The 72,089-nt window shown below is 43.4% G+C and overlaps 1 protein-coding gene across 1 annotated transcript; it reads right to left on the reverse strand.

The window, feature by feature from the left end:
* Positions 1 to 4,076: 4,076 nt before the first annotated feature.
* TXLNB (taxilin beta) lies at positions 4,077 to 55,719 on the reverse strand. The gene is made up of 9 exons (XM_077811776.1): positions 55,278 to 55,719; positions 51,486 to 51,577; positions 40,455 to 40,625; positions 24,256 to 24,450; positions 21,939 to 22,058; positions 17,157 to 17,231; positions 13,303 to 13,395; positions 5,810 to 5,905; positions 4,077 to 4,622 (listed from the first exon to the last, which is right to left on the reverse strand). Exons 1-9 carry the CDS (start codon positions 55,717 to 55,719, stop codon positions 4,077 to 4,079), a joined length of 1,830 nt encoding a protein of 609 aa, XP_077667902.1.
* Positions 55,720 to 72,089: the final 16,370 nt, after the last annotated feature.

A 72,089-nucleotide genomic window follows, 5' to 3' on the forward strand; every position in this document is an offset into this window, starting at 1 on the left:
CATTTTCATAAATTTAATATATTTGATGCATTTTTCTATCATTTCATGTAGTTAGGCTGGTGCACAAACACTTCTCTTGAGGGTAAATGGTAACATAATTCAGCCTACAGTGAAAGGTGAGTATTGCCAAGAAAAACAAATGATAGGGATGGGGTAATACTTTGACCTATACTTACTACGAAAAGCTAGTCATGGTAATTTATTGCACATTATCTGTTAGACTGATGGTAGAAAATATTAATGCATAAACACGCCAGTAGGGCAAGAATTTGTAATTCTTTAGCACATTTTATTATCCACAACTACTAAAAATAAAAGATTTTTCACCCAAATTGGCTATTTGCAATATTTTTTCTTGTGTATGACTTCTAAGTTCCTCAGTCCATTCTGCCTTGCCTGTAATATACTTCCATATACATTTCAATCATTTGCAGTCAATTTGGGCCTTTACAGGGCAAATATTAATGAAATTATGGACAAGAACTATTTTCGGTATGGTATCAAAATTGGTAACTTTGTGCCATGACAGAAAAATGTAGGGTTTCTTGCAGAGAACTTTTAATACAAGGCCTCTCAGGTTATTGGCTGTATAAATCTGCAGAGAGTAAGTGGTACCCCTAGTGCCGGAATGAAACTCATTTTCTAAGCACAATAATGGGCCTCACTGTCTGGCCTATGCTGTGGGGCGGTAGGTGAAGAGATGCAGGGTTGGAAGACACGTGCAGGAGCCTGAGGGAGAGGAGGGAATTGGGAGACTTGGGGAAGGGAGTTAGGAGCAAGAGCTGGGATGGGAAGAGAGGCATGAGCAAAAGTGGCATGATGACATACTAATTTTCCACAGGACCTCTACCTTAGTCAGTGCACAGGATGGGTGGTGTGCTGAGAATGAATCAGGGTGGTGTTGGGGGTTGAGGCTGTTGTCTGTTGGTTACATGAGCAATGTTAATTCTGGTGTTTCCTTCCTTCAGAGTGCATGACTTTGTAAACTGAATGTTCTTTTAATGTAGTTTTGGGGGATGTAACTGGATATTTAAGTTTGTAAGGAACTTAGATACAATGGTGGTGAAGACATTATAAAACAAAGACAGGTATTAAAATGACAAAAAACAAAAACAAATGAATAAACAAAACCCCCCCAAACCAAACCAAATCAAAGCCCCAAACCCCAAAACAAAACAAAACCCCAAACAAACCCAAACCAAAAAATTCACAAATCACCAGAGCAGAAAGAGATTTAATGTATATATGAATCATGCTAATTTAATTTAAAAACACCCTAACAACAAGCAAAACTATATACTTCAAATTTATACTCAGCTTCTATAGACACAAAATCACTGGAACCTAAAGAAAGTAAACCACATGAGTATAGATTTTCAACAATTGAAACAATTAATGTATAGGCTAAAAGTTTCAATGCTAGGCACCTAAGCGGCCTGATTTTCAGAGGAGATTACCAACATTTAGGTGCTTAAATATAAAAGGAAGTGCCTAACTTGAGGCATCTAAATTTTAAAAATTTTAGCCATAACGGATAACGCCAACCCGAGAACAAACAACTGTCACAAATCATACTGTGAATATTGCAACAGATAACTTTCCAAAAGATTGTACCAAACAGTGAAAATAATGAAAAAAATTATATTGTGTTAACTGGGCTGAATTATCTCTTTGGGAATGAATGAAGATTAAAAATGGAGACTCATTTTTGGGTGAAATGGAACAAGAATTTTGTGATCACAGTATCTGACAAATGACATCTTTCCGCCTAGGCACCAATATTTCAATTTAAATCTGCATGTATGATTTTCTAGAGCATTTGAGGGTTTCTCGACTTCTGTTCTCATATTAGTGGCTTTTTCACAGTGTTGAGATAGTCAGACCAGGAACTGGTAGCATGAAGGCCTGGACTAAGTATTCCTATTGTGGGTACTGGGATTGGTGGGCTCTGGATTAAGTGTACCTATTGTGGTAGCCAGAAGCTGGGAATGGGCGACAGGGGATAGATCACTTGATGATTACCTGTTCTGTTCATTCCCTGTGTGGCACCTGGCATAGGCCACTGTCCGAAGACAGGATACTGGGCTAGATGGACCTTTGGTCTGACCCAGTATGGCTGTTCTTATGTTCCTAAAAATGGCAGGCCTAGTCCCAACCATAGTTAAAGGCCTGCCCCCTGGTGGGGGAGGAACCACTAAGCCCAGGCCACAAATGATTATGTGGGAGAACGAAAACAGCAATGGGAGTGAAGGTCAAAGGTTAAAAATCAGGGATTCAGAAGGGGACACAAAGCAGAGAACCCTGACAGTGTCCACCACTCCTTAAAGATGTCTAAGGAGTCAGTGGATACCACCCAGAGGAATCATACCAGTGGTATGATTTGATAAGGGACCAAAAATAGGCCCCAAAGTTGCCGAGTGCTTCTCCTGCCCCACCAAGCTTTCTCCTCCTGGTTTGGTGGTGGCCATTTTGGCCAGTGCCAGGAGCAGGTTGATGGGGAGATCTCGCAACATCCTGGGACCATGGATAAGGTGTGCAAAGATAAACAGGTGAGGGGAAAAGTGCAGCCAGAACCTCAGTAAAAGATTCTGAAGGAGCCGGAAGAATGGCTGCAGCCTGACATACTCTACATAGATGTGACCCAAGGTCTCTTTCTTGCCACAGATAGGAGAGGTGTCATGGGATTCCATAAACTGTGCCAAATAACGCCTGTGCTCATTGCTCCATGGAGGAACTGCCAACTAATATCCCCAGAGAGTCATGAAACCATAGCAGAATACAGACTGGCCCACTACGGCTCCCTGCCCACTGGATTAAGTGCAGAGGATGCATGCTGGGGATGAGAGAGGGATTCTAGCAATGGGCAGGCAGGGCAGATTAGGACTCTCCATCAAACAAAACTCCTGACATTCCCTGCTGAATGCCCTACAAGCTCCCCCTTTTGCTCATGACTCTAAAAACAAGTTGATGACACACAGAAGCTGGCTAAAATAGTGAGGGCCAGAGTGTAAGGGGCCCTTGAGTGGGCTTGCGGATGGGTAGGGGAGCACAAGCAATCCTTCCTCTCCGATGTTCTACATTCCTGGCACTCAGGGGAGCACAGGGATTGTTTGCTTTTGTTCCACTGTGAGGAGCAGGATACCAAAAAGGGAGTGAAGAGGAAGCAGCATAGCTCAGCTCCCGTTCCTGACTGCACCAGCTTAAACACCCGGGTTTATGCTTCTGGGAGCAATCTGTGGACAGAGCAGACTGTACACCACCTGTGCACAAAGAGAAATCGGGGAGAGAGTATACCTGCCTGAGACACAATCTCTGGTGCTCCTGCTGAGGCAGGGCTGTTGCTTAAAAGCCAGGATCTGCCCCTAAAGATTAAAACAGCAATATTAGGAGGCATCGTGCGAAGAAATTTCCCCTTTCACGATGGTTCTGTTGAAAGCAATGACACAATCACAGCACTGAACAGAGATGGCAGTTAGGGGTAGATGTTTGGAGTTGTGTGTGGGTGTTTAGATACAAAATTTCCAATAACAAGTTAGTGATTTGTGCAGGTAACTTTTGCAAAAATGTGCCATTATTGTATTTCTTAATGGCTTCAATTTACCCTATCAATGCTTCTGCTGTGATCACAAATCCTCATCACCTCATTTATTAAGCTCACCTGGCTTCTAAACAGGGCATGTTTTGTGCACCATCAAGCCAAATTGATATATTTAATTATATAGCTTTAAAAAATGTGTATCCGTATTGCAGCAATTCTTAAAACATGAAACCTCAACACTTTGCCTGGATTTTGTCGAGTGAGATGACTCATTATGCCTGGAAAGAAGATCTTGTAATTTTGTCATATTTTGCTGACATTAAGAAAATATTATGCTTTGCGTATATCAGGGACAGCCAAAATAGCAAACCCATTATTAGTGTGGGGTGGTGGCGAAGAGGTAAGATGCGTTACACACCCTTATAAAACACATTTGAGCATGTTTTCAAGCCCCATTTTTTTTTGTTTCAGAAAATCAGTTTTGGGAGAAAATGGAGCTGTGACTGACAGAAAGACAAGCCAGAAAACAGCGTTACGTTTAATCTACTCCTTCCATGTCAGCATCTCCTGTTTGCTGCGTGGGCTGCTCTGCTGGGGTGCCTTCAAATTTTTCAGCCTTTGGCACACATTCAGTGGACTTCAGAGCAAGACTCAGCTGCCCAGAGGGATTCCCTGCCTCTGGCTGAGGGGTGGGATGGGAAGGAGGCCCTGGATCTGTGAGACAAAGAGGACTGCATGCTTGAGGGTCAGCTGGCTCTGGATTACTGGTCTCACTGGAGACTGTGAGGGGATCCTGCACGTGATGGGTCACCATGAATGCTGCAGCTAGATTCTTCAGGATGTTCTCATCAATCATGGAGAGCTCTGCACTATCCTGTTCAGTAATGGAAGGACTTGCATCAGCCTCTTTTCCCAAGATGTCATCATTTCTATCCTCCTCATCCTCCTCTTCCTCGTTAGTGAATTTTGCTTCTTTTATTTTTTTGTACAGTTCATTCCTCTCTTCCTGCAGCGCTCTGCAAAGGTTCTCTAGCCTCTGGATTTTCAGCACGAAGCACTCGTACTCCTTAGCCCTCATTGCTTTCTGTGATCGAATCAAAATCAGGCAAAGGTGTAGAAAAATTGAGTTAATATTCATGAAGTTCACACACATATGTTGCAGTTATAAAGATATAATTTGTTACATGCAACCTTTCTTCACTGCAAGGTAGCTGGAGTCCCCAGAGTAATCAGATGCAATTACAATCTTCCTAATTAAGTACTAATTCATCCCAGTTAACTGAAGTGTGTCACTTAAGTGGTAAATAAGGCATTCTGCAGGTCCTCTGCACTCAGCTGAATTTCACCGAGAGATATGAGGCATAGGCATAGCCATGAATAATCTCTAGTGATAGAAGGACCATAAAACATTCAGAACGTCAGTACAGATAAGCACCCAAAACCTGTATTGCTTATCTGGACTTCCTGGAACACTGTGTTGGAATTTTCCTGAGAACAGGCTGCCTAATATTTTCAATCCATCTTGTTTTTGGTTGGCTGGAAATTCTGTGAGAACAGCCTTTCTTGCAGCATTTTGTGGACATCTACATTTTCTGATTCTAGCTGGACGTAGAAGTCCACAAAAATGACAATACTGGAGGTTGCAGCGGGGACGTTATTCATTCTTTTTTCAAACCTCAGAAACTTAGTCCAGGTTACAATTAAGTTTGGGATGAAACTTTAGGTAACTTCTTATTTTATCTGAATCAGTTTCCACATCCCTACTAATTTTCTATGCAATTTCTCTATATAGGGAACATTTAAATCTATTGTGGTCCCCAGTGACTTCTATACTGGAAAATAAGCTGAATTAACCAAAGGTCTGACTTTAAAGTGCATTATTTAAAACACATTAAAACCCCTGTGTGGACACTTTCTTTCAGAAGTCAAGTGGCCTTAATCTAAAGTGAACTAAACCCACTTCACTTCTGAATGAGAACATCCATATGGGGGTTTAATGTACTTTAAATTCACCCTTTTAGTCAATTAGGCTTAACTTCCCGTGTGGACAAGCTGTTAGTGTATGCACAGAGCCAGGCCCAGTAATATCTTGGCCTCCATAGATACGATGTTTTTTCCAAGATCTGACCTTATCAACATATACTAGGAAAAAGGGCCCTGATCCAGAGACCATCAATATCAATGGGAGTTTTCCCATTGATTTTAGTGGGCTTTGGATCAGCCCCTAATTAACTTGAAAATATGAAAAAAATTGTGAAGTAGGTTTCTCACCTCTTCAATCATGTCCAATAGAGCTTTATTACAGTTCTCAAACCTGGCTTTCCATGTAGCTGTATCCTTTTCCAGCTTCTTCATCTTCTTTGTCATCTACAGAAGCAGGAAGAGAATCACAGCAGGAATCCCAAATGTTATTTGAAGTTAGAACAGCATTTTAGTTATCTTTTCTTAAACCTCTACTTATAGCTCTGTTACCAGTAACTACAATAAAAATTAATACAGCATTGTCAAAGAATGATGGCTGACTAACATATAGCGAGAGACTCATTTAATTTCAACTCCCCAAGCGTTAAACTTTGACACAAGTGAATACCCTCTGCCATTCACACCCACGTGCTTCAAAATAGGAAAAATGTATTACATGGTTAAAAATGATTATACATGTTAAAAATAGTTAAGGCTGTGAGGAAGGAAAGTTAATATTTCCCAAAGGAAATCTACATGAAGAAAAGAGATATCCTGGTGCCACAGCCTACACAAAATGGTTACTCCAATAGTAATGGCCAATTTCTAAACTGATCACTCAATTCTCTCTCACTTTCTGCTGCAAAGATTACAGTCTTACTAGTGTTTTAATGTGAACAATTACAAACACTTGATAGGGAGACTTCTGATTTCCTTAGGGCCCAATCCTCTGAGAAAGCTGGGAGGGGGCGGGGGCTGTTCTGGATTTGATTCTGACAAATAGGGAGGAACTGGTTGAGAATTTGAAAGTGGAAGGCAACTTGGGTGAAAGTGATCATGAAATGGTGGAGTTCATGATTCTAAGGAATGGTAGAAAGGAGAACAGCACAATAAAGACAATGGATTTCAAGAAGTCAGACTTCAGCAAACTCAAGGAGTTGGTAGGTAAAATCCTATGGGAAACAAGTCTAAGGGAAAAAACAATTGAAGACAGTTGGCAGTTTTTCAAAGAGATGTTATTAAGGGCACAAGAGCAAACTATCCTACTGCATAGGAAAGATAGAAGTATGGCAAGAGACCACCCTGGCTTAACCAGGAGATTTTCAATGATCTAAAACTCCAAAAAGAGAAAATGGGGAAATGGCAGAGGTGCTTAATGACTTCTTTGTTTCTGTTTTCACCAAGAAGGTTGGTGGCAATTGGACGTCTAACATAGTGAATGCCAGTGAAAATGAGGTAGGATCAGAGTCTAAAATAGGGAAAGAACAAGTCAAAAATTACTCAGACAAGTTAGATGTCTTCAAATCACCAGGGCCTGATGAAATGCATCCTAGACTACTACAAGGAGCTGACTGAGGAGATATATGAGCCATTAGGAATTATCTTTGAAAAGTTATGGAAGATGGGAGACATTCAAAAAAGCTGGAAAAGGGCAAATATAGTGCCCATCTAGAAAAAGGGAAATAAGGATGACCCGGGGAATTACAGACCAGTCATCTTAACTTCTGTACCCGGAAAGATAATGGTGCAAATAATTAAGCAATCAATTTGCAAACACCTAGAAGATAATAAGGTGATAAATAATAGTCAGCATAGATTTGTCAAGAACAAATCATGTCAAATCAACCTGATCGCTTTCTTTGACAGGGTAACAAGTCTTGTGGATAGGGGAGAAGTGGCAGATTTCAGAAAAGATGTCAACAAATTGGAGAAAGTCCAGAGAAGAGCAACAAAAAATGATTAAAGGTCTAGAAAACATGACCTATGAGGGAAGATTGAAAAAATTGGATTTGTTTAGTCTGGAGAAGAGAAGACTGAGAGGGGACATGATAACCATTTCCCAGTACATAAAAGGTTGTTACAAGGAGGAGGTTTCTTTGTTCTTCTTAGCCTCTGAGGATAGGACAAGAAGCAATGGGCTTAAATTGCAGCAAGGGAGGTTTAGGCTGGACATAAGGAAAAACTTCCTAACTGTCAGGGTGATTAAGCACTGGAATAAATTGCCTAGGGAGGTTGTGGAATCTCCATAATTGGGGATTTTTAAGAGCAGGTTGGACAAACACCTCTCAGGGATGGTCTAGGTAATACCTAGTCCTGCCCTGAGTGCAGGGGACTGGACTAGATGACCTCTCGAGGTCCCTTCCAGTCCTATGATTCTATGAAGTACTGAGTGCCGCAAGCTCTCCCTGAAGTCACTTGTCACCTCTTGGGATGACTGAAATACTTACAGAAGCAAAGCCCCTCTTGGTTACATTACTAAATTCAGAGTGAATTTTCTGGCATTTGGCAGGGATTCCTTCTCCCTCCTTATCAGTCTAAGGCTAGGTCTACAGTACGAAATTATTTCAAAATTATTCTATTCGAATTTTCGGAAGCGATTTTATACATTCGGTCTTGTGTGTCCCCACTATAGCACGTAAATTCGGCGGAGTGCGTCCACAGTACCGAGGCTAGCATCGAATGTCGGAGTGGTGCACTGTGGGTAGCTATCACACAGTTCCCGCAGTCCCCGCAGCCCATTGGAATTCTGGGTTAAGCTCCCAGTGCATGATGGGGCAAAAAAATTCTCGCGAGTGTTTCTGGGTGTGTGTTGGCAGTCGCTTCTCCCGCCATGAAAGCTACGGCAGACAATCGTTTCTCGCCTTTTTGGTGTGCAGATGCCATACTGCTTTCAGCAGACGGTGCAGTATGGTGCACTGCTTCTTTCCTGGTACTCTGAAACCACCTCACATTTCCTCTCATCTTTCTATGTAATCTCTATAAGTATCTGCTCTTTCTCTTCCTCATCGACCGCTTCCACTGCCAACTCTGCTCGGCCATCATGAACTGAACAGCACAGCTTCCGCTGCCAACTCTGCTCTCCTGCTTTTGTCATGCTACCAAGCTTCTCCATGTTGTCTGTCCTGGGCTCCCACCTCCGTGAAAGCTATGGAAGACAACCATTTCACACCTTTTTTCGGCGATCGTGAACTGAACAGCACCTCTTCTGCTGCCACTCTGCTCTCCTACGTTTTGTGCCCTTTTTCCAGGATTACCCATGCAGGCGCCATAGTGCGGCAAGCATGGAGCCCGCTCAGATCTCCGCTGCAGTTTTGACCGTTGTAAATACCTCGTGCATTATCCAGCAGTATGTGCAGTACCTGCAAAACCGGGCGAGGAAGTGACGACAGCGCGATTACGATAGTAATGAGGAGATGGACACAGACTTTCCTAGAAGTACGGCATGTGGCGATTGGGAGATCATGGTGGTGTTGGGCCAGGTTCATGACATGGAACGCCAATTCTGGCCCCTGCAAACAAGCGCAGATTGGTGGGACCGCATAGTGTTGCAGATATGGGATGATTTCCAGTGGCTGCGAAACTTTCATATGCGTAGGGCCACTTTCATGGAACTTTGTGACTCGCTGTCCCCTGCCCTGAAGCACAAAGACACCAAAATGAGGGCAGACCTCACAGTTGAGAAGCAAGTGGCCATAGCCCTGTAGAAGCTTGCAATGCCCGACAGCTACCAGTCAGTCGGGAATCAATTTAGAGTGAGCAAATCTACTGTGGGGGCTGCTGTGCTGCAAGTACAAACACAATCATTAACCAGCTGCTACCAAGGGTAGTGACTTTGGGAAATGTGCAGACCATTGTGGATGGCTTTAATGTGCTCAGGTTCCCTAACTGCGGCGGGGTGATAGACGGAACGCATATCCCTATCTTGGCCCCGAATCACCGGGGCGGCCAGTATGTAAACCGCCAGCGGTACTTTTCCGTGGTGCTGCAAGCACTGGTGGATCACAAGGGACATTTCACCAACATCAACGTGGGATGGCCAGGAAAGGTGCATGACGCTCGCATCTTCAGGAACTCTGGTCTGTTTGAACAGCTGCAGGAAGGGACGTACTTCCCAGACCAGAAAATTACTGTTGGGGATGTTGAAATGTCTATAGTTTTCCTCGGGGACTCAGCCTACCCCTTAATGCCATGGCTCATGAAGCCGTACACAGGCACCCTGGACAGTAGTAAGGAGCAGTTCAACTATAGGCTGAGCAAGTGCAGAATGGTGGTAGAATGTGCTTTTGGACATTTGAAAGCTCGCTGGCGCAGTTTAGTGACTCAGTTAGATCTCAGCACAACCAATATTCCAATTGTAATTGCTGCTTCTTGTGTGCTCCACAATATCTGTGAGACTAAAGGGGAGATGTTTATGGCGGGGTGGGAGGTTGAGGCAACTCGTCTGGTGGCCAATTTCGCACAGCCAGACAACAGGGCTATTAGAAGAGTGCAGCAGGGTGTGTTGCGCATCAGAGAAGCTTTGAAAGCCAGTTTCATGACTGGCCAGGGTACGGTGTGACAGTTGTGTTTGTTTCTCTTGAAGTTACCCGCCCCCATATATATATGAAAGGAAATAAAGTCACAATTGTTTAAAAACCATTCTTTATTATTTGTTGCACAACACATTGAGAGAAATCAGAAGGTAGACCGGGGCGGGGGGTGGAGAGGGTGGAGGAGGAGGGAAGGACAAGTCCAGAAACCAAATAAAAATTTCAGATATACCAGCTTTCTGCTGCTTGTGCAATCCTCTGGGGTTGAGTGTGTGGGTCCCTGTAGCCTCCCCTGCCGTGTTCTTGGGTGTCTGGGTGAGGAGGCTATGGAACTTGGGGAGGAGGGAGGGCGGTTATACAGGGGCTGCAGTGGCGGTCCGTGGTATTGCTGCCTTTCCAGCATTAGATCCACCATACAGCGGACCATGTCAGTTTGCTCCCCCATGAGCTTGACCATAGCATCCTGCCTGCTCTCATCACGTGCGTCCCTCCTCTTCGTGTTCATTTAACGCTTTACGGGACTCCACAGTTGTTTGCCTCTACACATTCAGCTGGACCCTATTATTGCTGGAGGACTGCATGAGCTCAGCGAACATGTCGTCCTGAGTTCATTTTTTCCACCTTCTAATCTGGACCAGCCTCTGGGATGGAGTAGATAGGGGCATTGAAACATTTGTACCTGCGGGAGGAGAAAAAGGGAGGGTAGTATTCTAAAAGATACATTTTAGAGAACAAAGGGGACACTTTCTCAGTGAAACAGGCAATTCATTGTACACAACACATGTTCTTTCTGTACAAGGTCACATTTTGCCTCTTCTACTGAAGTGTCTGCCACTTTGGTGTGAGTAAGCCATCACATGTGGCCCGGCAACAGAATTCAGCTTGCCGACAGCCATGGTAAGCCCTAGGGGCACGCGGGGTTCTGCTTCTTCCACATTCATTTCAATGCTTTCAAACTGCCAGGCTCCCTTTCCCATAGCAAGCAATGCCTGGTGGGTTTGCCATAGAAAAGGAGGGCCTGCGGGCTCTCTGGGATGATCGCTTCACACACCACCCCTTCCCCCCCCACACTCACCGTGTGGCTCCGATGAGGCTCTGAGCAGGGATGAGCCCTTTAAACTAAAGGCGAACAGCCCAGCGTGGCTGGGTTTCCCACCACCCCCCACAGCATGGCTACAATCAGGCTCTTACTCACCAGAAGTGCCTTCTCCAGGGTCATGGTCTGTGAGCCCGCATTGGGAGTGGGGGAGGCTATTGGATCCAGCGTTAAGAATAGTTCCTGGCTAGGGGGGAAAATGGATTCCCCACTTGCTGCCTGTGCACTGTCCTCCTCCTCCTCTTCCTCCTCTTCATCCTCCAATAATTCCTCCTCCTTGCTCCGTGCAACTCCCCCCTTCCTTGCAGGTGTTCATGAAGAGTGGTGGGGTAATGGTGGCGTCACCCCCCATAATTGCATGCAGCTCATGGTAGAAGTGGCATGTATGGGGCTGTGACCCAGAGCGCCCGTTCACCTCCCTGGCTTTTTGGTACGTTTGGCTGAGCTCCTTGATTTTTGTATGACTTTGCTCTGTGTCCTTGGAGTAGCATCTTTCCGTCATGGCCCTGGAGACTTTAGTGTACGTATTTGTGTTTCTTTTTTTGGAACCTAGTTCTGCCATAACAGATTCGTCTCCCCAACATGCGATGAGATCCAGTACCTCCCATTTGGACCATGCTGGAGCTCATCTGCGAATCCGGGACTGTGTGGCCTCTTGTGATGGTGGACTCTGCATGGTTGCCTGTGGTGGTGGACTGTGCTGATGGTGACCTGTGCTGATGGTGACCAAACAGGAAATGAAATTCAAAAGTTCCCGGGGCTTTTACTGCTCACCTGGTTAGTGCATCGGAGTTGAGAGTGTTGTCCAGAGTAGTCACAAGGGAGAATTCTGGGATAGCTCCCGGAGGCCAATAACATCAAATTGCATCCACAGTACCTGTAACCTGGAACTGCGATCTCAATTTTAGAACTACTCCACTTGCTGAGGTGGAGTACAGAAATTGGATTAAAGAGCCCTTTAAATCGAAAAAACCAGTTTGGTCGTGTGGACGGAATCAGTTTTATTTAGAATTAACTCAGCTAATTCTGAAATAACCGCGTACTGTAGACCAGGCCTAAGATTTCCCCACTTGAGGTCCTGCTCAGGACTAGACTGTGCTTCCCCTGAACAGGAGAGGAGAAGGAATGGGGATTCTTTCCCTTTGTGCACTCCTGCACTGGGTCCAGACACAAAATCCTGAGCATGCTCCTGCCTCCCCCTGGAGTGCAAACCATCACAAAAGGGGCACAAGGAAGAAGTGGGGCCATGCCCTTGCGCTTTGCCCAGACTGTGGAGTTGGCTGGCTATGCTAAGGGGAGCAGGTGCAGTATGTGTCTCCTGAGGCACAACTCCTAGTGGAACACCTTCTGGGATGATCACCTCTGCAGTGTCCTCAGTATAGGCCAATAGCTAAATTCCACAATCTTCCCTTCAGTCTTTACTCAGACCTCACGCCCTCTGAAGACAATTAGAGCTCTTTTCAATCAGGACCTCAGAATTTTGAGCCCCTGGAACATGAAAATTATGGGCTAGATTCTCTCTTGTGTTGCACTTTGTGCAGTCATTTAAACCACCAGTGCAAAGTGGGGGGACAACTCTGACTAGATAGCATTTTAAACTCCTTTGGCAGTGGGGTAAATGGCTGCATGAAGTGCAGGGCAACAGTGAATTGTGCCTTAAATATTTATACCAACACTAAACGTTTTATGCCAATTCATAAATGGTATTGAATGGCCATATGAGCCATCAGGTTAGATTGTAAGCAGTTCATTGATTATACTTCCTTTTTCTTTCACATACTTGTTATTTCTTTGCTGGAGAAGAGAGTGGAAGCTTTAACTTCCAGTGCTAAGACACAAGGGGCCAGATTCCAAACTTGTATAAACTAGTGTAAGTCTATTACATCAGCCGAAGAGCTGGTCCCATAAGTTTCTGTGGAGAGGAGATTGTGGGTCTCTTTTTCTATTAGACGTTATATCAGTTGACAGAAATCAGAAACGTACACAAAGTATCAAAACAATATTGCAATATGTTTGGTCTTCCTGAGCCCTATCTCACATCCCACTCAAACTTGGACAAGTTTGTTTCACCCAAGCGTACAGAAATTTTCCAAATCAAAGATAAATGATCACAAAGGAGAACCATGTGTATCAAAATGGAAAGTGTCAGATTTTTAGAAATGATACATGCTACTCACTTTTTCCATCTCCTGTTTGAAACTGGCGAACACCTCATTGCTTTTTGTCAGTGTTTTCTGAAATTCTTCAAACCTTTCAGAATAGAGGGTGAGCTACGTACACAGGAACAAACAGATCAGTTTCAGAAGCTCCATGTGGGCAAATTGAATGAACACACACCTTGTTTTAATGCTAATTAAATGAAAAGGGAATAAATATGATTCAATAATAATCCTTTTGTGCGTGTAGAGCAGCTTTCAAAGCATCACATTAGTGAACTTAGCCTCACTACACCCTGATGAGGCTGGGAACTATATTATCTTTATATTAGAGAGGAATTAAAGGAAGAAGAGCAGAAAGATTGAGGCCAATATTTTCAAAAGTACGTGGGAGCTGTGGGTGCTCAGCATTCTGAATATCAGGCTCAAGGTGGCATGTGGGCACCCAAAAATTGGAAGAATGTCAAATAAGTAGAGACTTGAAAAATTTTGACCTATGTGGCTTTCCTAAGGTCCCACAGGCAGAGAGCAGTAAAGCCTCGTAAACAACCCAAGGGCTCGGAGTCCTAGCTGCAATGCCTTCCAAAATGCCAAGTGTGGCCTGGGCAGTTTAAGAAGCATTTGTAACAAAGGCATAGTAGATCCGTCTTAGTGGGAGCTTCAGCTGGCAGTGGCTTATCCCAAAGTGACACATTTCCTGCCCATTTCCATCTTGACCTTCCCTTCCTTTATCAGTCTTCCCTATTTTTATCTGTGTGTTTGTGTCTCCTCCTTCACTCTCCTCCATTTATCTCACCTTCTATCCTCTCTCCCAATTCTTGCTTCTTTTTCTCTCACTTCACTTTTCCTATTTTTAAATCTTTTCCCTTTCTCTCTTTCCTTTTCCGTTTATTCCGAGTCTTGTTTCTTTTCCTGCTCACTTTGTGCTCTTTTTATTTATTTCCTCTCTCCTCCCTACACCTTTATGTTCTCTGGTTGCTTTCCCCTTTCCTGCACCCTCTAGCTGGCCTCCTCTCACTACTCAACTCCCTGACCCCACCTGCTGAGCCACTTCACAGGGAAGCAGCAGAGTGAACTGAGAAGGAATCTAGTCAGCTTTATTTTCTGGCTTGTACCTGGAGTGGAGCAGCAGGTAGGGCCAGCAAAAGCAGAGTAGCAAGGGTCTCTTGTCAATTTCACTTTGCTGTTCACACATGAGGCAGTGCAACAAAGCAGGAGAAAAGTGCTATTACAGTGTGCCAGTGTAACCTTTGGTCGGGCTAGAGTTCACTTCATTACCCTTCGCCAGTTCCTAAAAAAACCCAACTCCCACAGAAGAGTAGCTGGAGACCAGGAAGAAAAGGAGGACTTGTGGCACCTTAGAGACTAACCAATTTATTTGAGCATAAGCTTTCATGATGAAGTGAGCTGTAGCTCACAAAAGCTTATGCTCAAATAAATTGGTTAGTCTCTAAGGTGCCACAAGTCCTCCTTTTCTTTTTACGGATACAGACTAACACGGCTGTTACTTGGAGACCAGGAGTTCAGTCTCTAAGGATTTTCAGCAAGGATGCACAGGGTCAACCTCCCCACACTGAAGTCCCAAAAGGAACTAAATAAATGAGTTTAATTAAATAACTTTATAAAATCTTATGATAAAGAAACAAATAATCTAATTTTTACAACATGACACGGCTATTTTATCATCCACAGACATTACCTTCATAGTTATACATAAACATAAATAAAGAAAACAAATTAAAATCTGAACAGTTCAGTCCCCACAGAAATACAGTGAGAAGAAACTGAAAGTTCCCAAAAGCTTAGGTTTTGTTCACCTAAGTCTCAGTTAGAGTCTTTGATCACAAAGTCTATACAGTCTGCTGAGTCTAAAACAACATCTTCCCTCCACTTGCTTGTAGGAATCTTCAGTTGGAATCTATGCAGACTCCTCCTCTGCTGAAATCACACTAGCCACTCAGCTGACTGATTAGCCAATCACTCAGTTAAGTGTCTAGATTGAGCTTGAGTGTATAGATTAATTTAAGCATGTGAGTAGTCCCATTAAAATCAGAGCCTCAACCCCCAAGTAAGGCAGTCTGAGAGAGGCTTGAATGGATTCCTTTATTACTATTTTTACCATTTGAAATGCATGTTTAATATATTCTCTCCTGTTCAATTTCATTAAACTGGCTAGTGAGGTCTGGCTGATACACAAAACTCTTTCTAGCTGAACATAAAGACTTAATTAAAAATACTCAAAGAAAATTGGGGACTGACTCCTCAGGAAGCCTGTGAGGTTTGATTGGAGAACCTATCAAATTGATGTCCATAAACAGTAGGTGCAGAATAAGTTTATTTAATATTTTTCAATTTCTTCCCTGCTTATTTTAACCTTTGAAAAACTGCATAAAGGACCATATCCTTCTCATCTTGTTGGCCGTTGGCTAGACTGTCACAGCTCTTACTTGGCTGCATAGGGATGTTAGGTCACCATACTTGGATTGTGAGTCTGCCTTCCGGGGTAGACCTGGATTCACACACCCAGTACTATGCAATGTGAGTAATTGGGCAGGGAGGAGGTGTGGAGTGGGAGGAGCCCTGGCTTTGTTTCCCCTTCCTCGCAGGCCAGAATAGTTGGCAGAGTGCAGAGCAGGAGATATGCTACTCTATGAAAAGGGATAAATAACTTATTCCTCACCCAGTGGGCGTGAATTTTGACGGTCTGAGTCATAGCGCCATCCCTGGGCTGCACCTGGGAAGATGTTGCCCTTTACTGTGGGCAGAGTATAAAATTACATTCTAGCCCATAAGTAACCCCAAAGTTGCTGAGGCTCTGTCTACAATAGTCATTTTTCCATAAAACTTCCCCCCATAGCTATAGCCTGTGCAATTTGCCTGATGATTATAACAATGGAAGCACCAGTGCAGATGCGGTACGGAGCCATTGTTAGGGTTTTCACCACTGTGTTTGGCAGACCTGCTCTGAGCTCTCCAGGGATCTCCAGGAAGTGTTCTGAGGACCACCAGCATTTAAGAGTGAATTCTCTCTGGGCTATAGAGTACTAGAGGCTGGTTTAAAAATTCTACTAAATGGAGGTAATTCTCATTTAAATCCTAAAAGAAGATCATTCTCTATGAATATTTCCATTAGGTATTTCCATAAGGCTAGGAAAATCTATCAATGTTTTCTCTTTTTGGTATACACATCCTATGTCCCCTTTTAATTGCTTACCCACATTTCAGGTCTGGTATTGTGCCACTCTGTGATGGAGTAACTGTTGTATGTTTTTCTATTAGTTGTATGTTACTTGGCTGCCATTGCATTTTGCTCCAGCCTTATCTGTGTGATAGTTTATGTAATACATTCCATTTTAATGTATTTTTCAAACACTGTTTTATGCCCTGTTGAGCGGAAAGCACAAAAGGCCCATTTGTACAAGCACTCTGTGTTTGGAACTGCCATGGAAGTTAATGAGAATTCTGATTCAGGCCCGATTCCAGAAAAGCACTTAAGGACGTGCTTAACAACTGACTTCACTGCAACTCATGTGCTTAAAGTTAAGTATGTGCTTCAGTGTTTTGCTGGACTGGAGCTTCAGAGGCGTGTAGGTCTGGGCTGAGGAAGAGTTATGGTAAGTATACTGGTATGGGCATCCAACATTATTACAGCACAGAGCTTTGCGGCTCAGTATTGTATGCACATGCAAACACTTCAGTGTGGTGCACTGTTTTACTACATGCTTGAATATAGCCTGATTCCATTACTACAGTGTCTTAATGATTCAGGATAGGCTTAGGGGGCATGCATACAAAGCTTCTGGAATACTTTACCTGGAATGTGGCACGTGGGCTAAAAATGGGCACACAAAGGCACACCATGCAATCAACTTCACCTGGGCCTGTAGTACAGTCTCCTGTTCCTTCAACATTTTTGCCTGGAGCTTCCATTCTGCAGCTTGAGTCAGTAGCTGTGTTTAGAGAAACAGAGAGAAAATTGTTATATCTGTGCCTTAGCAATGATAAATCCTGGCATTCCAACTACTTTATATTAGTATCTTTGGAAATAGCTGGTATAAATTCCATCCATGTGCTGCACAAAGAATCTATCTAGATTGGGGCCATTAGCATGAGTTTGAAAATTATGGGGTGGGGGTTCAGTGAAAAAAAACCTGGGATTTCAAAAATAGTTGGAGTAGAAGCTCCTATATGTTGTATACAACATGGCCGTACAGCACCTAAGGAAATATACCTACTTATACTTTACTCAGCCAGTTGGGTAAAATCTTAGCCCCACTGAAGTCAATGGCAAAACTCCCATTGACTTTAATGGAGACAGCATTTCAGGGTTTAGATAATTTTGGCTAGGATCCCAAGTTCTGACCAAGGTCAATTTAATAGGTGGTGATAGATACATATATAATACAAGGGATCCTGTGGAAGGCCATGCAGCATGAAGAGATGGTGTGGATAACTCTTAGTTAGGTGGGCCCTAATTTCTGAGTCACTTTCTTGAGGAAGTATGTAAATAACATATGTGAAGGATACTTAATTATGTTAACATTTGCAGGCTGCGCTGGATTTTCAAGTCCAGGTCTCCCTTTTTGGCACTTACATGGTTGCTTCTTGAGGAATTACAGGTTGGTTGGGTCTAATGGTTTGAAACAAAACTTTGGCCTAGACACCAAATGGCCCTGAGGCTTTTCAGTCATTAATTCCCAAAACTGCCTGTGCTTTGATCTTTATTTCTTAAATGTTCATAAGGGTCACCTTGACAGACATCCTGGCTAGGATGATGAAGAGACCCAAGGTCAGACCCGTATGTCCCCTGCTACAACAAAACAGAGTTAATATGTTGGAAGGATTTCATTATTGTCCAAAAATACTACTTTTTCTGCCTCATTTTATCACATTGCACTATTTCTGCAGCTTGTAAAATCCAGGAGTTAATAAACTTTTCTGTAACATAAGCAAACCACAGATTGGCTACACAGATTAATGTGCAGTCTTAGGCAGCCCAAGATAATCTGCAAAAAACAAACTGGGAGAAACTGAATCATAAAAATTAGTATTTGTATTGATAAAATGTGAAGTGATAATAAGGGCGGTCTCAACTCGGAGACCAATTCATAATAAAAATATCGAATGCAATATTTAGAAAAATTATGATGTGATTGTTTGGTATTTGTGTTATGGTAGAGGCCCCAATCAGGACCAGGCAGGCCCCATTGTGGTATGCATTATAAACACAGAGTAAGGGCCAGTCCCTGCACCTAACAGTTTACAATCTGTTTTAAGGCAAGGTGTAACGAAGTATTATAGGCTAGATTTTCAAATCAGGCTCTCCTTTTGGCACCCACAGAATTGCAAATTCACGTAAACTAGATGTTCAAGTACCTGACTGTGCCTTCAAATCAAGCACTTAGAAGTCTAGTAGGCCTACATTGCACCCACATTTAATTGCAGATCCAATAATACATGGCACATTGGGATGTCAAAGCAACCCTCCAAATGTAGGACGGTGAAGAAAATCTACCTTAGGCCATTGAAGCCATGTGCTAACACATCCTCAGGTTGTGCTAACAGTTAAAGAAGCACACGTAGTACTAAATGTTACATTTTTACTAGAGAATCACACTCTTCATTGCTTCTGTAGGCCAAGCTGTACAGCCCACGAGAGAGAGCAGTGTATGAAGGGGCTGCCTATGACATGTCAGCATCAGCAGGGGCCGCCAGGGCGATTCCGCCATCTGCAGCCCCAAGTGGGCACTTTGTGGGCCTGATTTTCCTCTCACAGCAGAAATCGAGCTTTTCCACTTTCACCAAGATGATTAGGGCTCTGCCCATTGATACCTAGAACACTTCTGGGTATTTTAGAATTGATCGGACGCAGTGTTCAAAAGTTACTGTGTTACAGACAAACTCCAGTGAGCTGAGTGTGGGGCCTTGCAGGCTCAGTCAATTAGATAATTCATTTTTATTAGGTGACTAACTTGTTTTCTCAGTCGGTACTTATATTAATCCTGGCCCTGCTGCCTGACCTCAATATCGGGGCTGAGTGCTCTGGATCTTTGGGGGAAGTTAGAGGAGGAGGAATAGACTGGAGAAACCTGCTTCACAATACTGCATGCAGTGCAGTGCCATGTTTGCTTGAAGGGTTTGTTTTCAGGGTTTGTTTAATTTCAGCGTTTGTTTAATGTTCAGTGAGTAGGTTCCTAAGAAGCAAGAGCACATTTTAAAAACATCACTGCACAAATGTCCCTCCTTGTATGTTTTTGTAGATCTCGCAGCGCTTGCTGAGGGAGGTAAAGAGGTTTTGTGCTGGGGCAAGTAAACCATGTATGGTGTTGAAGTTAAGACAAAAAGTACAATTAAAAGACTAATTGGATAACTATAAGAATAAAAACACTTTATTAAAAAACAGCTTGAAAAAGCTAAAAACTTAAGGCAAAACTGATGGGGAGAGCTCTGTAAAATGGTACATAGAGAGTTGTAAGACAATTCTGTCCCTGAAAGACTTTTTCAGCAAGTGCTTTCTGTGATTGAAGTTTGCCCTTCTGTACTACTGAGCTCATCCTAAGAGGGCTGGATCATAAATGTCTTAATTACATATATTTTAATAGCATGGTGCCTTGAACTCAGTAGTGTGCAATATGATTCAGGTGGAGGACAAGTATAGTCCTGCAGTCTGGATACAAGACTGTGAATGATGAATTCCAGTGTACCAATCCTACTCTGACATTGACTCATCGCATGGCTTGGGGCCACTCACTCATAGGCACCAGCTTCCTCTGGACGGGTGTGTGGGTGTATGTGTGTGTTCATACCCCCGCTCCACCCCAGACCGCACCCCCACCTGACCCCTTTCCCCAAACCCCCACCCCCGACCCACCTCTTCCCATCCCCACTCCGAACCAGGCCCCGCACCCACCCCATCCCTTCCCCCAAACTCCCACCCCTGCCCACCTCTTTCCTGCCCAGTTCCGCCCCCTCCTGCCAGCGTGCCCCATCCCCACTCTTTCCCCTCCCTCCCAGAGTCTCCAGCACACCACGAAACAGCTGATCGCAGTGGGTGGTAGGCGCTGGAGGAAGGGGAAGGCGCTGATTGGCGGGGCAGCAGCTGGACAGGAGGTGCTGGAGGGGGAGGGGAGAGCTGACTGCCCATGGGTGCTGTGATACAGGAGGGCCAGGGAGCAGTGGGAGAGTGCTAGATATATAAGCTCAAGACCAATTAAGGCATGGTTCCCTGTAGACTAGGGAAGGTGGCCGCAGGTTAATTGGAGCACCTGCAGTCAATTAAGGCCCTGTTAGGAACCTAATAAACCCCCCTGCATCTGGCAGACAGAGGAGGAGGAGGAAGGAAGGACTGGAGCTTGGAGGTGCGTTGAGAGATTTTGAAAACCTGAGAACTGGAGTAAGGGAGACCCTGCCCAGCAGGACAGGGAGACTCCCTTCTCCCCAGCATCTAAGGACCGAGGGTAATCCCACTTAAGGGGGACGAGGGTAAGAAACCCACAGGAGTTGAGAGGGGCTGGGACTCATAGCAAACCCAGACCCCTCCCCCGCTTCCCTCCTCTACCACCTTCCCGGGCTAGTAGCAGAGCCTTCGGCACCCAAGAGCAGGGCAAAGGTGGCATCTTAGCTCCCCGACAAGAAAAGCGCAGGGCCCACCAGACTAAAATCGGCCCTCTTGCCACAGTGCTAAACACCTGCTAATTTCTTTCCATGGGTACTCCAGCCCTGGAGTACCCATGGAGTCAGTGCCTATACAGTCACTTAACTTCTTTGACTGAGTTTGGGCTGTATTATTACCAAGTTGTAATAATCCATACTTGCCTACCTCAAAGGCAGGCTGCGAGCATTAATTCAGTTAATGTTCATAAAACTATTTAAGCATAAGTATGTATTATTATATGCCCATTCCCTTATGATTTTATAACTAATTGAACCAGTTATTGAGCTTACTCTTTCATAGGTGCTAGTTGTTCCGGAGAATTGCAAAGAAAATTCCCCTCTCCAGAAAACCATGTACAAAGAATGTTGATTTTTCACTACTTCATGAAAAAATGGAAATAACAGAAATAGGTCCATATAGCCTGGCTAAAATACTTTTGGAGAAGGGTTTTGTAGACAGAGTCAGCAAAGGTGACAACTCTAGCCCCCACATTCTGAGAGGGACAGCACTTCTAGGGGTTCCACTTTCAGCACCTGTTGATTTGATTACTGGATGATACACTCAAAACTCCTTCCTTGGCCTCTCTGTTAGCCACTGCCCGCACCCTCTACTGAAGACACCCTCTACTGGAGACACCCTCTACCAGCTGGGCCCAATTGGAATTCAGGCACATTCAGTGGGGTCATCAGAGCCCATGGGGAAATGTCATTGGCAGGCATTGATGGAGATTGGTGCTTTAGGACTGGTAGCATGATCTGGCCCCATGACTGATGAATTAGCCATGCACTAAGAAAAGGTGGCAATCTGGCAGTTCTGGAGGCTGCATTCCTGAATCTACAGTACAGGCACACCAAAGTTTCCCTCACACTGCCCTGTCACTGTCTCACAACTCAGACCTGTAGAGCCAATTATAGTGGTGAAATGGTATTCAGGGATGAGATGGGCCCATCTTTTATCTAATGACAGACAGACAAATGAGCAGACAGATTAGATAGATAAGTACGTATTCCTTTTCTCGTTCATGTCGCTCCTCTGCTTCTTTCATCATTTCCTGTGATTGCTCCAACTTGGCATCCACCAGTTTCTGTTGAAGTTCTCTGTGCTTAAATATTTTATCAAGTTGCTGCAAGAAAACAAACTCTGCTGTGTTGAAATTGCAGATGTAGTGAAAAAACAGACCTGCATGCTCACACATGTATGGCTGCCTACTAGAACAAGCATAAAGGCCAAAATATTGCAAATGGATAGAGCCCTGCAAATCCATGGATATCTACTTTATAACTGCGGATGTGGTTGTATTGCTTACCATCTTTACAGATCACCTATTGAATGCAGATCCAATTTTTGTACCGAGAAGGGCTCTACAAATGGAAACCCCAAACATTCCCAGCCTATTGCAGTTATTAGAAAATGATAGGTCTTGTCATAAGAACAAATTGTACCAGAATTTACTCTAGAAGTGAAACCAAGTTTGTATTCATTTAGATTTATAATAACAAAAAAGTCCTGGGGACCTTTTCCAATACTGTGCATTAGAATGTACAATATCCACATATAAACTCATTAGTAGAATCAAAAAGATTAATCATATCTCAAATGCTTGCTCATTAGATCATGAACATGCATAACACAGTTTATTGGTGCTGTTAATTGGTCAAGATTTTGACAGATGGAGCATATTAGAATCAAACATCAAAGTCAATTGATCCTATAAAGTGAAAACAGAGATTTTAGGCCCCAACCTTGCAAACAGCTCAATGTGGGTGCAGGGGTTCATCGGGACAGAGCTCTAAACAGGATCGGGCCCTTTGGGCTTCAGTCTACAAGGTGCTGAGCATTCTTGCCTGACATAACAAAGCACTTGAGGACATGCTTAAATTTAAGCATAGGAGCTGTCTTGCTGAGGCAATTGGACTACACACACATGTAAAGTTCAGCATGTGCTTCAGTACTTTACTGGATCAGGCCAGAGTGCTCAGCACTTTGTGAGGTTGAGCCCTTATTGACTATTGTTTCCTCCTGGTAATTACATGTGTTCCAGCTCAACCACATAACATTGGTTTGATGCAGAAATTAGTGGGTGAAATATACAGGAGGTCAGACTAGATAATCTCATGGTGCTTCTGGTCTTTGAATCGATGACTCTATAGCAGGCTCTCCCAAAAGAAATATCAGCAATAGCAATGGCTCTTGCTGTGTTGAGTAAATCATTAGAGCTGGCTGGGAATTTTCCAGTGTAACTTTTTTGTGTGGGGGAAAATGCTGATTTATGAAACCAAAACTGTCCACAGGAAAGGGTTGCTTTCAACCAATTGCTCAATTTGAAAAAATTTTGAGAAAAAACTTTTGAAATGGTCTAAACATCCTGTTTTGACATTTTCTAATAGAAAAATTTTGTTTTATGGTTTGAAATGACTTTACGTTTCAAAATTTTAGCTAATTTATTCTAAAAAAAGCTTAAGAATAGAAGTCTAAATCAGAACAAAACATTTTGAAATTATGAATTGACATAATCCAAAAAATGTTTCAGATTGTTAGTTCATGAACATTTTTAAAATTTTGATATTTTGTTCTGATTTGGGTTGGGAAAAAAATCTGAATTCTTAATCTCTTATGAGATGGGTCTATAAATCATGCCACATTTAGATAAAATTTCTTTTTATTTTGATAGAAACCATTAAAATGCATTTATAGTTCATTCAGGGGATGGTCTCATGTGTGATACCATAAGATTCTAAAATAATTAGATGGATGTGTTCAGTCCAAAGTGGGTCAGCCTCTGAGACTGGAAGTACACAGTACTTATGTCACTTTTCCTTCTGTTTTTAGTGCATATATTTGGACTGAGAACCACAATGAACATACTAATTAACAATAAAAAGTCCCACAAAGTCATGAGTTGAGATATTTACTAAAGATGGGGAAAAAATCAGCATAGTTTGAAAATATAGGAGTTTTGTTGAAATTTTCTCAATAGTTCTGAGATTTACTGAAGGGATAATATGCTATCTGTATATTTTTTTACTGCGGGTCTGCACACTAGAGTCTGTTCAGATGCCGAGCATCCCTGGTTTACATTTTTTATTAATCTGCAGCTGCCAGAGAAAGGTTGAAACACTAACTTGCTTCTGATGAGGTCTGGATTAAACTACAATGTGTTATTAAATCTTGACAATGTTGCATTTCACGGAAAAGCCTCGTGAAGAACAAAAATGATTGCAGATTAAGAGGATGGGGCGGTGTCAATAAATCTAATCCTCATGAACTTCAAAACCTGCCTTTCCCTACCTCAAGGAGGCTGCATGCCTGAGTAGTCTCACCTCCTCTCTGAGTTCATACTGATCAATGATGCTTTTCAGTTTCTCGGCCAGCTCTGTGTTCTCCTGGCATAGTTTCATGTTCCTTTCACTTTGCTGCTCAATCTGAGTCTGGATATCACTCAGTGTGCCCTGGAAATGATTAGTGATCTCTTTTCTCTTCTCGTCTTCCTCCCGGGCCCGTTGAAGAGTTTCCTCCTGTTAAAAATGTGGAGAATGTGATAATTTAAATGGGTAACACAACAGCCAGCTTTAAAAAAAAGAAAAGACTTGGACTCATCTGAAGGTTATAATGTCTCTTTAGAGCTCTGTCTTTCTTTTTTAAACCCAGGTAAAATGAGTGTGACTATAAATACATAGACTGGATTAGGCAGTAGCCTTGAAAGAAAGGAGGAAAACAAGGACTTGCATTTATACAGATTGAGTTAAAGGGAACTCTCAAACCAGAGCAGCTTGGGTATGAGAATGTTTATACAAAATATAAATGTACCGATTCCCAATATTTCAGCATTACCTTTGCTATGAAGGAAGATATCTGGTCCAAAATGTTGCATCCAAACTGTTTTCTGATGGAAACTTGGATTTTTGACAAAATGACCATGTTTGTTGGAAGGTGTTTGCTTTCTGTGGAAAGTTTCGGCTTTTAGTTGAAACCCCCCCAAACCGAAAAGTTTTGGCCACGAACAAAAATGTTTGGTCTTCATTCAGCACCAATAGAGGGGTTTCTCTCTCATAACCCAGTCTCTTCTGCTTCATCAAGCAGTAAATCAGACAACTATACTGGGCTGTGTGTTGTACAGATACAGAAGTTTATTTGCCAACACAGAGCCAAATAATGGGAGTGTTGCCGGAGTAAGGATGGCCGGATTTGTTCCACGCTTATCAGTGAAACTCTATTTAGGATGTTTTTATGTATAAGTGAAAGTATCAGACGTCTGGATTCAGTGTTCTAGCATTGGGATGACCCAGTTTTTTATTTCTTAGTTATTTGCTTCTAAGGTTGTGTAATTCTGTTGTAACATTATTGGTAGCCACACCTAACATGTTACAACACATTAAGAAACCAACCTACAAATTGCATAGTGGCTTACTTTACAATCCCATAGCATAGTTCAGCTAGCATATTTATTTATATGAAATCCCTGATTACACTGGACAAGGATAATTTATTATAACCATGTGTGAACACAGCTGTAGCTGACTAGCACACTCTAATTTATATTATAGATGTTCCTCAAAGGCATAGATTTATCTCCTATTCTAGAAAAAAAACGAGCACGCAGTGGGTGTGTAACATTCTACACTTTCTACAAGGAACACATCTTAAAGATCTGATGAAGAACAACTACTGCTTCTATTGGAGGTCACTTTTCCTTGTGGTGGACTGGACATGGATGGAGATCACAGAGTCATGCAGTTTTCTGGAGGAGGGAAATTTGGGATAGCATTATTGTTTGTATTACCTAGGGGCCACAGCTGAGATTGGGGCCCCATTGAACTAAGCGCTATATGTACACACAAACACACAAAGAACAGCTTCCAACCAAAATAGACAAGACAAAGAGTGGGAGGAAAGCAATATTATAATCTCCATTTTACAGGTAGACAACTGAGCCATAGAGAGAGAAAGTGATCTGTCCAGCTCACTCAGGAAGCCTTTGGTAATGCTGGGAATTGAATACATGTCTTTTAGACTCCTAGCACAGGGCCTGATCCTTAAGTCGAGCCTCCATAGATATTTCATTCTTTTAGAAGAGCAAAGTGCATTAATAAAATATCATTATCATTATTCTGAGCTCAGTAAAGTAATAAATATATCCAAATGAATATAAAGCAAAACATTTCCACGTCTTGGAGATGAGCTACAATGAACCATTTTGTAGCAAGGTGACATAAAATAGCCAGAAAGTAGCAATTGTGCAAATGTTAAAACATACACAGTGATAACACTTTGGGTCTCATTTATTATTCACCTTGGAAGGAAGAATAATTACTTGAAGCACAACAAAAGAATTGCTGGTTAAGGTTTGTTAGAGTCATCATGCATTTTTGGTGTGGGGTGCATTGTTCAATTTGATCTCCTTCTCTCCCCCAAACAAAAGGCCAGACGGTGGCTTTGAGCTACTGACTGCCTTGTGGGGTTTTGGAACACTCTACAAGCAGCTGTGCAGAACTGGGAGTCCATAGAGTAGCTGGTCCAATCAGAATTTCTCATATTATGATTTTAGGTATCAGATAATGGTCACCATTTGAATTTCAAGTATTTTGAAACGAGGCTGCATCTAGCTGAAAGGAAAGCTGGTCTTATAGTTAAGACACGGAACTGGTCTCAGGAAAACTGCATTCAACTCCTGAGTGACACTGTACATTGGTTTTGCCATCTATAAAATGGGTATGATAGTAATACTTCCTTTGCCTGTCTAGGTTGTAAACTCTTTCAGGCAGGGACTGTATCTTGCTATGTGTAAGTACAATAGCTAGCACAAAGGGGTTCTGATCTTAGAGGCCTCTAGACACTACTGTAGGAGGAATGCTGACTGACTTGTCAAGAATTCCTTCCCAGAGTGTACCAGGAAGCAGTAGCTTTAGCTCCCTAGGAAAGGGAGTGACATGTACTGCACCTGCACTGGGCCAGTGGAGAGGCAATGGCTCTCTAGATCTAGCTTAGCAATGTTTCTTCTCTCCACACCAGTTGTGCTGCCCCCTGAGCAGGGTCACACGGAAGGGGGAAGGCTGTTGCCCCCACATTGGGGCAGCCATCACCTGGCTCAAAGTAAACTTCCTTATTTGTGTTACTGTGTAATTGTTCACCTCAAGTACATCCAAAATCTCCAGTCATTCCTATCCCTATTAATCTGTGAGCATTCCCTCTATTGCCTGTTGCTCTTGGTTTCTCAGGCTTGTTTCTGTACAGCAAGATCATTTAAGTTTTCTTCATAATTCTAAACGTTAAGAGTCAGATCTGCTCTTGCTTACAGCTGTTAAAGCTGGAGTAGCTCCACAAATCCAATGCTCTGGATTCACACTGAATCTCTTCCTGTAGGAATTCCTTTCAGCATGTTCGAAGCATTCAGAACATGCAAATCACATTTCCTTCATTAATTAGTGAAATCTACACTCACTTCTCTAACAGTTGTAAATTATGGTTTGGAGTTTTAACACAAATAAATATGCTGCATCTCCTCTATGCTTACAGGTGGATGAGCTTCCAGAAACTAAAATTGATTCTTAAGATATCCCCTTGATCCAGTTCTACTCTCTCCTCCACCTCGCTCTCTTTTCTTAATTCCCATATTGGAGGTATATCCATACCTCATATGCCAATATGATACTGATATAGCCTTCCTATGTTTCACTGTTAAAAGTGCAATAATAAATTTAATAAAATCTCATAACATCTGAAAGAAGATACTGTTATGAAGTGGGTGAAAGCTTGTTATGTGTTGGGTTAAAATGCCATTGAGGGTGATAGGTGTCAACTCACCCTTCAGTTAACTTAACTATAAACATAAGCCTCACCTAAGACAACAGGAGTGTGTAAACCCCCTCAGGAGCTTTTGGGCTGCGTATTGTTTTGGGGAGGGCTGTGTGGGACTGTGAGAGAGCATTCAGATACTGCTGAGGTCACAAAGAAGAAGAGAGAGAGAGAGAGAGAGGCAGAGGAAAAATGGCAAGAAAAACCAAGCAGGAGCCTGTAAGCACAGTGGTGTGATGCTGGAGTGGGAAAAGCTAGAGAGTTTTTAGGTCTGGTGTTGGCCAAAGAGGTCTGGGGGGCTGGTAAGCTAAGGACCTGCTCCCTTTTGTTCTTGGGTCCTTCTGTGGTCAGGGACACAGGACTTTGTGCATTCCTTGTAAATAAACAAGGCTGCATCAAAGAAATACCTGGCTGCCACCAATTTCTCCTTCCACCTCAAACTCCCACATAGCCCTGAACTTTGACTAGCCACTTGGGTCAAAAAGGGGCAATGCTACCTTATGTGTAGGCTTAATCATTTTAATGAGTGATATTTTATGAATAAAAGACCTCATAGAATTAAGATTATCCAGGATTGATTTTGATCTTGTAAATCAAGAATACTGTAATTCCACTGAAGTCACACCTGAGTGAAAGGAGTGCAAGTGAGATCAGTTTACTACTCCCTGATTAGGTTGATGATCCTGTGATTCTGAGGCAGCGCAGTCTGACTCACAAACTGCTTCGGTCATGCCCAGAATCAGAACTGGTGACTGGCTGGTGTTTACATAAGAGTCTTTCACTCTTAACTGTCCATGAGCAAGAAGCACAAGGGACATGAGATATTTATGTAATTAAACAGCCACCAGACTGTCAGCTAATTTTCAGAACAATAACACAACACAGAGAAATGTGTCAGTGGGGGTATTAGCTGACTTCTGTAAAAGACAGTGGGATATACAGTATAACAATGAGAATAAATTCTGTTATTTTTAGGAACATGTATTTTGCTTTTCTTGAGGGAGAATTAAAAATCTGTTTTCTGCTGTCAAGTGTAGTTGCAGGGAAATCATTTGCATGGTTGGTTTGTAAATGCATAAAGATTTGAGGTTTCTGATATTAACCAAAAAAAGAACGAAGACAAACTTTCCTTTCTGTTGTGTATTTCTTGTTTGTAGTACAATTCTATATTGCATATTCTGCAGCACTTCAGTGCATGTCAGTGGGAATTCCACACACTGAACGAGTGTAGACTATACACATGATATTCAAATGACATGATGTGCATATAATATGCCATGGCAAGTGAGAGGAGATTCATAATGTGGATAGGAGAGGTAAGTTTTGCGCTTTGTAACTTAAGTGACACTATCAGCTGCTTTCTATAGTTTCTTTTCCCCATGATTTATAATATAAGCAGATTTGCCAACCCCAAGTGTTCAAAAATTATGTGCCAGGCTCTCCTTCCCCTCCACCCACCAATAATTAAATTGGGTTAAAACCATGGTTAAAATAATACACTTTGGATTCTTTTTATTTGCTTTCTGGTTTTTTAGCCTCTCTCTCTCTCTGAAACCCTAAGGGCTAGAAATGTAGCTTTACTTTTTTTCCCCACGTAATCACATGACTCCAGAATGTGGGCCTTTTAAAAATCCACTAAATACTACAAGGATCATGTTAAATTTGTGAGAATTGGCAACTGACTTTCTTCATTATGAATTTCATTCTTATCCATTTTGGAGACACTGATATTTTTTCCTATAGGCTTATTTTATTTTGCTTGCTTGTAATGTCTGCACAAGGCTGGAGTAGGCTTAGTGCTTCTGTGTTTTACAGAAAGGTCTATAGCATCTTTATGTCCACACTATGAAATTAGGTCAATTTTATAGAAGTAGATTTTTAGAAATTGATTTTATACAGTCGATTGTGTATGTCCACACAAAGCGCATTAAGTCGGCGGAGTGCGTCCTCACTACCGTGGCTAGCATCGACCTATGGAGCGGTGCACTGTCTCTGCTGCCCATTGGAATTCTGGGTTAAGCTCCCAATGCCTGATGGGGCAAAAACATTGTCGCGAGTGGTTATGGGTACATGTCGCCAGTGGCCCCTCCCTCCATGAAAGCAATGGCAGACAATTGTTTCATGCCTTTTTTCCACGCAGACGCCATACCACGGCAAGCGTGCAGCCCGCTCAGCTCAGCTCACCGGCACCGCTGCTGTTGTGTCCTAGGTGCTGCTGGCAGCAGACGATGCACTAGGACTGCTAACCGTCGTCATCCACCGCTTCCGCTGCAACTCTGCTCTGCTGCTATTGTCTCAATAGCGAATTTCTCCATGTTGTCTGTCATGGGCTCCCGGGTAAGTGTGTTCTTCCTCGGGAAATGTGCGCAGTGCTAACCGTCATCCTCCACCGCTTCCGTGGCAACTTTGCTCTCTTGCTCTCATGAATCCACCTTGCAGGTGCTCTCATCATTCTCTGTAAATATCTATTCTCGTGGCATCTGTTGTCAGCCACCGCTTCCGCTGCAACTCTGTTCTCCTGCAGACGCCATACCACTGCAAGCTTTGAGCCTGCTTAGATCACCAGGGCAGTTATGAGCATTGTAAACACCTTGCGCATTATTCTGCAGTATGTGCAGAACCAGAACCTGCAAAAGCAGGCGAGGAGGCAATGGCAGCGCGATGATGAGAGTGATGAGGACATGGACACAGACTTCTCTCAAAGCACGGGCCCTGGTAATGCGGGCATCATGGTGCTAATGGGCCAGGCTCATGCCGTGGCACACCAGTTCTGGGCCTGGGAAACAAGCATAGACTGGTGGGACCGCATAGTGTTGCAGGTCTGGGATGATTCCCAGTGACTGCGAAATTTTAGCATGCGTATGGGCACTTTCATGGAACTTTGTGATTTGCTTTCCCCTGCCCTGAAGCGCAGGAATACAAAGATGAGAGCAGCCCTCACAGTTCACAAGTGAGTGGCGATAGCTCTGTGGAAGCTTGCAACGCCAGACAGCTACCAGTCAGTTGGGAATCAATTTGGAGTGGGCAAATCTACTGTAGAGGCTGCTGTGATGCAAGTAGCCAACACAATCAAAGATCTGGTGATCTCAAGGGTAGTGACCCTGGGAAATGTGCAGGTCATAGTGGATGACTTTGCTGCAATGGGATTCCCTAACTGTGGTAGGGCTATAGACGGAACCCATATCCCTATCTTGGCATCTGAGCACCAAGCCAGCGAGTACATAAACCGCAAGGGGTACTTTTCAATGGTGCTGCAAGCACTGGTGGATCACAAGGGACGTTTCACTGACATCAACGTGGGATGGCCGGGAAAGGTACCTGAAAGGTTCAGGAACTCTGGTCTGTTTGAACAGCTGCAGGAAGGGACTTACTTCTAAGACCAGAAAATAACTGTTGGGGATGTTGAAATGCCTATAGTTATCCTTGAGGACTCAGCCTACCCCTTAATGCCATGGCTCATGAAGCCATACACAAGCACCCTGGACAGCAGTAAGGAGCTGTTCAACTATAGGCTGAGCTAGTGCAGAATGGTGGTATGATGTGCATTTGGACGTTTAAAAGCTTGCTGGTGCAGTTTACTGACTCGATTAGACCTCAGCGAAACCAATATTCCCATTGTTATTGCTGCTTGCTGTGTGCTCCACAATGTCTATGAGAGTAAGGGGGAGATGTTTATGGCGGGGTGGGAGGTTGAGGCAAATTGCCTGGCCACTGATTATGCATAGCCAGACACCAGGGTGATTAGAAGAGCATAGCAGGGTGCACTGCACATCAGAAAAGCTCTGAAAACCAGTTTCATGACTGGCCAGGCTACAGTGTGACAGTTGTGTTTGTTTATCCTTGATGAAAACCCGCCCCTTGGTTCACTCTACTTCCCTGTAAGTCAACCACCCTCCCCCCCTTGATCACCACTTGCAGACGCAATAAAGTCATTGTTGCTTCACATTCATGCATTCTTTATTAATTCATCACACAAAATAGGAAGATAACTGCCAAGGTAGCCCAGAAAGGATAGGGGAGGACGGAAGCACCGGGTGGGGTGGTGGATGAGGGGAGGAGGGAAGGACAAGCCCACACTGCACTTCAAAATTTATTGAATGCCAGCCTTCTGTTGCTTGGGCAGTCCTCTGGGGTGGAGTGGTTGGGTGCTCGGAGGACCCCTCGCCACCCCACGTTCTTGGACGTCTGGGTGAGGAGGCTATGGAACTTGGGGAGGAGGGAGGGCAGTTACGGAGGGGCTCCAGCAGCAGTCTGTGCTCCTGCTGCCTTTCCTGCAGCTCCACCAGACACCGGAGCATACCAGTTTGATCCCCTAGTAGTCTCAGCATTGCATGCTGCCTCCTCTCATCGCGCTACCGCCATCTCTCATCTTGCTCCCGCCACCTCTCATCTCGCTCGTCCCTCCTGTCCTCGCGTTCATTTTCTGCTTTCCTGGACTCTGACATTGTTTGCCTCCACGCATTCTGCTGGGCTCTTTCAGTGTGGGAGGACTGCATGAGCTCAGAGAACATTTCATCATGAGTGCTTTTTTTCTGCCTTCTTATCTGTGTTAGCCTCTGGGATGGAGATGATAGGGGGAGCGTTGAAATATTTGCAGCTGCAGGAGGAAAAAAAGGGAGAGTAGTATTTAAAAAGACACATTTTAGAGAACAATGGGTAGACTCTTTCACAGTGAACCAAGCTGTTAACATTATGTAGCTTTCGGTACATGGTCGCATTTTGCCTCTTATATTGAGGGCCTGCCGGTTTGGTGTGAGAGATCACACATGCAGGGCCGGGCAACAGAATTCGGCTTGCAGGCAGCCATGGTAAGTCACAGTCTTTCAGCTTCTTCAACCTTCATAACATGTGGGAATGGTTTCAGACAGCAGCGCCCTCCTTTCCCATACCAAGCACCCATTGGGTTGGCCATTTAAAAGGAGGGGCTGCGGTTTTCAGGTTAACGTGGAGCACAAACCCAACTAAACCCCCCTCCCCACCCAATTCTCTGGGATGATCACTCTCCTGAGGATAACACAGAGAGATAAAGAAGGGATGTTGCTTGAATGCCAGCAAACACCAGGACCATACGCTGCCAGGCTTTGTGATGCAATGATTCCAGACTATGTGCTACTGGCCTGGTGGTAAAGTGTCCTACCATGGAGGACGGAATAAGGCTGCCCTCCCCAGAAACCTTTTGCAAAGGCTTTGGGAGTATCTCCAGGAGAGCTTCATGGAGATGTCCCTGGAGGATTTCCACTCTGTCCCCAGACACGTTAACAGACTTTTCCAGTAGCTGTACTGGTCACAAATGCATCCCAAGTCTTCAGGGAAAATTAATCATTAAACATGCTTGCTTTTAAACCATGTATTATATTTACAAAGGTACACTCACCAGAGGTGCCTTCACCAGCTTCATGGTCCGGGAGCCCGTCTTGGGAGGGTTGGGAGGGTATTGGCTCCAGGGTTATAAACAGTTCCTGGCTGTCAGAGAGAACGGTTTCTCTGCTTGCTGCTGTGCGCTATCCTCCTCCTCCTCCTCCTCATCTTCCTCGTCCCCAAAATCCTCATCCCTATTGCAGGAGACTCCCCCCTTGCAGGTGTCCACGGACATGGGTGGGGTAGTGGGAGGCCCTCCCCCCCCCAGAATTGCATGCAGCTCATCATAGAAGTGTCATGTTTGGGACTCTGACCCGGAGCGGCCGTTTTCCTCTTTGGTTTTTTGGTAGGCTTGCCTGAGATCCTTAATTTTCATATGGCACTGCTGCGGGTCCCTGTTGTAGCCTCTGTCCATCATGCCCTTGGAGATTTTTGCAAATATTTTGGCATTTCATCTTTTGGAACGGAGTTCTGATAGCATGGATTCATCTCGCCATACAGCAATCAGATCCAGTACCTCCCGTTCAGTCCATGCTGGAGCTCTTTTGCGATTCTGGGACTGCATGGTCACCTGTGTTGATGAGCTCACCACGCTGGCCAAACAGGAAATGAAATTCAAAAGTTCCCGGGGCTTTTCCTGTATACCTGGCTAGTGCATCTGAGTTGAAAGTGCTGTCCAGAGCGGTCACAATGGAGCACTCTGGGATAGCTCCCGGAGGCCAATACCATCGAATTGCATCCACACTACCCCAAATTCAACCTGGCGCTGTCGATTTCAGCGCTAATCCCCTCGTTGGGGAGGAGTACAGAAATCAATTTTAAGAGCCCTTTAAGTCGACAAAAATGGCTTCATCGTGTGGATGGGTGCAGGTTAAATTGATCTAATGCTGCCAAATTTGACCTAAACTCGTAGTGGAGACCAGGGCTAAGAAAGTAGTGGCCAAATTTTAAACTTCTATCCCCTTTAGGGGACAGACTTACACTCGGTTCTTGCTATGGGTGTAATTGTGTTTTGTGTGTTCACATGGCAAGTACTAAAGCCAATGGAAGCCAGACAGAATTTGGCTTTATAATAGCCAAAAGTTTGCCTGGCTGGTCACCCAGTTCCAAAGTAAAATGGTTTAAAAGGTGACAGATATTGGAGATAGTCTCACTAGGTTTAAGGGTAAAAGGCCCTATTAACTACTTATGCCCCATGCAAAAATAGGGAGCAAACTCTGTTACCCTAGTCATAGTGAGATCAAGAAGTATCTGACTACTGAGATGTCATTTATGATATTCAACAATGCAACCAGTTCCATATCTACTCTCACCATACTATTAGGTCTGCTCTACACACAAAGTTGCTCTGGTTTAACTAAAGGTGGGTTTTAAAAAAAAATACTTAGGGTTTCCACTGGTTTAACTATGAGTGGACATACTTTAGTCACTTTAAAACTGCCTGATATTGGTTTAAGGTAAAATGATCAGAAGAGATTTTTTATGTAATAACAATAATAATATTTATTATTTATAGGTATTCACAAACAACTAGCAGGAAAATTAGCAACAGAGCCTTTTTAATAGAAAATAAGATATTTAAAGAAACATGGTTGTTGTAGATTTCACATCTAAATGGCATATGTGAAAAATGGGAATTTTAGTAATATTTTTATGATTCCCGTGTGTCTGAGATTCCCTCCATGCTTTGCCTTGCTATGCACAGAGTATAAAGGGCCAAAATGTTACTGTTGGGGCAAAGTAAGAGACATGAAGTATTTGTGTAACTATACTGTCTCTGGTGGTATGGATAGGTCATGAAAGGACTGGCTGAAAAGCATATCAATTGAGAACCTGGAAAGACTGGGACATTGGCCAGGACATTCATAGCAATCAGCAACCAAGAGGAACAAAATTTCCTCCCCACCTCTCAGAAGGAAGGCAGAGCAAAGGCACCAGCTGGAGGACAAAAGGAAAAGCTGGGTGAGAACTGGCCTCTGGAGAGAGACACTCAAACACCGGGAACTAAGGACAAAGGGATGGAGATGGAGAGAGAGCCTAGATGGCTGAAGGGAGCCCTGGCCTGGCATTGGCCAGGCTGAACTCTCTTAACCTTTGCCTCTCTGTGCTAACCTAAGGACTTTCAGATTCTGTATGCTAGGTGACTAATAAATTGTTAACTTGTTTGAAAAAGCTGCTTGGTGTCACTATAGATACTCACTGAGAACACTGAGCCCTGATGGGGCATAGTCCAAGTCTCCCACAGGAGTCTGGTTTGGCTGGACTCACAGCAGGGAGCCATGGATTGCTGGTGCCTGAAGGCCTACTTTAGGAGTCCTGGAGGCATGGGTCTTCCCCTATGGAACTGTGTGGATCCTTGGGGACGAGCACACTAAAGGGGTCACTCCCAAGGGACTGGTTACAGGCTGGGGCATAGACCAGACCCTATGAATCCATGACAACCTAATACACCAAAGAAGTTACAGACACACTTTGAATCTGATCCCATTGACACACATTAAAATTTCTCTCACACAGATACTGTAACTTCAGACAGTTTTTGCAGACTAGGTCAACATCTTTCTCATCCTCAAGGCAAATAAGACTGACTTTTTGGCTTGGTTCATCCTCAATGGTCATTTCAAAATATCCCAGCACCCAAATTATATCAAAATACCCAATAGCTTCTTGAGAGTCTCCTGCAGCAAATCACTAGTGCTTATTTTGTTATGGAGACACATATATAATATATAAAACATACTGAGTCTAAGGGTATGTCTACATTGCAATCAGAGCTGTGACTACAACACATGTAGAAATACCTGAGCTAGCTTTGATCTAGTTAGCTTGAATAACAATAGCAGTGATGCCATGGCAGAATGCGTAGAGAAATGCTAAACTGTATTATGCTGTTTAGTCACTAAGTGGCGCAATGTGTAATATACCTTATCGGAGTATATACCTCAATGGCTATACCTGTCAGTGCATTAAAGTGTGTCTTAAAGAGAACACATCTCTGTCATGGTGCGCACCACTCACAGCCAGACTGGTGAGTGGTACTCTGGGGATTAACTCAAGGCTGATGCCTCCTGCCTGCGGTTTGTACACCGTCACTCTGTCTCTGCTGTCTGCCTGCAGCCCCCTCACAGCCTCAGGACCTGTAATGTCCTCTTTGTGGCTTGGCCCTCCAGCTGTTTCACAGTCCATGTTCACCCCTTCCAGGGGAGGTTTAGCTCCCCAATAGTCCTAGGCAGTCTTCCCACTCATTGCCTTGGTGCTACTTGCCCAATGGCTGGTAGGTGAACCTGGGCCCACCCTCTTCTCTGGGTTCCAGCCAGGGGCCCTCAGCTCAGCAGTTCAGGCCTCCTCTCTCGGGCATCACTGTTCTATCTCTGGGTTACTTCCTACTACTGGTTCCCCATTTCTTCCTGGGCCTACCAGTTCCCCGAAGCCTTTCTCCCAGGTAGTAACTGCAGTCTCCACTTACTCCTCCCTTTCTCCTAGGAGTGTCTACCTTTTCCCAGCTACCCCTTCTTCTTTCAGCTCCTGGACTTTATAGGCCATGCTTAATCCTGCCCAGCTGAGCTTCCTTAATCAGCTACCTGATGGGTTAATTGGCCCATCTGGCCTGCATTAAACTCTGTAGGGTAAGTGTGGGATAGTCATCCCATCACAATCTCTCTGTATCTCTCTCTGTGGTGGAAGCTCTGTAACTAGTCCATATGTGGTACATGACAAGATATCAGCAGTAAAGGCAACCTAACTGCAGAGGAGAACAGAAACAGAAGGAAAGCAGCAACAAAGGTTGCACATTGAAAAAAAGCAACAATGTTTTCAGGATCTATTTTATCAGCATGCCACTCTTTAGGGCCCCAGAGAACTTCAGCTTTGATACACCTTAAGAATGGAGAGACTGGAAGCAATATTTTGCAAGATTTCACAATGTAACCAAACTCCATAAGGAAACTGGAGATATCCAGGTATGCTCTTTAATTTATGCGATGGGAAAGTACCCAGAGCACATCTTTAAGTATTTTACCTTTACTAAAGAGAGTCACAGAGATGACTGTGAAAGGTTTCTGGCTATGTTTGATGAATACTTTATACCTCATGGAAATGTGATTTATGAAAGGGCATGTTTTCACCAAAGAATTCAATAAACAGGGGAATCTGCTGAATCTTTTATCAGAACTTTACATGCATTAGCAGAAAACTGTGATTTTGGGCCTGAGAATGCAGTTGCTTTGAAAGATTTTATCTACGAGCTCTATGATCAGTTAAAAAAAGAAAACCCTACAGGCAGCTATTCAAATAGCAAAGTATCTGAACTGGTCAAACAGCAAAATCAAGAGCTATTTGCCAGTCTTGAAAGCCAAGAAACTAGCTTACAAGCTGTAAAGAGGGCTAAAAGTAATTCTCATAGGACCTCTGAGACTAAGAGGGATATAGCCCAGGCTAACTACATACTTTTCGGACTAAATGCATAAGATATGGGAAAATTCATAGCCCAGGGATCCATGTCCAGTCAAAGGTGCAATATGTAATAAATGCACAAAATATGGACATTGTGCAGCAATTTGCTGCACTAAAGCAGTTAGGGTGTTGACTCATATTATAGGCAATCAAGAGCCATAGTTTCTGGGCTTTATCATGTGTGATGACACAGAGCCCACCTGGAGAATGAAACTGGGTGTTCATGGAAAGACTATTGATTCAGCAGCAGACATGAGTCATATTATCAGAGGGGACTTACAATCACCTTCAGCACCTCCCAGAGCTGAAGTCACCTGACACATCTCTGACTAGCCCTGGAGGTATTCTGAACTGCACAGACCAGTTCCCCACAGAAACAACATGCCCCCCCCCCCAAAAAAAGAAAAAGTTTTGCACTCAAAGTGCATGTGATCAAAGGATTAAAGACCAATGATCTTCTCAGCTTCTGTATGGCAGCCATGATGGGACTAGTGAGAAAGGTGGAAGAACTCAATGAAGTATTTGATGATACTGGAGTTTTAAAAGGAGATCCAGTAAAATAACTTTAAGAGGCAATGCTGAACCACATAGATGAAGTGAGCTGTAGCTCACAAAAGCTTATGCTCAATAAATTTGTTAGTCTCTAAGGTGCCACAAGTACTCCTTTTCTTTTTGCGAATACAGACTAACACGGCTGCTACTCTGAAACCTGTCACACAGAATAACAACTCTACCAGACAGGCCTTGGAAGAGACTAGCTGCAAATTTATGCTAATTCAGAGGCCATCATTAGCTGGTTGGTACTTTTTCCAGGTATATAGAAATGTATTTGAAAGACATAATATGTCTTAGTGTTATTGAGAAACTGATGTGCACTTTTGCTTATTTTGGTATTCCAGAACAACTAGTGACAGACAATGGACCACAATTCACCACCGCAGAATATAAGTAATTCCAACTGAAATATGATTTTGATCATATTACTAGCTGCCCACATTACTCACAAGCAAATGGAGAGTCTGAGAGAGCTGTTCGGACAACAGAAAGATCCATTCCTTGTTCTTCTGATTTACAGATCAATGCCTATATAATCCAATACAACTCCTGATGGGAAGACCTCAGAACTACTGTTAGGTTCTTTTCCAAAGTCATATCTCCAAAGTGGCCAGACATGAAGGGAGTAGCCGAATCAGCTAAAAAGGAAAGAGCTTATAAACTCTTTTACAACAGAGGTAACTCAGAGAACTGCTGGGTGTAGAACATGATTGTGTTTTTGTCAAAGCTGAATGGAGAAAAAGGATGGAGAAATCTAGCTATTGTAAAGGGGGAAAAAAAACCCTCATGCCCAGATTATATGTGACTGAAACCAACATGGAGAGTTCAGCAGAAACTGTTGACAACTACAGTTTGTTGCTGAGAGATCACAATCAACAGAGCAAACTCTGCAGATGGTAGGTACATAACAAGAAAAAAAAGACACAGATTCCAAACCAACCATGGCCAGTTGTTGCAACTATGGATAGCCAGATGATCGAGTTGTTACGTGTTCAGGTTGTGTAATTAGAAAACCAGTATGATTCAGAGACACTTAACAGACTAATCCATATTGAACTTTAAAGACCGTGTCCTAGTGTACATTTTGTAAATGATTGGAATGTAAAACTTAAAGGGGGAGATATAGTGCAATATAAAGCTGCATTATAATGTTTTGCCACTAGGTGGTCTTGTGTGAAACATACTTTACCTGAGTTTGTAATAAGCCAGAGACTAGCAATGCATTAAAGCAGCGGTTCTCAAACTTTAGCAACTCGAGGACGCCCATTTTGATTTAAAATTTTTCACAGACCCGCAAGCCCCCCTGCTCAGCCCCAGGCCCTGCCCCCACTCCACCCCTTCCCCCAAGGCTCCACCTCTTCCCACCCCGTTTCACCCCTGCCCCTCCTCTTCCCTGCGTCTTTCTTCCCCCTCCCCAGAGCACACCCGGTCCTCGCTCCCCCCGCCTTTCTCCTATCTGGGGAACAGCTGTTCCCCAGCATGCAGGAGGCACTGGAAGGGAGGGGGAGGAGTTGATCAGTGGGGCTGGTCACCCTGGACATGATTCCACTCCCTCTCACAAGCATGCCCCATCCCCACTCCTCGCCCATCCTCCCAATGCCTCCTTCACACTGCTGAACAGCTGTTTCCTGGTGTGCAGGAGGCACTGGAAGGGAGGGGAGGAGTTGAGGGAGAGAGGGGGATGGAGTTGATCAGCCAGGCCCGCAGACCACCTGGAGTACCTTCATGGACCCCCAGGGGTCCGCAGACCCCAGTTTGAGAAACGCTGATTTAAAGGATCTCATGGCAGGCACATCTGATGTATCTCTCTCTGTAAAGGAATCTCTGTAGCCTGTCCACATCTGGCACAAGAGTCTGAACAGTTAGCAGCAGTCCTGCAACTTACTGTGTACAAGAATTACATGACAGAAAGGGTGGCAACATTGATTAGCCACTTGAGTAGCCGCCCATGGTTCCAGGCATGATTGTACAGCCCATGCTGCCACCCTTGCTGCAATGGCTTCAGAGCTAGTTCAGGTATGTCTACACAGTCTTCAGTCACACCTCTGATTGTACTGTAAGCATACCCTGTGTGTCATTCACACAAATGGCCCTTTGCACCACTCTGACAGCATAAATAAGGATTACAATTGGTGAAAATGTCATTTACACTCACCTAATGGCCCTTTTACAGAGCCAGAACTGGGTAAAGGGCCTTAATGTAAGCAGGAATGAGGCCTATGGTATATAATTGCATATTGTGTACATTAATGTAAATAATCTTTTCAGTGTGATGTTTGAACAGCATAGTAACGTTTCTGAGCCTGCCCACACAGTATGGGGCATATATCCTGCTGTATAGTTTGAGAGGCCTCTTACTAACCTTGAGGGTTTTGTTGTGTCTCTGGAGCTCCCGGCAGAGACTCTCAAGTTTGCTGCGGGCAAGGATGGCTCTGCTGTGCTCACTCTGCAGCTGGTCCTTCTCTTTGATGATCTGCGCCTGTCTCTTCTGTAGATACTTCAGCTTTTTCTGCTCAGCACGATGTTCTTCCAGCTGAAGACACAGGGGCAAAATGTAGGTAAAAATAAAAATGCAGTATATTGAAAGGAAGGAAAAGAAAATGCGCTCTTTGATTTTTAACTAAGTTCCTCCTCTTTCATAACTGTTTGGAGAGTTTTTTGTATTTATACCAGCACCTAGTGAAGAGAGGCAAACTACTGGCAGTAAAATCACAATCTGTACAATAGCCCAGTGAATGATGTGTTTGTGTGTGTGAGTGCGCATGTGGATGGGGGGAGCATGAAGGTAATTTTTAATATTCTGTCCTCCCGTTTCAACCCTTTCTTCTTCAGTCTGCCAGATCCAAGCTTGAATGTTTTTGTTCTGTTTTGCTGTTTAAAACTGGGGCAATCACTGGAGCCTTATGCAGTGGGAATTCTCATACCCTGTCATGAGGTAACTCAGTGATTACTCATTTTATACTGTGGCTTTGTGAGAAGTAGAGCGGTCTTTCAGACAGGCCTTGTTCACTTATCACTGCCAGAAAGCAACAAAACTCAAAAATTTACTAGATACCCAAGCAGCTGTTGAAATAAAAGCCCTTGGTAATCAAAAATGTAGCCTTTCTGTGGGTTTCTGCTGTCACTGGCAGTGCATTCTTTAGCAGTACAAATTCCTTTAGGGCACCAAAAAATAATATCGTACTATATTGGCTGAAGTAAGTATTTGGTGTGAACTTCCAAATATTTGCCACAACTACGTTTTAGTGGTGCATTTGATCATAGAATTACAACTGTACTTTTGATTGGTGCTGTTCATTACTGTGACAGGGTGACTGGCTACTTTAAGAAGGAGGGGATCCGGTGCACCTATGACTGCCCAGTTGTGCTAGAGCAGGGGTGGCCAACCTGTGGCTCCGGAGCTACTTGCAGCTCTTCAGAAGTTAATATGCAACTCCGGCGCTGGAGCTACAGGCGACAACTTTCCAGTGTGTTGGGGGAGGCTCACTGCTCAACCCCGGGCTCTGCCATAGGCCCTGCCCCCGCTCCACCCCTTCCTGCTTGGATCTTCTTTTGGGAAAAGGGGAGAAGCCCCAGGATTGAGTTTGTTTTGAGTTAGTCACCCCTGTATTCACACTCCACGCACTACTGCAATAATATTTATACAAAATATGCCTTATGAGGTATCATATGAAAGCTAATACAGTGGTTATTAGTATCACTGTAAAATGCCTGTGTTCATGTTATATGTGAAGTTATGAATTCCGTCTGTATGATGTTACTAAAATGTATTTGAACTAGATAAATCTGGGGAGTGGAGAAAGGAGAGTTTTTCCAGGCAAAGAAAATGCCTATGCTTCCATTCCGGTACAATCACAGACAACTAGTAATTATAATCAAGTGATCAGCCACTGGCATATTGGAGCCTGCAGGGACAGATCACTTTGCATTGTAGAAAGCATGAGCGGGGAAGAAACCAGGAGGGAACTTTCTCCATCAGACTCCATGGCACTTTTCCTCACAGCAGAGGCACTGGACTTTGGGAAGGATACATTTCAAAAGTTCACTGGTGTCTAAAAGAGATGGGCAAAGAACCCCAAGTTATTTTTCACCCAAGAAGACAAGGGAACCAAGACTTTTGGATTTTGTGGGAGATCCTGACTAATGGGTTGGTCCGCCATCTTGCTGGAAGGAGCAAGGTAAGAGTCTTGAATCAAGACTGTAGTTTTGTCAAGACTTTGTCACTAGAAAGTGTTTTTCACTTTTATTTGCTTGTAACCATTTCTGACTTTATACCCTGTCTCTTTTTGATTAAATAAAATTAATTGTTTTACTTTTATTCTAAATCAACCCAGTGCTTGTTAGAATTGAAGTGATTGTTAACACTATTTAAAGAAACAAACTGCTGTGCTTTTGTCTCTTTAAAGGAGCAACAGACCTTATTACTCTTCTGAGTAGTCCAGGAGAGGGCTGGGCATTTCAGGACAGATGGTTTTGGGGAAATTTGGGAACTACTAGTCAAGTGTTGGAGTCACTTGACTAGTAGTAACCAAGGCTGGTGGAGTCCTGAGCATGGCTGTGGTGTGACAAGCAGGCTGCTGGAGTCAGAGTTGCTGAACCAGGGCTGCTTAACTCACGCAGACTCAGTACATGCTTGTACGCAGGGTTGGAGCGTCCAGATGGAGAGCTACAGCAGCAGAGCATTTTAAGGCACTCAGGGTTACAGAAGAAGCAACGACACAACCTCTCACTGATCTGAATTACAGCCCCGAACGTGACAAGATAAGCAAACAGCACGTGGAGCACTGCTTTCAGTGCTACACTTCTTTGTCCGTTCACAGTGCAATTGATCCCTGTGATAAAGAGTGGGGCTGTCCAACACCAATAGAAGTAGCGAAGTCCACAGTTTACTTCATGGAGCCCCTGACGTGTCTCCCTTTATGAGGTCAAAAGTATGCTTGGGGGTAGGATGGTGATGGGTCTGTTTGTTTTTCTGGTAGGCACTGTGGAGTAGAAGGGGATATCTGGGTATGCCATTCTTAGGGTGGAAAGAAATTGTCCAAGAACAATTATCTATGTCAGAAAATTAGACCCAAAAGGGAAATGTTTAAGGACTCTGGCCTGGTGGAGTTTAATTAAGGTGTTCAGGAATAAGGGAAACCGAGGCAGGGTGCTGTTGAAGCAACCTTGACCATGAGGGGCTCTTGAGAGACATCTGATCCTGTTACAGTTAACGGGAATTGCACATTCTACAATAAAGTAGACAATTCAATATTTGCACTGTGTTGGTCGGTTACATAAGTTACATGGTATTATTTATGTTCCCTGATGGTTGACGTATGCAACTGACCAATACAGTGCCGATGTGAGTTGCGAATATTACAATAGAATATAAAACTTGAATTTTAGACTGTGTTGATTAGTTACGTAAATCACCCAATCTGTGAACAGAAACAATACCACATGATATGTGGCTAATTAAAGCAGTGGAAACTGATTTATCTATTCAACTATTAATTAATCTAAGTTTCAATATCCACAACTGGAATGCTCTACAGGCCAGGAATTATTCACTGAAGAAACTTGTGAATAACGTTGACCTCACAATCCCCTACCAAAAAAATACTCCTTGGACAAAGTCTTTCCACCATAAGAATGGTAGTTACTGATTCCCCTTTCTACTCCGTAATACCTACCAGAAAAACAAACAAAATTACCACCCTACACCAAGCAGACTTTTGACCCTATAAATGGAGAAGTGCCAGAGACTTCAAGAAGTCAGATAGGGTCTTTGCTGTTCTATTGATGCTACACAACACCACTCTTCACCACAGGGATCATGTTGTGAACAAAGACATGTAGCACTGAAAGTATGTTCCACAAGTGGTTCACTTATCTTGCCATGTCCCTGTGAATAGTATTGTCTGGTTTAAAAAAAGACACTGTGAATCACTATCTTATCAGAAATATCACAGAATGGCCTCTGAAACACTAAAATGGCATGACAAGGAGAGTTCACTAAGTGAAATGATATGTAGCTCAAACCAGAGGACAATCTTAATGAATATTGTTTTATACTTCCATTGCTTCAAATATATTTGCATCTTATGTCCAACTTTCACTATACATATTCATATTTTTATATGTAGCCCAAAACTGTGTTTACATATGATCAGACTGCACTTGCTGAAATACGTTTTCTACCATTATAGAGAGTCAGTAGCCTCTCTATAATTAAGGCTGAGACTTGTTTTCCTTTATAAGCCTGATTTTTGACCCACTTTCCCTCTCCTTTTAAAAATATAACAAAAATTCTCTTTGCTTCAGGTTTTGCATGTGTGACCTGTGCCCAGCAGATAATATTTTGTCCAAATCGTAGATGACTCAGTCAAGCTGTTTTTGAGACACTGGACTTAGAAAGAATTAGGTCTTAATCATGACTTGGAAATTCTTCTTCTGCTTTTTTGCTACATCTCATAAAAACGGCTTGCCCTAGAAACTTGTATTTGAAAGTTCTTGAGAAGATGGTATTTATTTTGAAATTGAAGAAGAATCTTTGGGCAGTAACTCACTGGCAAATTAAGAATGACAGAATGGCCATCATATTTCAGTGGACTTGTAAAGGTTAACAAATGACAGTTGGAGACCTAAGCCTTCAGTAATGATATTACGAATAAAAAATGTTGCAATCATGGTCCCGCTGAAGTTAATGGTAAAACTCCTGTTGATGTTGGTGAGGCTAGGATTTCACGCTAAGGTTCTAGCCTTTTTTTCCAGATAGGGAGAGCCTTAAGAGTGTAAACTGACTACAAGGGAGTTTGGCACAATGCTTTGTGGGGAAAAATTAAGATAAACCACACCCTGCTCCACTAATCCAAACCACCTTTACTGGGTTGTGCTGGACTAGAGCACAGCTGGTAGAGCAGAGTAAATAGCATAAGCATTTGTCAGCAAAACCTTTGGTTAATTTTGTTAATTTATTCACTTTAGCAATGTCATAAGAACAGAAGAATGGCCGTACTGGGTCAGAACAGTGGTCCATCTAGCCCGGTATCCTGTTTTCCCACAGTGGCCAGTACCAGATGCTTCAAGGGAATGACTAGAACAGGGCAATTGGTGAGTGATCCATCTCTTGCTGTCCAGTCCTAGCTTCTGGCGGTCAGAGGCACAAGGACACCTGGAGCATGGGGTTGCATCCCTGATCATCATGGCTAATGTATGTCAGAGTTATATTTCGAGAGGCAGCAGAGCATGAATGCTTTTGTGCTTCTCTTCTGATAGATTCTTCAAAGCCTCTCCTCTGCAGGGGCAGTTGGTGGTATGAGCCCATATTTTCAAGCTGTGATTGACTGTAGTGGAGAGTAAATTATAGCAGGACCGGTCCTGATTTAACTTATGCTACAGCCATGAGATCTCTTTAAGTATGTGCTTAACCCCCATCAAAGTCAGTATAAATCACCCAGGTTATTAAATTAGGGCATTACTTGAAAAGAGCACAGCTCAATTTTGTGATGAAGCATCACACATAACATCAGAGACACTTGTGCATAAAACCAATTTATAAAGCCAATGTTCTGTGAGGCAAATTTTCAATACTCTGCAAACTGTACAAATGCAGTGGTGTTTCCAAATGGAAGATATCAACAGGCTATGGCTGTGGAGTCCTTAGAGCACTTAGAAAAAATTCTTAGCCCAAAAATAACACATCTTGCAAAGTATGAAAGAAACAAAGAAGGCTGGTGTGGGAACAGGGGTTTGGTGCATTTGATGGTTCATTCCCATATTCTGTAGATATTTGGGGTTTTGGTTTTTTTAAGTTTAACATTGACTCTGAATATTCTGGTTTTTTACTCCTCCTCCCTCTTTTAAATAACTGAACTCATATTACTTTTACTCTTAGAATCATAGAATCTCAGGGTTGGAAGGGACCTCACAAGGTCATCTAGTCCAACCCCCTGCTCAAAGCAGGACCAATCCCCAATTAAATCATCCTAGCCAGGGCTTTGTCAAGCCTGACCTTAAAAACTTCAAAGGAAGGAGATTCCACCACCTCCCTAGGTAATGCATTCCATCGCTTCACCTCCCTCCTAGTGAAAAAGCTTTTCCTAATATCCAACCTAAACCTCCCACACTGCAACTTGAGACCATTACTCCTTGTTCTGTCATCTGCTACCACTGAGAACAGTCTAGATCCATCCTGTTTGGAACCCCCTCTCCAGGTATTTGAAAGCAGCTATCAAACCCCTCTCATTCTTCTCTTCCGCAAACTAAACAATCCCAGTTCCCTCAGCTTCTCCTCATAAGTCATGTGTTCCAGTCCCCTAATCATTTTTGTTGTCCTCCGCTGGACGCTTTCCAATTTTTTCACATCCTTCTTGTAGTGTGGGGCCCAAAACTGGACACAGTACTCCAGATGAGGCCTCACCAATGTCGAATAGAGGGGGACGATCACGTCCCTCGATCTGCTGGCAATGCCCCTACTTATACAGCCCAAAATGCCATTGGCCTTCTTGGCAACAATGGCACACTGTTAACTAGTATCCAGCTTCTCGTCCACTGTAACCCCTAGATCCTTTTCTGCAGAACTGCTGCCTAGCCATTCGGTCCCTAGTCTGTAGCGGTTTATGGGATTCTTCTGTCCTAAGTGCAGGACTCTGCACTTGTCCTTGTTGAACCTCATCAGATTTCTTTTGGCCCAGTCCTCTAATTTGTCTAGGTCCCTCTGTATCCTATCCCTACCCTCCAGTGTATCTACCTCTTCTCCCAGTTTAGTGTCATCTGCAAACTTGCTGAGGGTGCAATCCACGCCATCCTCCAGATCATTAATGAAGATATTGAACAAAACTGGCCCGAGGACCAACCCTTGGGGCACTCCGCTTGATACCGGCTGCCAACTAGACATGAAGCCATAAATCACTACCCATTGAGCCCGACAATCTAGCCAGCTTTCTATCCACCTTGTAGTCCATTCATCCAGCCCATACTTCTTTAATTTGCTGGCAGGAATACTGTGGGAGACCATGTCAAAAGCTTTGCTAAAGTCAAGGAATAACGAGTCCACTGCTTTCCCCTCATCCACAGAGCCAGTGATCTTGTCATAGAAGGCAATTAGATTAGTCAGGCATGACTTGCCCTTGGTGAATCCATGCTGACTGTTCCTGATCACTTTCCTTTCCTCTAAGTGTTTCAGAATTGATTCCTTGAGGACCTGCTCCATGATTTTTCCAGGGTCTGAGGTAAGGCTGACTGGCCTGTAGTTCCCTGGATCCTCCTTCTTCCTTTCCCTATATTAGCCTTTTTCCAGTCATCTGGGACCTCCCCGATTGCCATGAGTTTTCAAAGATAATGGCCAATGGCTCTGCAATCACATCCACCAACTCCTTTAGCACTCTCGGATGCAGCGGATGCAGCCCCATGGACTTGTGCTCCTCCAGCTTTTCTAAATAGTCCTGAACCACTTCTTTCTCCACAGAGGGCTGGTCACTTTCTCCCCATGCTGTGCTGCCTAGTACAGTAGTCTAGGAGCTGACCTTGTTCGTGAAGACAGAGGCAAAAAAAGCATTGAGTATATTAGCTTTTTCCACATCCTCTGTCACTAGGTTGCCTCCCTCATTCAGTAAGGGGCCCGCACTTTCCCTGACTTTCTTCTTGTTGCTAACATACCTGAAGAAACCCTTCTTGTTACTCTTAACATCTCTTGCTAGCTGCAACTCCAAGTGTGATTTGGCCTTCCTGATTTCACTCCTGCATGCCAGAGCAATATTTTTCTATTCCTCCCTGGTCATTTGTCCAATCTTCCACTTCTTGTAAGCTTCTTTTTTGTGTTTAAGATCAGCAAGGATTTCACTGTTAAGCCAAGGTGGTCACCTGCTATATTTACTATTCTTTCTACACATCAGGATGGTTTGTCCCTGTAACCTCAATAAGGTTCTTTAAAATACAGCCAGCTCTCCTGGACTCCTTCCCCACGCATGTTATTCTCCCAGGAGATCTTGCCCATCAGTTCCCTGGGGGAGTCAAAGTCTGCTTTTCTGAAGTCCAGGGTCCGTATTCTGCTGCTCTCCTTTCTTCCCTGTGTCAGGATCCTGAACTCGACCATCTCATGGTCACTCCCTCCCAGGTTCTCATCCACTTTTGCTTCCCCTACTAATTCTTCCCAGTTTGTGAGCAGCAGGTCAAGAAGAGCTCTGCCCCTAGTTGGTTCCTCCAGCACTTGCACCAGGAAATTGTCCCCTACACTTTCCAAAAACTTCCTGGATTGTCTGTGCACCGCTATATTGCTCTCCCAGCAGATATCAGGGTGATTGAAGTCTCCCATGAGAACCAGGGCCTGCAGTCTAGTAACTTCCGTTAGTTGCCAGAAGAAAGCCTCGTCCACCTCATCCCCCTGGTCCGGTGGTCTATAGCAGACTCCCACCACGACATCACCCTTGTTGCTCACACTTCTAAACTTAATCCAGAGACTCTCAGGTTTTTCTGCAGTGTCATACCGGAGCTCTGAGCAGTCATACTGCTCTCTTACATACAATGCAACTCCCACACCTTTTCTGCCCTGCCTGTCCTTCCTGAACAGTTTATATCCATCCATGACAGTACTCCAATCATGTGAGTTATCCCACCAGTCTCTGTGATTCCAATCACATCATAATTCCTTGATTGTGCTAGGTCTTCCAGTTCTCCCTGCTTGTTTCCCAGGCTTCTTGCATTTGTGTATAGGCACTTGAGATAACTCGCTGATTGTCCCTCTTTCTCAGTATGAGGCAGGAGCCTTCCCCTCTCGCGCTCTCCTGCTCGTGCTTCCTCCCGGTATCGCACTTCCCCACTTACCTCAGGGCTTTGGTCTCCTTCCCCCGGTGAACCTAGTTTAAAACCCTCCTCACTAGGTCAGCCAGCCTGCTTGTGAAGATGCTCTTCCCTCTCTTCGTTAGGTGGAGCCCATCTCTGCCTAGCACTCCTCCTTTTTGGAAAACCATCCCATGGTCAAAGAATCCAAAGCTTTCTCTCGGACACCACCTGCGTAGCTCTTAAACTACTCATAATTACAACTTAATTAGTTTTTAAAAGCTCTGTATATTATTATTGAGAAAATGATGCCTAAATTGTCTCCACTCCTTTTAAAAGATCTTTAAAACCAGAGTATAATTTCCTGTTTAAAAATTATATATACACACAAACACACACATAAATATCAGTCTCAAAAGAAAGGAAATGGAAAGTTAGGAATGTCAGTCATTCTTAGCTGTGGAGTGTCCATAGTAACACCCACTTCTGAAAGCAGGGATTCCACTAATCTCCAGTGTGTGTTGGTTTGATAGTGCAAAGCCATGCTCAGTTTCTCAGTTTTCTTTTAATCTGTTTTAGGAAGCAAACAGTGCAGGAACCAATACACTGAGAAAATCATTGCCTGAGGAAGTCAGGCTGTCAAATGCGATAGGCTGTTAACTTTTATTGTTTTCTGGTTTTTAGAGAGCTGTTTAAAGTACAAACTTGACCTGCTCTCTGTTTCATCAAAACCCAAGACTTTTGGTTGGTGATGTAATTGGAATTCTTAACAGTGTTTTTCACAAAGATTGGTTTTCCTAAGCACAGTGGATATTAGTAGGCAGGTTTCCAGTGTATGAAATCACTGATTCCTACAATTTTAAGGGTCACAAATCACAGGCCACCTTGCTGTTTGCGCACTTTTGTGTTACGATAAGCCAGTTTTCACAGAACTGCTGTTTCAGTTACACAAACAAAACTAGATGGATCTCTACCCATCTCAGTCACACCTCTTCTGATTCCTTATCCTCCATATTCTAGAGATGGATCTAAAGCCAACTCCCAGAAATGAACACCCCTGAACTTTGGAGAAGATTCTTTTCCAAACCTTGGTACTTCAGCATATCTCTAAATGTGCATGAGAAAAACAATTTAACAAAAGTTGCATTGAAGTGTTTGCAGCAGGCAGAGTTAAGAGAGAATGAAGACTAGTGTTCCCTGAAATTTTCTCTCTAAAGTGCTGTCCAGTAGCAAGTGCTGCCTATTTTACTACTGCACTCCATGTTCATGGTACATGATCACAGGTGTCACCAGGCAAATTCCTTGCACACTGTGGCAAATTTAGTCCACAACATTTTTATGGCTGATTTTTCTTGGTTCTTCATCAGGTCTCTTATCATCCTGCTCCTAAATCAATCAATGTACCTACCTAATTCTTCTTATTTTGTTGGTGCCCACACTGGGCCAAATGTAGCCAATAGAATTACACAGAGGATGAACTAGATCCTGATCCCACAATTAGTTCAGCATGGGAAGATCACTGCGTTCACATGGACCCAGTTTACTTATGTTGAAAATCAGCCCACACTGACTTAAATGGGGCTCTGTATGGGAGAGAGTGCAGAGGTGCTGCCTGCAGGGAGCTCACTGCAGGATCAGGCACTTGGATGGTAGCTATAGGGCCCACTTCTCTCCTGTCTGGGAGCTTGCGTAGTAATTTACACATGTGAAGTGTGGGTATAAAACCCTACCAAATCAGAGTGGTAGTGTTGTCCATCCACTTTGCACTGGTGCTAATAATACATGGAGCAGGGCAAAGGAGAATCAGGCCCCTAGTGGTTTTACAAGCACTCTGAAAAGATGTAAATAATTACACGAGGTGCAAGTAGGGAACAAGCCTGCCACCTGTATATTTGTGTCAAAGATACTTTCCTTAGCTTTCCCTATGTTACAAGTGATATTGGCCCCAGGCCTGATATCAGTTCTACCCAGTTACATCCAGAATAGAAAATCAGTGGAGCTACTCCGATGTATATGAGATAAGATTCTGACCTAAACTATGTGCTCAGAATCTTCTTGTGAAAGTTGCTTGTGTGATGAGGGGGCAGGCAAATCTTGAGAAATGAAGAGGAGAGAATACATGGAATTAGAAACAACTGTTCTGGTCCTTGGTAAATAAGCTTATACCTATAGTATAAAAAAATAATGTTTAGTCTTCTTTAAACAGGACTAGGAATAGTAGGAAATATGCAAATTTAATAAGGAGAAAATCCTTTTTCAGCTGCAGTAGATGTTAATTCTTTATCATGGCTGTAGCCTCACAGCTGGTTGGCAAAATCCATGTCTTCAATTCGGCTGCACTTTACCAAAAGGTTTGGTACATATTTCATTTAAACTGCCAATGTTCTGCCTCATCAACTCTCCATCTCTTTTCAGTTCTCCTCTGAAAATATATCTTTTGGTCCTTGCCCTTTAGTTTTTCTTCTTCTTCGGCTATGATTTATTATTTAACCCTGGAAAGTGTTTTGAGACACAGTTTGTATAGAAGACTTTATACAGAATAAAGTCGGAGCATATTGCATTGCACATCTTGTTTATTGCTTCAGGTATAGATTATTTTTTCTCACATAAGTCAACAAATAGTAATACTAACCATCTCAGCATACTTCCTAAATAACATGTCCAGCTTCTCTTCTGGTGTACTCAGCTTGCTCAAGCTTTGCATCAGCAGCGTGGCTTCCTTCCCTTAAAAAAAAGAAACAGAGGATTGATGAGACAGCAGTTAGTATATGGTATGCTGTTAGGAAATAGGCTGTTTGATGTGTTAATCTAAAAGAATCAGTTTGAAATGAAACCTCTTGGTATGAGAGGAATAATTTTCACCTTGTTTGTTTTTGTTTTTTTTAAAGAAAGACATGAACAGAGCCTGCTGATCACAAACATTTCTAGAACTTGATCCCATTCTAGAACTTGGTCCTGAACAGTTTTCTCGCTATAGGTGTAGATTTTTCAAAAGCACACTTAGGTGCATAAATTCCATTGAAAGTCGATGGGAGTTAATTGCCTTTGAAAATCTGCTGGGATCCTAGTTTTCTATAATACAAAAACCAAAATTCTCCAATAAGAAACCATAAAAATCTGCATTTTTCTAGAATTAAAATGAAAAGTTGAACTTTAGTTTTCCTAGCAACAATATATATAGGTATCAGTTAAACACAATGTTTTATTGATATATTTACAACGTTTAAGAGTTTGAAGCCTACCAGTGCCATCAATCATTATAATAAAATAAAATTAATAGAATGATCCAGTCAGTGTTTCTTTACTGTTGTCGATTGCCCTGCTGTTTCAGCCTCTTGTTTTCATTTCTTTTCATTGATTGCTTAGCACTTTCCATGTGTCCTACAATTATCTGCCTTTTAACATAATATACAGCCGTGCTGCATAAAGTTCAGAAGAGCCCATTACCATCCACATAAAATTTGTCCTTGCCAAACTCAGTGACATGATTTAGGGTGATTTTTAATGTTTTTGGCATCCTTTCTTACCCACGTCTGGAAGCTGAAGTGAAATTTGAGATGCACTAAAGCACGAACCCCCTATATGCAACGGAGTAACCTTTATTCCCGGAAGCAGTTTATTGGAGTACGTTTAGCTGTGTAAATTTAAAGCGCATTCAAAAATCAACCACAAGGTGGGGAGGTTGCACACATTGAATAAATGACATTGGTATTTTCAATAAAATTTAGTTAATAGTTAATATATTTTTTATTTTTTCACAAACTTTAAAACCTAAAGATCCTCCTGTAAAAACCCAAATTCTGCATTTTTCTGCATTTTTTCCATGGCAAACGAATTTCTAGGATCCCTGATCATGAACAATTTTTATTCAATACTTTTTAGTAAAGTGATTGGGTTATATGCACAGTACTACCCTAGAGATTTCTGGGCCAGAGTCTTTATATGGTGCAAAAGGGCTGGATTCTGGCTGTAACATATAAGAATTCCCTCAGCAGGTGGATACTCTTAGCTGGTGCTGTGTCATCCTCTTTGCCTAGTATAGGGGGCATGCTGGTGCTGGGAAAGCTCATGCTGGGGGTCTGCTGAAGTGAGGGAGGGACAGGGTAGGATTGTATGCCATTATGCTGATCATCTGTGACCACATGCCATTAGCATAGATGGAAGCAGCCCCCAGGCTACTCTATCGAGGACCAGAGCAGACTTGCCCATGCATTCAGGTAGCCACATCTGGCTCCCTGACCCCATGTGGAACCTCGGATGCAAGAGAGAATCTAGCCCTATATCTTTAATGCACTGTACATACATTGCCAGACTTAAACCCACACCCACCTTTGAGGTGGACAACTAAATACTTTATACCCACCTTTGTAACACCAATATTCTGGTACTGTTTGGGGACAATTTTGACCATTGGTATAAATTGGAGCAGCATTAGTGCTGCTCTAACTTACATCCAGCCTGCAAAAGGTCCCTTCGGGGTTGTGTGCAGTTGAGCATAGTTGGAGCATAGTATGCTGTGGTCATGGCCCCTTCTGTTCCCACAGTACTCTTCCTATTCCAAAGGCTGTGAGGGGAGCTAATTTACCAGCTTTACACCAGCTGGACATCTTTTTAACTCCGGGTGTACTCCCTGTAGGAAAAGTCCACTGTTTTGGCCCTCATACACCACGATAGCAGCCATGACCCTTTGCGTGCAAATTAGGTGCAAGTGGACAACTCTGATCTGATCTTTACACTCACTTTGCACAGATATTCTCAATCTCATGTGCCTGCAGTCAGAACCGGCAATCGCATTCTTTATTGGTTGTGTTGATGGTTTTGTTATGGACTGACATTGGATTTGAATTCCTGGGAAGCTCAGAGACTTGAGGACAAGCTATGTCTCTATGAGCTGAGGGTGGATGGGTATGTCTATGATATACTGGCTAAATTGTTATGTGATTATACTGCTCTCTAGTGGCTGGCCCACAGAAATCTAAAAGCCATGGTAGTAGGAAGAACTAGCAGAGACTTTTGTTTAGCTCAAATAATAGAACCCTGTGTCTTGGAACTGAGGGTCCTGATTTCTATGCCCAGGGAGTTGTCTGCATATATGTAATACATGGATTTGTTACATATTTTTGCATCAATTCCAAAAGCTTATTGGGTAAAACATCACACAGAAATCTGCATGCCTTGCAGTTTGACTTTGCAACTGGTTCTGCAATTTTTCTCATGACCAATCCTCATAGTGTTGCAACAAACACTTTGTCATTATTATTGATAAGCTATTTCAAAGAAGTTGGGGAGGAGAGATTTGTTGAAGTATAAGCTAATGATCAGATTTTCCTTTTCTGAAGGTACACCTAATAGGAGAGGGAGATTTTTGGTAGCCCAGAGCGCAGTAACATGCCTGGACCACTGCCTGCAACTGGAATATCAATTGTTATGCTCATTGCTGAAAACAGCTAGAAAGGCTGTTTCTGAGACCTTAGCACAACTAACTGACCAGAAGGGCAGAGGGAAGTGAGTGACCACGAGAAGTAAAGATGGCCCTGTGCCATCCTGATTTGAGCTTTTTGCTGAAGCAAGACGGAAAGTCTGGCAATAGTTAACTATGGTTATGTGAAATACAGCTGGTTAACTGTTGGAAAATTCCCTGCCTGACAGGCTGGAGAACTCCACACTTAACTTCTGCTCAACAGGTTTTTTGATGAACAAGCCATGGTAATACTAACAAACTGGGTATAAAAAAAGGAAACGATCTGAGCTCAGTGGACACTTGTTCACTTGGGATACTTTGGACATTTCTCGGACACCTCTCAAGTTCCCCTGCAGATGGAAGGTGGGCCACTGGAAGTCTACAGATATCCACTGAAGACCTTCAACCCTCAATCTGGGGTTAATTTGGGGTGTAAGTGCTGGAGACTAAATAAAGTAGAAGCTTTGAGTGAAAGCACTTTTGTTTGCCTGCTTGCATCAACAATCTATCGGCCAGACGTTCTGTGTCCTCACTGATTTATTGCCTGCCACTGCCTCGCAAAGAGTAAAGTTACCGAGAACTTTGGATTCAGCAAAACCCTGGGTAACACCTCTCACCCCAGCATATTCTCCAACCCACAACTTCCAAACTGCATTGACTAGGAGAAAAAAGTGCTAGCTGGGTGGCACAATATTGTATAATATTCTCCTGAGTGTCCGTGTCATTAAAAGGCTCAACATCTGATGCAGCCTAAACTTATTTCTTGGATAATTATGTAAAACATATGTAACTAGATAAAGTTTGCAACAACAGTCACACTTCTCCACACGTAACCAGAAAATTCTTACTATCAATGACCAATAGAGATTTAATGTGGGACTCAACATAGATCAGAGTGTTTCTTTTTTCTGTTTTAAGCAATGACTCATAGAAGGGCTGCATTTCAGTTACATAAATACTTACCTAGCCCTTTCAGGATTTTCTTTTCCAGTTTTTGCTCCTTATTTATGCTGGATTCCTTTGCTCCTGAGGCATCCCCGGTAGCTATCTGCTCTTTCTCGCTCTCGTCATTTGCATCGTCATAGTCTCCATCCTCGTTATTGAATGATTCTCCCTTCTCAGGCCTGTCAGTTCCTTTAGCAGCTCTCTCTTTCTCCACTAGACTAGCAGCAGACCCATAGGTTTTAATAATGTCCTCCAGCTGTCGGCTCAGCTCTTCAGATATGTCACAAACTGTTGTTTCAGGCTGAACACTTGTTTCATTCTCCGGGGGCTGGGGTTTGGGAGAGGATTTCTCACAGTCTTGTTTCTCAAGGCCATTCTGATTAGGTGATGTTGAAGTGCTATTTGCAGGAGGGAGTGCTTGGTGTTCAGGTTTGAGATCAGTGGACTGGTTATTCTCCATACTTGGTGTAGTACCTAGTAGCACACAAATGTAAGTTTAACATTAACAAATTAATGTAGCCATCTAATAGTACACAAATATCACACAACACACTAGTGGTTTTGTCTAGGTTACAGGGGAATGTGCTTTTCTGTTACTTGATAAATATGTCAAGTAAAAAACTTTAGCATCTGAGGCAATTTATCCCCAGTCAATTTATCCCTTTATTTGTATAAAGCAAATTTTATACATTAAAAATGGAAAATGCCCACATAAAACTAACATTAAAAAAAAATCCTTATCCCCATTGCCAGTGATACCACAGACGATTAAACCAGATATTATCTAATTTACTGTGCTTTCTGAGTGTACTGTATGCCACTTGTTTTACTCCTTGCATTTTTTTCCCAGCTGACTGCGGCAGCTTCACTTTACACCAGAGGTTTCCAAACTGTGGGGTGCCCCTCTGGGGGTGGGGCAAGGAGGAACATTCGGGATGGTGCAGCGGGGCCCAGGCCATCCCGCAAGGGGGGGCAGGGAGGGAGCGCCACCCAGCCCTGCTCCCAGCTCTGTTCTGGCCCCGCCCCTGGCCTTGGCCCCCGACCACAGCCCAGCTGTGGCTCCGTACCCAGCTCCGTTTCCGGCCCTGGCCCCACCCCCAGCCTTGGGCCCTGGCCATGGCTCCATTCCTGGCTCCGGGGTGGGGTGGGGGACACGCACAGGATTAAGGGGGGGGGGGCATGATCCTGAAAAGTTAGGGGACCATTGCTTTAGACTTTAATCAGTTTCACTTTCTAGTTCAGACTCATTGTGGCACAATGTGTCATACCTTCAGTTAGCAACATTGAAGAGAAATATTTAAATCTAAAACTGCTATGTAACTGTACAGCATCTAGTATGGTGGGGCCCATCATCACTACCACAATAAACCAAATAATTAACAACAAAATAAACTTCTGCAAAACACTATTCTCATATTTAATTAGTGCTGCTAACTGTGTGCTTGGCACTGTACAAAACATATAAAAAGACAGAATCCCAGCATCATAACATTATTTCATGATGCTTCACTGGTTATGCAAGAGATGAATCTGGTACACTATGTGTTGTCCTCTGCCTTGTAAAGCTAAACAAATAAAACCCATAATAGTTCTCATCCACAGTCACTAGTTAAATTATGCTGTGCGTTAATCCTCCTTTATGTTCCCCAAACCCTGAGGTCTGGACTCTGCGTGAAGGCTGCTCTAACTTAAACAGGAGTCTGGGACCATTCTAGCAACAGGGGTCACTGGGGCATAAAGATGTCTTGACCACACCCTGAAGGCTGGGGTCCTGGAGGGGGTGTGGTGTAAGAGCTAATACTTTGGGTCTATGCCATTCAGACATACAGTTTAAACAAGGGAAATCCTCAGGGAATAGGTTGAGTTGACTTTACTGCTACTTTGCACTCCTGAAGTGGTGCAAACCAGTAGGATTAGATCCCAGAATTGGTTCCTGATACTAGAACTAGTTCACACTGCCCTTGGATTTCTCTCTTTCAGTCTTGTCATATGTCTTATTTGTTGTTGTCCCCTTTAGTGATAGCACAGGTCACACATCTGGTAAGACATAAAGCCCCAGAGTGTCTAGTAAATAAGAATTCTTTGTCTGCTTTTAATCCAATATGTAAGATCAATGCTGTCTTATCCTGGAAAGATGAGCTTGCTTTCACAATAAATAGGGCCCTATCAAATTCACGGTTCATTTTGTTCAATTTCATGGCCCCAGGTCTTAAAATTGATCAGTTTCATGATTTCAGATGTTTACATCTGAAATTTCAGGGTGTTGTAACCATGGGGGTCCTAATTCAAAAGAGGATTGGGGTGGGGGCAAAACTGTTGTAGGGGGGTTGCTGGATTGCCATATTAACTTCTGTGCTGCAGTTGCAGAGTTTCCTGCAGCTCGAGAAGGCTCCCAGAGTGGAGGTAGGTCCGATCTCCCCAGTGCTGCAGGGAATGCCCCAACTGGGGGCTCCTAGCTGCTACTCAGGGCCAGTGGTGGATTAACGCATGGGCCCATGGGGCCCGTACCCAGGGGCCCCAGACAACTTGAAAAATGGGTGCCCCAGCTCTGGCAGGAGCCACGGGGTGGAAGCCCTGAGCCCAGGCAGGAGGGGGAATGGGAGCCCCAAACCATGGCAGGAGCTGCAGGCGGCGGAAGCAACCCCCAGCCTGTGTGCCCTGACCCTGGGCAGGAGCTGCGGGGGGGGTGGCAGCCCTGAACCCTGGCAGGAGCCTGGGTGGCCCCCCAGCCTTGGTAGGAGCTGTGCTGGTGTGAGGGAGCCAGATTGTCGGGCCCAATGGGTAGTGATCAATGGCTCCATGTCTAGTTGGCTGCCGGTATCAAGTGGAGTGCCCCAAGGGTTGGTCCTCGGGCCGGTTTTGTTCAATATTGTCATTAATGATCTGGAGGATGGTGTGGATTGCACCCTTAGCAAGGTTTGCAGATGACACTAAACTGGGAGGAGAGGTAGATATGCTGGAGGGTAGGGATAGGATACAGAGGGACCTAGACAATTTAGAGGATTGGGCCAAAAGAAATCTGATGAGGTTCAACAAGGACAAATGCAGAGTCCTGCACTTAGGACGGAAGAATCCCATAAACTGCTACAGACTAGGGACCGAATGGCTAGGCAGCAGTTCTGCAGAAAAGGATCTAGGGGTTACAGTGGACAAGAAGCTGGATATGAGTCAACAGTGTGCCATTGTTGCCAAGAAGGCCAATGGCATTTTGGGCTGTATAAGTAGGGGCATTGCCAGCAGATCAAGGGATGTGATCGTTCCCCTCTATTCGACATTGGTGAGGCCTCACCTGGAGTACTGTGTCCAGTTTTGGGACCCACACTACAAGAAGGATGTGGAAAAATTGGAAAACGTCCAGTGGAGGGCAACAAAAATGATTAGGGGACTGGAACACGTGACTTATGAGGAGAGGCTGAGGGAACTGGGATTGTTTAGTCTGCAGAAGAGAAGAATGAGGGGGGATCTGATAGCTGCTTTCAGCTACCTGAGAGGGGGTTCCAAAGAGGATGGATCTAGACTGGTCTCAGTGGTAGCTGATGACAGAACGAGGAGTAATGGTCTCAAGTTGCAGTGTGGGAGCTTTAGGTTGGATATTAGGAAAAACTTTTTCACTGAGAGGGTGGTGAAACACTGGAATGCATTACCTAGGGAGGTGGTGGAATCTCCTTCCTTAGAAGTTTTTAAGGTCAGGCTTGACAAAGCCCTGGCTGGGATGATTTAGTTGGGGATTGGTCCTGCTTTGAGCAGGGGGTTGGACTAGATGACCTCCTGAGGTCCCTTCCAACCCTGATATTCTATGATTCTATGTTGCCTGTGCAAAGACGGCAGTGCCTGGTCCTACGGACAATGCTATCATATCATATCATATCATATCATATCTCTGCTGCTTTGTCGCTACTGTAGTCAGTACCCCTGTGTGAAATTAGTTTAAAATGTTACCATTCTGATTTGATAGCATTTTGTGCCTAATTTACTTAGGAAAATTAGGCCCAGCATAAGTGATTTATCCAAACAATTCCTGTTCGCATTAATATATTTGTCTAGCCTAGAGTTTGTGGTCCTATTTTAACTTGAGTCCATCGATTGCCAATTATTCAAGTTGACTGCCATGATTATAAATGCTAGTCTGGATGCTCTACAAATGTTTGTTCCAGAATACAAACATCTGTGAAGTGTTTAGACTAGCATTTACAATTGTGGTCATTAATTTGAATTAATTGGCAATAAATGAACTAGAGTTAAAACAGGACCACAAACTCTAATCTAGGCAAACCCAGTGTGAAATTCATAACTAACATTCTATAACATATAACCTTAAATGTGCTACAGTTGCTCAATGGTACCACACGTTAGGTCATATCTGGTTATAACAGACACATGAATATGTTAATATTACCCCTTGAAATATCTGTTCCACCTTGTGTTCAGCTGTGATACTCTGTGTATCGTTCCCAGGCCTGAAGAAGAGCTCTGCGTAAGCTTGGAAGCTTGTCTCTCTCACCCACACAAGTTGGTCCAATAAAAGATATTACCTCACCCACCTTGTCATTCCCTGCAGAGTAACCTGGCATTGCATCAGGAATCCTTCTTCATCAGGCCATAAAGCAGTTATAGAATCACTCTGGGTGGAATCCACAACAGGATTTAGGCATTGCAATGCTGAGAGTCACAGTACTTAGAAAATCACATGAACAACAGGCGATCCACAAAGTCAAGTTAGGTGTCTGGACTTGGCTCCAATACAGTGAATGGGGAGAGATAGGTGCCTAAGAATGGGATTCACAAAAGCTAGCATGCCTAAGCTAGCGGATGGCAGATACTGATATGCTGAGCCCAACCCCTTTCTCAGAGATAGGTGCTGGGAGGAGCCAAGCTCTGCGAGCGATCCATGAATGGGAATCCCTCTCCTGGCTTAGGTGCCTGTGTAGTTTCCCGAGGGAATGAGTTAGGTGCCTGCCTCACACCACACAAAATGGCCAGAGGTGGTAATACCCAACTTAAAATTTTTAGCTCAGTGGTTAGCACACTCACCTGGGACGTGAGTGATTCAGGTTCAGATCCCACCCCTGCCAGGTAGAGGGGGAGAAAGGATTGAAACTGGAGTCTCCCACCTAAGAGAATGCACTATAGATATTCTAATGTCAGACTCTCTCCTGTTGAAGCTGTTGTACTCTGGATTAAATAATGACAGAACGATTGGGTCAGAGAAAGAGAGTGGGACTGACTCTGTAGTCCACTAGTGAGGGCACCCACCTAGGGGGCAGGAGATTCTAGGTCAAATCCCCTTGCTTCAGCCAGAATAGAACAGTTTCAACAGGAGAGCTGAGACTCAGCTCAGAATGTCTCACAGCTCAGTAGTTAGCGCACACACCTGGGAGATGGGAGGGCCCCCGTTCCAATCCTTCTCCCCCTGCCATGGGGGAGGGAACTGAATCTGGGTCTCTCCCATCCCAGGTGAGTGGTCTAACAACTGGGATAAAAGTTATAAGGTGGGCACAACTACCTCTGCTATTTTGAATGGGGCCTGATCTGGTAGGTGCCCTCTTAGTCTGCCCACTGGATCAGGCCCGTTGGGTGAGCTAGGCAGCGGAACATCTGTCTTCTCCTGGTTTGTGAATCACTCTGGGGCTGAGGCGGGAGACAGGTGGCTGGATGCTTAGATCAAGGTAGCAGTGTGCATGCAAGAAGCAGAAATGTAGGTACTGAAAGAATTTTTACTTTGAAAAAGTTCGGCACCCAATGAGTTTGGAGGGTAGGAGTTTTATGGATCACAATGGGGTACTTAAGTGCCTAAAAATGGGACTTGGTGGCCTAAATCTGGGTTTAGGCACCTAAGTGGATTCCACTCTGTGTGAATACTACAACTGCCTCATGGCTGTGGTAGTTCCCATATGGGCTGCCCCCTATTCTGTGGTGAGGGGAAGGAGGAATAGGCAATGAATCTGTCCATTCATGAATCTATGGGCCCTGCCTTGTTCCCCAACTCGGCTGCATGCTGGAGCTTAGGAATCATGGAACTGCACTGTGTCCCTGGGACCAGAGCCATTTGGGCCTGTCTACGCAGCAAAGAAAAACCCGTGGCTGGTCTGTGCCAGACAACTCGAACTCACAGGGTTAGGGCTGGGGGCTGTTTCATTGCTGTGTAGACTTCTGGGCTGGAGCCCATTGCTGTCTACACAGCAATGAAACAGCCCTGCAAGCCCAAGTAGACTCGCATGGGTCAGCTGTGGGTTTGTCTTTGCTGTGTAAACCTACCCTTTGCGCCTTCAGGGGGGAAAAGTTTTGTTGGTGGGAATGTTGGTTAGGACACTGGAGTTATCCTCTAATATTCCTTTTCAAAACAAATGTAACAAGACTTTAACTTCCACTGGAGATAACACCCCACTTTAACAGCCAGTCCAACTTCTAATATTGCAGTCAGCCCATGCACTGGTGGGGAAATTCGAACATACAATCTGTTTAGCCTGAAGGGAGAGAGAAACTGTGAATCCCTGTTGGATAATCCCAAGACTGTCAGTGTTGTCATATGTTGTTTGTTTGGATCTAAAATACAGCACCCTTTTAAATGTTTTCTTACAGTGACCCTTAACATCTCACTTTCAGGTCTCTACCTTTACTTTAAAGGCCAATTAGTCCCAAAATAGAAAAGGAGAGTGCCCTGATTTAGCAGTATTGTGATAATAGTATTCTTCTACTGCTGGAAAAAATAGTCACCCATGCAGTACAGATGCTCTGCAACCTTGTTACATTCTGCACTTAGGAAATACTGATCTATTATGAACAGCCACAAAAATAAATGTTTTTTTTTCTGTAAACAACATAAGTCCTTTAAAGTGGGGATGGGGGATATTAAAAGTGTCATTTTCTCTGCCACAAGTATTTCTTTATCATTCCCCTCTTTCAGTTTGCACTGCAAGTAGGGTTGCAAACACTTGTCTATATTTAGTTCTTGCCTTCTCTTGTAGCCAGCAGAAAGACACATGGCATCTGCTTTGCAGCCAGAAGCTATTTTAAGCACTTCTAAAATGGGTAATGGTATTTAGCACTTTATTCTTGAAATTCATTAAAAATCATCAGTAAAGCAGAGTCTTCAACATGATTAAACCAAACAGCATGTGTTGATCAAAACTAAAGTGTTATCTTGAAATGAACTCAGCCTTAAACTACAGCAAAACTTAAAGCAGTAAATGTCAAACTCCGGCAAGTCCCATGTCAGATTAGCTCTGATTATCCACAGACAAATTAATGTGCCTTGTATTATCCTAAACCCTTCGTATTCCTTCAAAAACAATAATAAACCTGACATGACTAATTATGTAACAGGTATCAAGGATTTGGCATTTATCTACAACTTCTAGGACAAAGATCAGCAAAGTAACTGGATGCTGCAGGACACACACCCAGAGAAGAATAGTAAGAAACCAGACCCAGAAATTTTACTAGATGACCTGCTTTACGTCTCATGCCACACCTGAGTCCTGATTATTTTTGTAGCAAAACTGTCATTTTCCTTCATCTCACATAAGATCCATCTTCATCTAATTCTGTTTTATTTTTTTAATCTTTCTTTAGAGAAATGCATGTCTGGCTGACAGTGGCAGCCCCCGCAGGGCTGTTATTGTTATATCGGCTTTGTGTCTAACACACACAGCACCTATGCTTTCAAAGTAACGCCCCCAAAATAAACTTATCTTAAAAACTTGCACTGACAGTACTGAAGTAGGCATTTTGATGAAAGGCACAAAATAGTGTCAGCAGAGAAATTGTTTATCAGACTTACCAGAAACAGAAGAAGAGTTGAGTGAAGTAAAAATCAGGAGGAAGGCGCAGGCAAGGACAGGACAGCAACAGGACTCTCACTGGTATTCCAGCTAGCAAGAGAGAGAGGGACTGAGCGACTGAGGGAGGGGGAAGGACTGGATGACACAGCAAGAGAGAAACACTCCAGAGTTTGAGTGCAAGTATCCCAGCGGACTGACTCTAATAGCAGAGCAGAGAGGCCCCTTGCAAGTTGACTGCCCAACAGACATTTCTGCTGCTCGCCTTTCTGACATCCTAATGAGAGAAGAAAGATAATGACAGATTGAGGCCCTATAATCTTGTCTGCAGTGACTCAAGAGCATGAGTACCAACCTCAGGGTGGACTAAGAACCAGGGCACAAACCCCAAATTGGTTGTGAGTTCTATACTGAGATATCTGCAAGAATTAGCAAATGTAAACTGTTCAGGCATTATAACAGCATTAACATGGAGTCACAGATAGTCCCCTGGAGTACTCTGATCTATCTTGCCACCTGGGTGAGTGTGCCTTAGTGATAGATGGTCCTGTACTCCAAAAATCACAATATTCAGGTTACTCCCAGCCCCAAAGGATCAGACAATTACCCCAGGTAAATAGCACCTTAGATCTCACACCAAAAATAATGCTTGTAGCCAATCCTATAATTAACTATATAAAGACTTATTAAATAGGAAAAGGGAACCAAATAGTTATTTGCAAGGTTAAAGCAGAAAAACATACATACACAAATGAGTCACAATTTTAAGTTTAAAAATATAATAGAAGCTTCCATAATCAGCAAGCTCTACATGTCCCTTAGGGCTGAGGGACCCATTTTACAATGTGCTGGACCAAATCCTCAAGACAACCCAGCTCATTCGATTATTAGAGAGCCCAAAGGATACCTTAAGCTTAGGACAGTGAGGAAGCGGAAAATTGCAGGTCAGTGAACTGGGTGACGAGTGAGAGTTAAGGCTGGACCAGAAGATGCTCAACATGTTGCCAGGATCTCCATCTGACTTTAGGGGGAACTAAGGATCCTAATGCAGCAGTAGGCACAGTGGCTGAGCTAAGGGAAAGAGTCCACATATGCACGCTTTGCATGGAGTTTTGTTGCTTGCTTTTATTTCCCAACATGGGAAATATGGCTTCACACATTATCCAGAGGGAATCCAGACATTATGGCTTACAAGAAACATCAGTCCTTAAGGGAAGTCCTTTTTTAACTTGACAATGCCTCTGTAAGCAGGGAGGGATGAAGTAGGACACTTAAAAGTAGGGTCCCTGAAGGCCCAGCATCAACACAGAGAAAACCCAGACAGAATTTACCAGCATTACCGACTCATACGCTGCTACTGATTCAAATTTATTAAAAACTGGCAACGGCAGACATTTTGGGTCAGATTGTTCCTAGCCCTCTGGGAGTGCACAATTGGGGGTGGGGGCTAAGGGGGTGGGGAAAGCTGGGGTAGTGAGTGCCATGAAATCCTGAGCAAGAATTAGTAGCGCTGGTTGGAAAAAATTTGGCATAACATGTTTTTGTCAGAATTTGTCAGTTTGTCAAACTCAGCATGTTCTGCAAGACCATGTGGATTTTGATGAAATTCTGTCAGAAACCTGCCTTGGTCAGGTCACCAGTTGAGCTTTCCCCCTTCTGGGGTAACAGAATCCAACAAAATATATACAGCCCAAAGTCCCCGCAAAAGAAAAATCTTCAGTCCACCTCCAAGCTGGTTGTGGGTGACACACCCTTGACTCAGTGCTTACAATGTCCCTATCCTCTCCTTGGGGCAGGGGTTTATACCCCTTCCACAAAAAGGGTGGCTGCTAGGGGAGCCCAGGCTCTTGCTCTCCACCATACTCTGACCCTGAGCCCTATGAGATGCAGTGGTATCAAACACCCCAGAATGCTTCAGGGCTGCCACCCTAGGGCACTTCCTACCACTTGCTTCCCCACAAGGCATCAAAATCCTTCACTCCAACAGAAGATAGCAAACACAACTGAATCTTCAGCTCAACTGGTAGCCTTTTTCCTTGCAGGCTGGACCCCGCTTCAAGCTGGGGCAAGTTCCTGGGTTTCATTCCCACTGCCCAAGGCTGTCATGCTCTCTCTCAACCCATGGTTTCAGGCAGCCTACAGTCCCTGACCAGCCCTGTTTCCAGCCAGGCTCCCAGCTCAGGGCTCAGGCTCCCAGGCTTCTCTTAGCCCTCTGCCCAAGAGGGAAAGCTCCCAGCTGGATCTCTTCCATAGCCCCTTTCCTAAAGCCTCGAGCAGCTGCCACTTGCAGGCCCCACCCTTTCAGGAAGGACTCTGGCTGTACCCTTATTCAGGAGCTCCCAAGATAGGTTTCCTCTCCTCTCACCTCTTTTCTACCTTGCTCCCTCCATCCCCTCTCCTGTCCCCTTCTGAGCTATCTCCCTCTTAAGCTTCTCTTCCCACTGCAACAGGGTCTAAAGATGTAGAGGGATGGAGTCACCTGGGCCCAGAACAGCTCCTTAATCCCTTCTGTCCCTAGGGTGACCAGATAGCAACTGTGAAAAAACAGGATAGGGGTGGGGGGTAATAGGCACCTATATAAGAAAAAGTCCCCCCAAAAGGGATTGTCCCTTTAAAAATGGGACATCTGGTCACCCTATCTGTCCCAGTGTGGGGTTGTGACGTTACTGACATAAACTGGGACTGTATAGATCATTGTTGCAACCAAGGTCCTGTAGTGGCACCAAATCTTGTATAAAGGGGGTCAAATGAGGTGTCTAAGACAAGGTTATGGTTTGCTGGTTATGATTCTGCTGTCTATATGTGTGTATCATTTTTGTAGTTAAAGTTACGAATATTGGCTCTATACTGTCTGTACTTCAAACTTGTGCTATGCTTCTGGGGAACACTTCAGACAAGTTGGTGTCAGCTCTGCCTAGCCTGCCTGAGGGCCCATTAAGGACCATCAGCTATATAATTGACCCACTGAGAGAAGGCAGACGCCTTGCAACTCAGCAAGGCATACAGGGACATGCCTATGGACAGAACTCTGAGGTTTTTCCAGGCTCTGATGGACAGCTTGTCTTTGGAACAAAGAAAGAAAGACCACATGGCAAGAGAATATAAAAAGCTGCTGCAGCTCCTCCATCTTGTCTTCAGTCTGGCTTCAAACCTCTGGAGGAACTTTGCTACACTGAAGCTTTGAACCAAGGACCCCAGTTGTGGATGTTCTCCAGAGACTTGATTTGAACCTGCAGTTTATTCTATCACTGCTGCAAGCCGGAACCAAGAACTTTGCCATTACTGTATGTAATTGACTCCATTTAACCAATTCTAGCTCTCATCTATATTTCTTTCCTTTTATGGATAAACCTTTAGATTTTAGATTCTAAAGGATTGGCAACAACGTGATTTGTGGGTAAAATCTAATTTGTATATTGACCTGGGTCTGGGGCTTGGTCCTTTGGGGTTGAGAGAACCTTTTTTTCTTTTACTGGGGTACTGGTTTTCATAACCATTTATCCCCATAATGAGTGGCACTGGTGGTGATACTGGGAAACTGGAGTGTCTAAGGGAATTGCTTGTGTGACTTGTGTTTAGCCAGTGGGGTAAAACCAAAGTCTTCTCTGTTTGGCTCGTTTGGTTTGCCTTGGTGTGCACAGAAACCCCACCCTTGGGCTGTAACTGCCCTGCTTTAAGCAATTTGTCCTGAATTGGCACTCTCAGTTGGGTCCCGCCAGAACCAGCATCGTTACAGGGGTTTACACACAAATGGGCAGAATTCATTCCTGGTGTAATTCTACTTCAGGGATAAATTTGTCCCATCATATTTAAACATATGTGCAATGTATTTTACGAAACACGTAAGAGAAGTATCATGTGGAATGAACACTATATGACAATTGTTTCCAGGATATGTGGGGACACATTTTGTTGCAAACAATGCAGAGGCTTGTGCTTAGTCTGGCAGTGTTTCTCTGCCTTATACAGCTACAGTTTTGTTGCCATGGGGTCCTACACATAGGTGCTGAAATTAGGGGTGCTGGGGGTGCTGCTGCATCCCCTGGCTTGAAGTGGTTTCCATCATATACAGGGTTTACAGTTTGGTTCAATGGCTCTCAGCACCCCCACTATACAAATTGTTCCAGCACCCATGGTCCTTCAAACCCCTACTATGAGTCATGAATTGTCTTCTTTCAGATTTAATTTACCCCTGTAGGACTGTGGTAAACATTTGGATCAATCAGATGTTTATGAATGGTGACCTTGCTGGCAATGGGACGAAGTTCTGCTATCACCAGCAGCTCCCACATCAAAATGGAGAAGGGGAAAAAAATCATATTTGCATATGCACATATATTTATTTACATACATAAACCAGATGTCCCATACAGTATTCATTTCCCTCTGATTTTCTGGCTCCAAATCAATCTCAGAAGAGCTGTGAGTTTATGATTTGCCTCTTAATAACATTTTATGGCCTTGAGGGTTTCTTATATAACTAAGCTTTTGCAGGTTTCCTCTACAATTCATAGATCCTGGATACCAATGACAAAGTTAATAACACAGCCAAATTAGCAGATACTGAAAATCACTAGAGGTAACAGAGTTGTCTATTTTAGGCAAATAATTTCATTCTAAATTTACATCTGTAACAGTATCATTTCTGGATTTAAGCGAGAAAGCTGCTCTAGAAATCTGGAGGAATTCCCCATGGCTTGCTGCTGAGCAGTTTTGATTTGATCTTGGAAAGACTCAGGACTTTCAAAATCTTAACAGCAATAAAAATCAGTTATTAGGGTTTCAATTTTCTCCAGGCAATTTCCACCACTTCAGCTTGCCTAAGAGATAAACTCGCTATAAATCTGTTATGCGATCTGCCGTTTGAGGAACTTGGTGAGTTGATTAATAGTCTCACGAAAAATCCCACTGAAGGTAATGGAATCCCTCAGGTGGTGCATGCAGTCATATCTGAATGCATCTCTGCAGTTTTGAAATAGCCTTTCTTTACGCCAATATATGCAGGAAATCTAATGAGAAGAAAAAGGGCCAGATTTTCTGCTCAGTTATTCTGTTACTTCAGTGGAGCTACTGGGGACTAACACCACTGTAAACTGGAGCAGAATCTGAACAGAAGTGCAAAAAAATCCTTGAACCGAGCACAGTTTTTTTTCAAATCTATTTCAGTACAACTGCCTTAAAAAATGTGTCACCCCTCCACCAAAAAAGACTTCATATCAACACACCTGTGGGATCCAATAGTGTCTGGCCAAATTTAGACCTGGTGTAAGCAGGTATAATCACATGGAAGTCTCTGGAACAAATTCAAATGTAAATAGTGGTGTAAATTATTTCAGAACGCAAAAATGGCCATACTGGGTCAGACCAATGGTCCATCCAGCCCAGTATTCTGTCTTCTGACAGACGCCAATGCCAGGTGCTTCAGAGGGAACTGAGGCAGCAGTGGTACTGAACCAAGCAATAGAAGAGACAAAGAAGATGACCAGATGTGGAAGCTGTGGGATGTATGTGATCTTGGAGCAGGTATCTGAAAAAGGCTTAGTTTGTATGAAGTGCTGCCTGATAGAACTGATGGAAGAGACAATCTGAGGTTTGGAGATGCAGGAGAAAACTATGGTTGAGTTTTGAAGGGGATTCAAGCAAATGATGGAGGGAAGGCAAGAGGAGGCTGAAGGGAAAAGTCAAGATTTGAAGATGCAAGCTGGACTGAAGAACTGTGATGGGAGACTGCTGGATGAGGAAAGTAACAATTGGAAACATGTGACTATGAGAACCAGGCAGAGGAAAAGACTAGATAGTGAGGGAGAAAGTGAGCTCATGAACAGGTTTGCAGAGTTGGAAAATGAAGAAGGGGCAGAGCAGGCTGTAACTGAAGGAGGGAGGGCAAGGAAGAAGAGAATAGCCAATGGAAATACCTGTAGCTCAGAACCACAGGAGAATACAGGATGACTCGCAGAAGATTGCAAGGGAGAATAAAAGACAAGAGGACTTGCAGCCAGAAAGAACAGGAGGAAGGCCAGAGAATCACACCATTACCAGGAAAAGGCAGGTCTATGTGATCGGTAACTCTATACTAAGAAGAACAGACAGGCCTGTGACCATAGCTGATCCAGAGAACAGAAGGGTGTGCTGTTGGCTGGGAGCTAAGATACGGGATGTGGACCTGGGGCTGAAGAGGATCCTAATGGGAGCAGGAAAGAATCCACTGGTTGTCCTTCATGTGGGAACAAATGACACAGCTAGATTCTCACTAGAATGCATCCAGGCTGGGGAAGCCGCTTAATGAAATGGAGGCTCAGGTGATCTTCAATGGGATTTTACCTGTCCCTGGAGCAGGAGAATGGTGGTGAGACAAGATTATGATGATCAACAGATGGCTCAGGCTGTGGTGCTATTAGGAAGGCTTTGGGATATTTGACCTCTAGGAGACATTGATGGACAGAAGACTGTTCTCATGAGATGGACGCCATCTGAATAGGTTTTAGAGTGGTAGCTGTGTTAGTCTGTATCAGCAAAAATAACGAGGTGTCCTTGTGACACCTTAGAGACTAACAAATTTATCTGGGCATAAGCTTTCGTGGGTTAGAACCCACTTCATCAGATGCATGGAGTGAAAATACAGGAGCAGGTATAAATACATGAAAGGATGGGTGCCTAATCTGATGGTATCCAGTTTGCAAATTAATTCCAGTTCTGCAGCTAACCATCAGATTAGGCCTGAATAGAGACTGGGAGTGGTTGGGTCATTACAAAACCTAAACTTAATTTCCCCAATACTAATTTCCCCCTACTGTTACTCATACCTTCTTGTCAACAGTCTGTAATGGGTCACGCTCTTACCACTTCAAAAGTTATTTTTTCTCCCTTGGTATCCTTCTGTTAATTGATTTATCTCATTAGACTGACCTCACACTTGGTAAAGCAACCCCCATTCTTTCATATATTTATACCTGCTCCTGTATTTTCACTCCATGCATCTGATGAAGTGGGTTCTAACCCACAGAAGCTTATGCCCAAATAAATTTGTTAGTCTCTAAGGTGCCACAAGGACTTCTCGTTATTTTTGCCATCTGAATAGGATGTTGAATTAGTTATCCTCTAGTCATCTGGTACAGAAGCTTATTTAAATGATAGGTTACATACCACAGTTAGTGGTTGTGCAATTTCATATTTGAGTTCCTTCGTAATTTATTTGTGTTTATCAATTTGCTCTAAAACCTCCTCTATTGACACCTCAATCTGGGACAATTCCTCAAATTTGTCACTGAAAAAGAATGGCTCAGATTAGGAATCTCCCTCACATCCTCTGCAGTGAAGATTGATTCAAAGAATTAATTTAGCTTCTCTGCCATGGCCTTGTCTTCCTGGAGTGCTCCTTTAGCACCTTGATCATCTAGCAGCTCACTGATTGTTTGGCAGGCTTCCTCCTTCAGATGTACTTAAAAAAATTGCTGTTTGTTTTTGTGTCCTTTGCTAGTTGGTTTTCAAATTCTTTTCTGGCCTGCCTAATTATATTTTTACATTTGACTTGTCAGAGTTTATGCTCCTTTCTATTTGCCTCAGCAGGAGTTGACTTCCAATTTTTAAAGGGTGCCTTTTTGCCTCTAACTGCCTCTCTATTCTGCTGTTTAGCAATGGTGATAATTTTGGGTCTTCTTAATGGTTTTTTTATTTGGGATATACATTTAATTTGAGCCTGTATTATGGTGTTTTAAAATGGTTTCTATTCAGTTTGCTAGCTTTCACTTTTGTGACTGTTCCTTATGATTTCTCTTTGCTAGCTTCTGCATTTTTGTGTAGTTCCCCTTTTGAAGTTAAATGATACTGTGGTGGGTTTCTTTGATATTCCCCTCTACCAGGATGTTAAATTTAATTACCTTATGGTTGCTATTACTGAGTAGTTCAGCTACATTCACTTCTAGGACCAGATCCCATGCTCCACTTAGTGTCTCTCCTCTTGTGGGTTCCAGGACAAGGTGCTCCAAGAAGCAGTCATTTATGGTATCTAGAAATTTTATCTCTGCATCCCATCCTGAGGGACATGTACTCAGTCAGTATCAGGATAGTTGAAATCCCCCATTATTATTGGGTTTTCTGTTTTGGTAGCTTCTCTTATCTTCCTGAGCATTTCACAGTCACCATCACCATCCTAGTCAGGTGGTCAGAAGTATATTCCTCCTGCTATACAGGTATAATTTCTGTATAGAATGTCTATCTATAGCGATTCTATGGTACAGTTTGAGTCAGTTAAGATTTTTACTATATTGGACTCTATGCTTTCTTTCACATATAGTGCCACTCCCCCACCAGCATGACCTACTCTGTCATTCCTATATATATTTTAATCCGGTATTACTGAAGTTTCACATTGCATGTAAACTGGAGTAATTTCCATGCCAAGGACAGTGCTGGGGACAATAAAAGGGAAAGCAACTATACCAAAGGTGTGTAAGATAAAGTAGGATGGGCTTACTTTATATAATACTTTCTTACATTGCTAGTTGTTTTTCCTGCTACATCCTCTTTCTACCTCCTTAAGTGTGAAAATAACATTCACTTACATCAAAGTTGTTATCAACATGCACCACCATTTAGGTCATCACTAAAACTTAGAAATAGAGAAGATCTACCAGGGCCCATTTCTGCAGCTGCTCTGTATGTGGCACTTCCCTGGATTTCGCAAGCAACACCCGTTAATGAGAAGAATAGAAAATAAGAAAGTTGGAAACTGAAGGCTAGATCCTCAGCAGTGCAGGAGACCATGGGCTGTAAGGCATCTCAGGATTGGAGCCAAAAGTCTTTATCTGGAGTGTCCCTCCCAGGACCAGGTTCTGATGACAATGAAATCTAAGAAAGGAGAGCTGAACGATATTTAACTAATGATACAAATGGGGAGAATAAAGATTGATACAGTAGAAGGTTAAAAATTGAGATAGTAGATGTACAGTGCTTGGAAATGGTAAGGACCATTTGTGCTGGAAGACAAAGAAATATAGATAGAGATAGAAATAGTAATAGGCACAATGATGGTGAATTAAGTATAATGATGATC

Source organism: Eretmochelys imbricata, chromosome 3 (genome assembly GCF_965152235.1).
Source record: "Eretmochelys imbricata isolate rEreImb1 chromosome 3, rEreImb1.hap1, whole genome shotgun sequence".
Lineage (NCBI taxonomy): Eukaryota > Metazoa > Chordata > Testudines > Cheloniidae > Eretmochelys > Eretmochelys imbricata.

Excerpts from the sequence above, each read along its gene's own strand:
- TXLNB (XM_077811776.1), bottom strand. The coding sequence starts at position 55,719 with ATGGAGAATAACCAGTCCACTGATCTCAAACCTGAACACCAAGCACTC. Across the intron at positions 51,578-55,277 it reads GAAAATCCTGAAAGGGCTAG|GGAAGGAAGCCACGCTGCTG; the intron begins GTAAGTATTTAT and ends CTTTTTTTTAAG. Across the intron at positions 5,906-13,302 it reads TCAAACAGGAGATGGAAAAA|ATGACAAAGAAGATGAAGAA; the intron begins GTGAGTAGCATG and ends CTGCTTCTGTAG.